General features: G+C 46.5%; 1 long non-coding RNA gene across 1 annotated transcript; it reads right to left on the bottom strand.

The window, feature by feature from the left end:
* Positions 1-22,750: 22,750 nt before the first annotated feature.
* LOC119443859 (uncharacterized) lies at positions 22,751-51,489 on the bottom strand. The gene is made up of 3 exons (XR_005190323.2): positions 51,373-51,489; positions 37,051-37,102; positions 22,751-22,941 (listed from the first exon to the last, which is right to left on the bottom strand). It is a non-coding gene; the product is annotated as an uncharacterized LOC119443859 (long non-coding RNA).
* Positions 51,490-72,089: the final 20,600 nt, after the last annotated feature.

The raw sequence follows: 72,089 nt of genomic DNA, 5'->3' as shown, positions 1-72,089 counted from the left end.
GCCGGACGCCTTCTTCAGCGTGTTTTGGGCTATCTTTCTCTCGCCGTTTGTGTGTGTGTGTGTGTGGTGTGTGTTAGCGCGCGCGTACGTGTTTTGTAAGCGCTTTACGTGTACGTGCGTGCGTCCGTGCGTGTTTTCTGAGCGCTGTGTACGTGCGTTCGTGCATGTTTTTTGAGTGTTTTGTATGTGTGCTTGCGCGTGCGTGCGTTCGTGCGTGATTTGTGAGCGCTTTGTATGTGCGCGCGTGCCTGTTGTGTGAGTGCTTTGCATGTGTGCGTGCGCGCGCGCGCGTTGCTGCTTTGCGAGCGTTTTGCTTGTGCGCGCGTGCTTGTATGTGGGTCTCTATGTGCTTGCGCGTGCGTGCGTTCGTGCGTGTTTTGTGAGTACTTTGCGTGTGTGCGTGCGCGCGCGCGTACGTGTTTTGTGAGCGCTTTGCGAGTGCGCGTGCTTGTATGCGGGTCTCTATGTGCTTGCGCGTGCGTTCGTGCGTGCGTGTTTTGTGAGTGCTATGTATGTGCGTGCGCGCGTACGTTTTGTGAATTTTTTGCGGGGGCGCGCGGTGCTTGTGTGTGTGTGTGTATTGAATGATGATGATGATAAAAATATATTTAGGATGGCTCGAAGGCCTATTATGTGGAATAGGAAGGGGAGAGGGAATTGAATAAAGTCGGTAGTTTTACACGCAATAAACCTCTTCAAAATTGGTGCAGCGGCTGTCCCCGCCCTGAAAACTGAGTTTGGTGTCGAGCCACTCTGGAATATATGGAGGTGCCGGAGGACCAGTGAAAGGTGTAAGTTTCCTCCTTTTTCCCTCCTCTACCCTGATGAATCCACTTCCTTGATTGTTATTGTGAAATAAACGTTTCATCAACAGCATAAATACATGAATCAGAAATCCGGAAAGTGTGTTTCACGATTACACTAATTTCGATCGTGAAACGTGTACCTTGGGTTAGCCCACATTTCCTTGAAGTAGGCAACTGCTTATGAGGCGGCGGCGGGCGAAATGCTGCCGCCCTTTTCGCCCGCACAAAAAATGTTTTGCCTACAAATGCAAAAACGCCCGTGTCTCGTGCATTGGGGGCACGTTGAAAAACCCCTAGGGGTCAGGATCAATCCAGAGTCACCCGCTATCCCGTGCCCCTTAATCAAATTGTCGTTTTGACACGTAACACTCCCGAATTCATGGAGACAACTGCTTAAATTGTGAATAGCTGGTTATTTGCGATATTCCGCATATAGCAATTGGTTTAAGTAGCTTTTACTGAAGATATGAAGTGCTAAAATTTAGGTCTCTCTGGGGTGGTTCTCATGCCCTTCGAAAATTGTCCTCTATAGCCCAATTATAATTCGTAAAAATGGAATTTATAAGGCATGCCCTCGGACTCGAGAATGTGTTTGATTGAGCTGTATGTGTAATTGAGAAGGTTGCAGTGAGTCCAATAAATTTTTTAATGCTTTCTCAGTAGGAGTGTCAAAGTGTAAAAAAAACGTATGTGTGTGTGTAAATTGTTGAAAGCGAGTCATGTGGTGCAGGTGTGCGTGTGTGTTTGTGTAAGACTTCGCTCCTCGAAAGGGCAGGACTTGTGTAAAGTGACTTGTTGATTGTTGAACAACACTTTGCAAATGTGGTGAACATGGTTTAAATAATGGATTTGAGACCTGCAAGGAGTTGCGACATTCTAACACATTCCTCTTGCATTTACCACGGATTTGCCACTGAATTGTACAACTCTCTGGTGCTGTTTGGTCAGAAAAGGCAAGGAAACAATAATAAATCAAATTTGCTTGATTCACACTATTTATAGCCAACATAGTAGCCCAAGTCAGTAGTGTGATCGAGTATATATTTGCAATGTGGCACTAAGATTACTCATTACATTCAACTTAGCCGCTTTCATAGCTGGTAATAAACTTAGGGAGCACTAAAAGAAATATTAAACAATATAAATACGAGCAGGCAAACGTATATGTGTGTGGAAATTTCAATGCAATGAACTTTCACTGCAACATCTGTGGTATGAGACTTTTCTTTCTCAGTAAGCTGTACCGAATCCATACTTTGATTTTTCTCTTGCCAACCAAAATTACCTTTATTGCCAGTGATCTTGTCTCTCGTTCTGGTAGCATTTGTTTATGCGGAACTAAAAATGTCATTTCTTGCAGGTCATCCAGATGACAGCCTCACAATTCGCAGCCTTTGTGCTCTCCATCAGAAACCCATCAGGCGCAAGCAACTTATGTTTGCCTTCAGACAAGACAACATTGTAAGTAGATATAGCCGTGTAGTCGAATATTCTGAAACAAGTTTCCATTTAATACTGTGAGGCTCCTTTGATAGCCTTAGGTTCATATTTTGTACAGTTGTGTGTATGCAGTTTTTAGATATTGCCGATGGCACAGTGCACATTGCAGATATGACGACTATGAAGTATATACTTGCAATTTCATCATTGCCTTTCATAATGAAGATTTTCTTTTGTGCAAGGATATTCAGAGATTGGGGCATTTCAGCATCATATTCTGTATTGTGCATTCAGTGCTCATTTCAAGTTACCCTCCTCCTACCAATTTATTTGCGGTAAAAGAGTATTTGTTTACCCTCTGCAATGCGATTCTTATTTGCTCATTGCGTCAAACTCCTCTACCTTTAATTATCACGTAATTATCACAACCTCAAAATTTCGGCTGTTATTGTTTTGAAAACAGTATCAAAATCAAAATGTGCTAGATTGCTATCAAGACTGCAAGGGAATTGAAGAAATTGCAAGAAACCGTGGCTTCTTATGGTTGTTCAAAACCTCTTTTCAGCAAACCATGTGCCTATTTCGTTTACTGAACTGCTCATGAAATTCGCAAGCATGTTTGATTTAACACAGTCGTTACAGGAGAAGAGAAAAAAAAGATTAACAGGAGCACTTTTCATGAGGATGCAATGCTTTTGGATATTCTCCAGGTGGCAAAATGTACATTTAGGAGAGAGAGTGACCTGGAATCGGAGAGGGTGGGGCAGGGAGCCAATTTGCAGCCATTGTGACTCATGCATGTAGTGGCAACACAGGATGAGAAATAGTTGTGGCACTGCGGTCTAGTAAATAGGTCAGCACTTACATAAACTCCGCCACAGTGAGGGGGAAACATAGGATATGTTGTCCAATAAAGATGGTGCTTTTAGGAGACAGCAGCAAATTTTAGGCTCTAGTTGAGCAGCTACAATATGAAGGACCACGTAAATTGTAGGAAGCCAACATAAACTGAGTAGAAGGACATGCGTCACTGTTCAGAGCACGAAGTAGAAATTCGGAGCATCAGGAAGGATTCTAAGTATAAATAAGGGAATAGTACTTGTCAACGTATTGCCTAGCTAACAAGGGCAAAAAATAGTTGGCAGGACGTTCTATATTTTCCAGGGAAATGTGCTGAAACACTGATTCTTAGTCAGTAAAGAAATATACAACAATAAATAAAAATAACTACGTATACAGAAAAGGCCTTATAGACTGCAGTGGAGAGTTGGACATTGTTGAGCTAGATGCAAGTACTGCTTTGCTACTGTAATGCAGGGCAGGTGAGATTGCATTTGGGGGTTTCGTCATTTTCGTCTGTTGTGCACTCTCTCTGTACAATAGTGTCTCGGAGTGTACAATACTGTCTCGGAGTGTATAAATGTTGCATTCAAAACAATTCTCATGCCTTGAGCACAGCAGTCTTATTGTGTCTTCTCCCATGAAGTCTTCTGCTGCAGTGCTTCTGAAGTGTAATGCACAACTACATTGCAGATTTTATATTGTGAGTTTTATATTGCGGTCACATCCATGCTCCTGGAGAAATGCCCATTGCTAAGAGATGTCGTTGGTAGAGTCTACATCTTATGCTCTTATTTTCCATAGTGAAAAGGCTACTGTATATTCATTTTTGCTTCTATGCCATTTTGTATTCACGATGACTTAGTGATCGCGGTTTCTAAATTTGAAAACTGGAAGTTTTGCCCAATTGAGCTGTGCCTTGTTTTCGGTCACAATAATTAGGGGTGTTGTTTTCAGAAGCTTGTTGCCTTATCAAATTCCCCGCAGTGTATAGGATCGTAATGAAATGTAGAGTCAACTCTCATGATTGTGTTATTTCGCTAATGCAGGAAGCAGGATTCCAGCACAGCCATCTCCTGCACTTATGGTCAAGATGCTCAGACAATGGAGTCCCTGTTCCTTGTGGTTAACCGTGAACAGTATTCTCGCTTTTATGAAAGCTAAAGGTGATTTCCTGCATAAATTAGAATTTTGCAGCTCAAATGTATACATTTTATTCTAATTTGAATCAACTAATATATGCTGTTTAATACTTTTATACTGTTTGATACAATCATTTCTTGTTGGAAAATATTAAGCATGATGTTTAACATTTATTTATGCATTACTGGCTGATGCATGATGGCCTGTGTTTAAAAAATGTGAACTCACACATTTGAAGCTTCATTCAGTAACCAGAGTATGGCTGATTTAATAAACATTATTTGCTTATTTATGTACAAGCCCTAATCTTCCATTATCGCACCAAGTACAAATAATTTAGAAATTGGCAATGTATCATCCGCATGTGGCCAGTAGAGTACCTTAATGAACAGTGGTTTGTTTTTATAAGGCCGCCATTGATACGGCACTTCGCACCTAAACAGTAAAAAATCTGGCATATTTAGGCTGCCTTGCAGTAGAAAAAAAAAACATTTTCAAGCAACATCTTTTATAACAGACCATGCATTGCCTTCGCATTACAAAATTTAAGGAAACCAGAATTGTAATTGGAAAATCTGCTACACAGCATTTTTAGCTCAGAGAACTCTATTTACAATTAAAAAAAAACAGTTAAGTGGGAAAAAAATTTTCTTGCTCAGGGAATCTTGTTGAGGAGCGAAAATTCACCTTGATACTCCTGGATCAAACCTTATTTAAAGCAAGTTCATGTGTGAAACATACGCTGTTTCAGTATATCAAAAATGTGCGCCAGTCAAGCTTTATATCTTCTTTCCAAATCAGCTTTTCACAATGATTTGCCATGACATTGGTGTACAAAATAACAGGCTGTGTTTCTTGTGTGCTTGCTCTGCATTTAATGTACTTCCCTAATTGACCTTTGCAATATATATATTTTTTTTCAAGGCCACCAAAACTAGAATTTTTGTACCTGAAATTTAATATTGAAACTTTATTCTTTAAGTGGCACCAAACAGGCTGTTTTAGGGTTACCATATATACAGGTTGTTTCAGTTAACTTAAGCTAAACATTAAATAAATGCAAATGCTACGTAGCTGGACAGAACCAAGGTAATGTTTTTCGCCATCGCTTGGAGATACTCAGACTATTTTTTGTACTCGGCCTAATTCGATAATTAGACCTAATTATTTATTCAACTTCGCAATTATTATAATTAGATGAAAAGTGTCAATGAGTAAATTGTAGAGCAACATGAGAAACTCCCAATACAGCTTTCTGTTGCTCAATACGTGAAACATAAAATGTTTTTTTTTTCCGAGCGTGAAAGAAGCCCGTGAATATACGCAAAATTTTCGTCCGACTGGCCGCTCGAGGCACTTTATGTGTATTCGCGGGCATCTTTCACGGTCGGAAAAACACTTTTGTGTTGCACGTATTGAGCAACAGAAAGCTGTATCGGGAGTTTCTCATGTTGCTCTATACAATCTTCTAATTGACACTTGTCATCTAATTATAATAGTTGAGAAGTTGAATAAATAATTAGGTCTAATTAGGCGGACTACAAAAAATTGTCTGAGTATCCCCAAGCGACGGCAAACAATATTACTTTGGTTCTGTCCACCTACGGAGCATTTGCATAGTTTTAAAGTTTGTCCCAAGTTAACTGAAACACCCTGTATATAGGACAGATTTGATCAGTTATATTAAAAAAAAACATTTTTGTAGGAAATGTAAATTTTCATGTACTTACAAATGTATTTGGTGATTGCACATTTTAGGTTGTTATGTATGTATTATGTAGTTATGTATTCTAGCATGGAATAAATATATTTACTTTCCTTGAAAATGCACTATCGTATATGTCTTGCTGGTTCGTATTACATTTTATATGGATATGTAAAGCGTAATAACCATTGATGTAGATATACACGCTCAGAAGTTATAGTTTGCTAGGTTGCATTTGTGCAGTGAAGACAGGTTTTGCCCTGAATTACTAATATTTATTGTCATCCACACGTATAAATTTTGTGTGTGCCTATCGAAACTTCAAGCTTGGCTATCGGACGCCGTGCTTGGTAGCTGAACTTGAACCTTCTGGTACGCACGAGTTATGCCTGGATCACTCTATATAGTCATAATTCAAGGTATGTACAGCTGAGCCTGCCTTCCCTATACTGTAGAAATAAAGGGTGTACACCCTTTCAACACCTATGAAAATGGGTGTTAATGAGGACTAACACCCTAACACCCTTCATAATTTTTGCTGGACACCCTTCCTCTAGGGTGCTATAATAGCACCCCAACTGTAGGGTGTAGGAAACAGCACCCTTAGGGTGTCCGTCTGGCGACAAACTGATTTAAACCCTTAAGGGTGTTAAAATGTTTAGTGTGTGCCATTCTCGTTAAAAAGAAAGATGGCAGTTGGCGATTCTGTGTTGATTATCGGCGGCTAAACAACGTTACCAGGAAAGATGTCCATCCACTTCGGCGTATCGATGATGCCTTAGACTGCCTTCATTCAGCTTCTTTCTTTTCTTCAGTAGACTTGAGATCCGGCTACTGGCAAATCCCGATGCATGCCGAGGATAAGAAAAAAACGGCGTTCGTAACACCCGATGGACTTTTAGAATTCAATGTCATTCCGTTCGGCTTCTGCAATGCACCCGCCACCTTCGAACGATGCATGGATACTATTCTGCGAGGTCTAAAGTGGGAGATATGCATGTGCTACCTTGACGATGTTATTTTTGCGCGCACATTTCACGAGGACAACACGCGTCTCGGTATTGTACTTAGCTGTATACAGAAGGCTTGTCTTGTGCTAAACTCTAAAAAGTGTCATTTTGGTGAGCGCCAAGCCTTGGGGTTGGGACATCTTGTGGACAAAGACGGCGTCATTCCTGACCCTGCGAAGACAGAGGCTGTTGGAAGATATGAACCACCTCAGTCTGTAAAACAACTTAACAGCTTTCTAGAGCTCTGATTCTATTTTGGGCGGTTCATTCCTTGATTTTCTGATGTCGCTTATCCCTTGACAAGCCTCCTGCATATGAACGCCGCTTTCGAGTGGACGCCTGATTGTTCTGCTTCCTTTCGACAGCTAAAGTTTCTGCTGACGTCGAGACCGATCCTCCGACACTTCAATCCTTCCGCGCCAACAGAAGTCCACACAGATGTGAGTGGTGTAGGTCTTGGTTTAGTTCTGATTCAGCGCTTGGATGACAAAGAACACGTCATCGCCTACGCAAGTCGGTCATTAAGCAGGAATGACCGACTTGCGCAGGAATGACCGCCAAACGGGGACTGAGCAGGAATGTCTTGCTGTTATTTTTGCGGTGCAGTGATTTCGGTCGTACCTGTATGGGCGTCACTTTACGATCGTCACAGATCATCATTCTTTGTGCTGGCTCGTGAATCTTCGTGATCCATCTGGACGCCTTGCACGATGGGCCCTGTGTCTGCAAGAGTACAGCTTCCCTGTATCCTACAAGAGTGGCCGACGACATACTGATGCCGATTGCCTTTCTCGGATGCCTCTTAGTACAACGGAATGCAACGCCGACAGTTTCGACCACCTCATCGCATCCGTACAACGTGATTTGCCTGATGCCACAACCTTCGCAAGAAAGCAACGTGATGACCCGAATTTAGAGCCACTTTTCCCTGCCGCAAAAGAGTCCACATCACGTAGTTTGTGTTCGGGATGGGCTGTTGTATAAGAATAATTTCTCCGCGACAGGTGCACGCTTTCTTCTGGTGGTGCCAGAAGCCCTCCGCTATTCTGTTTTGCTCGTCGTGCACGATGATCGAACTTCAGGTCATTTAGGCTCCACTGTTGGGACTCGGGGTAGCGTTTGGGCCAGTGATCCTTCAGCCATAGGGATGAGTACGTCCGGGACTAAAGCGAGAGAAAAAAAGAGGGTTTATTCTACATATTTACAGCGGCTCCAAATATGGAAGCCCACACCATGGGGGAGCACATTGAAAGTCTCAGCTTACTACATGTCTGAGCACATATCAGAACACGTCAGGACACTCCACTGCACCCAAGGTGTTCGCTTATAAAACAGTCATCTTTCCTAGTTGACCCGACTAGGGAATCAGATGACCTTGATGCGGCCAATCAGAGGGGTCGTATTGTTCACTCAACTCCGCCTCAAACGTTGCACCCTCGCCTTCACATTTGCCACAACTACGTGGCTCAAGAAAATATTGCAAGTGACCAATGGCCCCTGGGTTATCACAGGTGACTTTAACGCGCATCACCAGCTATGGGGAAGCACTAAAATTGATTCCAGAGGCAGGAGTCTTGCCTCCTTTGCTGCCGACCATGATATGTGCTGTGTGAATGATGGCGGCCCTACATTTATGCGAGGCACGACCTATAGTAGCTGCTTAGATTTTACTTTGGTGTCACGCGGCTTCGCCTCAAGCGTCCAATGGTTTACTGACATAGAGACATAGAAACGACCATATTCCAACATACAACAAGATTAGTGGAGTTGGGCAATGCTCCTCTACGGTATTGCGTACAGTTGAGTGGTCAAGGTTTAAGGAGCATATGGATGGCGCATGTCGGGAAATCCTTTCACACAATATAGAAGACGAAATCGCGGACTCAATGAAAGCATTCATGTGCTCCCTCACAAGGTCATCAAGGAGAACACACTTCGACACAGAACTGGAGAGGCTGCGTGCGGAACGCCGACAGGCGGAAAGAAGGTATCGGCGCACGAAATCTGTTCTAGACCTGAGGGCTTCACGACGCATGCAAAAGAAAGTTCGGCGTCGTATGGATAAATTGGAAGACAAGCGGTGGAAATCTTTCTGTCAGACGCTTGATCCCCGAAGATCGCTCTCACACATATGGAGAACGGTTAGGGGTCTTCGCTCATGCCCGCATCAAAGGAAGCCCTTTGCTGCTCTGGCCCTCTACCAACACCGCTCGCAATTTGAAGTGGCTGAAGAGTTCTGTGTGTGGGTTGCTGGATCCGTGATCATCCCTACTGACGCGGCACTGAATGGCGTCCCTGAGGCACGTGTACCAGAAATGAATGTGCCATTTTCACCTGAAGAGCTCGACGCTGCGTTAGCGACCTGCAGGCGTTCTTCGTCGCCAGGACCAGATGGCATCACGTACGCTGCCCTATGCCACCTTGGTCATGACGCACGTAGTGAGCTGCTTAACTACTACAATGAGTCTTGGTGAAACGGCGTTGTTCCTAAACAATGGAAATCGAGCTGCTTGATCCCCATTCTGAAACCTTGAAAGTCTCCGCTTGATTTATAATCATATCGTCCGATTGCGCTTTCGAGCTGCGTCGGCAAAGTGATGGAAAGAATAATTCTTGCTCGCTTGGAATGGTACCTCGAGCGATTCAACATCTATCCGGATGCCATGGCCGGCTTTCGTCGAGGTCGCTCGTCCATCGACAATGTTATTGACCTCGTTACCTCGTTCCAAGAACAGAAAATCCTCAACCGCCTACCAGTTGCATTTTTTCTCGATATCAAAGGAGCATACGACAACGTCGCCCGTGAGGTCATACTGAACTCACTTGAGGCTGTGGGAGTTGGTGGCTGGATGTATCAATGGATTCGGGACTATTTGACCGAGAGGTGCTTTTTCTTACAGACTGAAGACGGCCCAACTTCGGAACACTACATCTGCCGTGGTGTGCCGCAGGGTGGAGTGCTGAGCCCTATATTGTTCAACCTCGTCTTGGTAGCAATTGTGGAGTATTTACCGCGGACAGTTCATGTCTCCATATACGCCGACGACATTTGCATCTGGGCCTCTGCAGTGACTCGGCCTCAGGTGCGGGCCAGGCTTCAGTGGGCGGTAACCATGACGGCGTCTTATCTACGAAAACAAGGCCTCAATGTGTCTACAGAAAAGTGCGCATTGGTTGGCTTTACGCGCAAAAAAATGTCACTATATCCCATTTCAATCAACGGTCAAGCTGTGTCCTATGTTAAGACGCATCGCTTTCTGGTTGTCATCATTGACCGTAACCTCTCGTGGACCCCTCACTGCGTCTACCTGAAGAAGTTATTTGCTATTGCTCAGGTATTTAAATTTCTCTGCGGGAAAAACTGGGGTGCACCTGTCCATTCTATGCTACAGCTGTACAGGGTACTGTTCCTGGGTCTCCTTCGTTACAGTCTACCAGTTTTGTCAAATACCTGCAAGACGAACATTCGCGCTCTGGAGAGCATACAAGGTCAAGCCTTACGCACGTGTTTAGGGCTGCCTCGGTACACCTCAACAACAGCAACAATAGCCATCGCGAGAGACCATACGATCCAGACACCCGTAGCTGCCGACTCCCTCAGAGCGCACATTCGTCATCTGTCAAGGATCCCCGACCATCACTTAGCTTCCCTGCCAGCGGAGAGACCTCAAGCGACCTTTTCAACAGTGATTAGCGCCAATCAAGAGTGTATACCGTCATCTTTTACACCAGCGTCGAAGCCTTCATCTCTCCTGTGGTGCCTGAGACAGCCTCGAGTGAACTTTACTATTCCCGGAATCACCAAGAAGGCATCCATCGCTGGCTCTGAAGCAACTGACGCTCCTATTAATGCACCAGACATATCATGACTACATACATATATATACCGACGGTTCGACCTCATCTACCAGCTCAACTGCCGCATTCGTCGTTCCAGCCAAGCACGTTGCAGCTAAATTCAAATTGTCACATATGACTACATCTACGTCGGCAGAAATTGCAGCCCTCCATGCAGCTGTGACCTATGTCACCGAAGAGCCGGCTCAGAAATGGGTAATATTCTGTGACTCTAAGGCAGCCCTTCACAGCATCAAGTCAGCCTTACATCCCAGAACTTACGAGCAGATGATATCCGACATCAGGGAAGTACATAACCATGCTCTGGAAACAGGGCACAGCATAGTCTTCCAGTGGATTCCTGCTCACTGTGGCATCATCGGCAACGACATTGCTGACAGGGCTGCCCGATCTGCCCACGAAGACACCCCGACGCGTACAATACCTTTGGCGAGGACGGACACTGCCAGGGAACTTCGCCTGCTTGCACGCAAAACCTCACAAGCTTTATGGAATGCAGTGGCGTTCACGAACGCTTACTCACATCGTATGGAAATGGCCGAGAGCCCGATGTGCGACTACTGTATGTGCGATGAAACCATCGAGCACCTATTGTGTACCTGTCCTCGCTACGACGTACAACGCCTCTCTCAGGCACAGCTTTAAACCGACTGGACTCGAGACCGTTCTCTGAGTCGAAGATACTCGGACCGTGGCTACACCCGTCACTGGCACAAAAAGCGTTGCGTGCAGTAGTACAGTATTGGAAGTGCACCGGTTTAAGAGACCGCCTATAGTGTACCTGTACATCATCCCCCGTGTACTCAGTGCTCCTTCTCTCCCTTTTCTCTTTCTATTTCCCCTTTTCCTTACCCCTAGTGCAGGGTAGCAAACCGGATGCTCTTCTGGTTGACCTCCCTGCCTTTCCTCTCCTTGCTCTCTCTCTCTTCTTCTCTACGTGGCCATCTGGGAAACCGAGTTAGTCGCCGTTCCCTCGGTGGTAATTCCACGAAGTCGGTGGTTGTGTTCACGTCTAAGTGAGCTTCTTTGTCATCACGTCTGAGCCGGTGTCGGGCCGCATAGCGAGGTAGGCGGCCGCTGATGAAGAGGTGGCATCGGGGGAAGCACCCAAAGGATGCGCACTGCCGATTTGAGACGCTTGTTTGCCCGTCATTGTCGGTGTCGGGCACTGTCGCCATCTGGGCGGCGCCGATGAAAGGGCCTGCCTCGATAGAAACATCCAAAGAATGCACGCGGCTGATTCGCGACTCAACACCACGCGGACACTCCATCGTACCAAAGAAAGGTTTTACTGGCCTCACATGCGCAAGACTAGGGAGACATACGTAGTCACTTGCGCCGAGTGTCAAAGTCACAAGAGACCTACTGCCGCTCCAGCCGGTTTCTTACAGCCTGTGTTGCCACGAAGTTCCCCCTTTGCGCAAGTAGGTATCGATCTGATAGTACCGTTCCCACGTTCTTCCACACGCAATCGCTGGATCATAGTAGGTGCTGACTACCTGAATCGGTTCTGCGAGACGGCAGCACTACCCTCTGCAACTGTAGGCGAGGTTTCACAGTTTATGCAGCATTGAATTATACTTCGGCATTGTCCCCCTCGAGTGATTATTAGCGACCGTTGCCGTTAGTTCACACCTGATGTTGTTGAAGAACTTCTACGTTTGTGCGCCTCCAACCTGCGACACTCTACGCCTTATCACCCGCAAACCAATGATCTGACAGAACGCGCGAACAGAACACTTGTGAACATGATTTCCATGTACGTAAGCTCAGACCACAAGAACTGGGACGAAGTATTGCCGTTCGTCACTTACGCATACAAGACCGCGCAACATGACACCACTGAATACAGTCCGTTTTTCCTGCTTTACGCTCGTCCGCCGAGGCACACATTGGACAGTATCTTTCCTTTTGGTAGAAACGAAGACGCTTGTATCGCGGAATCTCTCTGCCGAGCAGAGGAGGCTCGGCGCATCGCTCGATTACGTACTCTAGCTTCACAAAAGCAGTACAAATCTCGATACGATAGTCGATACCAGCAAGTCACTTACGATCCGGGTGACTTAGTGTGGCTATGGACTCCTGTGCGTAAACGCGGTCTATGTCAAAAACTGCTCGCTGACTATGTTGGACCGTTATTGTGCTTGAGCGTCTCAGCGAGGTGAATTATAGAATTGCGCGCCTCACTTCCAGTGGGAGATGGTCATCCAAGACCGACATCACGCATGTAGCCCGCCTGAAGCCTTTTACTCAACGAAAGCCCCACTGACTACTCGCCCGGAGGGCTTCGTCTGCGAGAGGAGCCATGTTACAGTGCGTCAAACGTAGTGGAGCGGCAGCATCAGCAGCAACAGCAACATTAGGATAGCAGCGAAAAAGAGAAGGACGACGTGCAGTACCGGCACCCACTTGACCTACGCCTCCCTGCAATAAACGCCTTCAACACACCTAGTAACAATATATATATAGATATGTATATATATACATAAACTCATTATTCAATTGTTTACAACCTATGCAGATGCATGCATTTATGTTACTGTGATAAATATATGAAGTTTATGAAGCGCTGTATACCCTGGTGATCTCCGCGTGTGATGATTATGGACGTTCGTCACTTGTTTGTGTGTCTTAAGACGAGAAAAACGCGCAAGAAACGCTAGTAGGCAAAAAAAAATGTTTTTCTTTCAAACACACGATAGGCAAGGAAAGGAAATGAAAAAAAAAACAAAACAATGTCACAGAGGAGTTTCACGCGCACACTGATGTACGCGACGATCAGTCCTACACCACCGTTCGGCGCGTCAAGAGTTCTGAAAAACCATCTCACGGTTTCGGTCGTGACGATCGACTCGCTTGTCGTTGCAGCGGTACGGTCGCCGAGGCGAGCCGAGGCAGAGATGGCACGGTTGCTGCTGCTGGAACCGTCGCCGGCACACGGCTGCGCTACCGTGTGCGGAGCCTGGCTATGTTGAGGACAACACTGCGTTGTCCGGCCGCAACTCACGAGGACCGCGACCCAGGGTCGGCCCACGCGGACAGCACCTCGGTAGGCCTCGACCAAGAACAGCCCTCAGCAACTGCGCCCTGGCAGGAGCCGCTCAGCAGGCCTCGTCCTTGGTCCCGGAACAGGCCTCCGCATCTGGCCCGGGTAGGCATGCCTTGGTCACTCGGCCGCAGCAGGAACCACGGCCCGAGCTCTTCTTCCCGAGCGTCGCACCCGATCTGCTGCCACCGTGGCTTCGCCGCTCGAGCTCCTCCGCACGTTCGCCACGTAGCGCTTCTTTTTTCTTCGTTTTGTTCTTTTTTCTGCCAGGTCCCGTGCCACCTGCCCTCAGCTCGTCTTCTTCATTTCGGCATGCACTTCTACTGAGTCCACAAGTCGCGGAGTACACGTTATATATATATATATATATATATATATATATATATATATATATATATATATATATATGTACAAGAAATTGTCCTTTCCCACACCGCATATAACAACTTTTAACTGCTTCGGATATATCGTGGGAGTCGTCCATATCTTATTTGTTGCACCAGAGGTGTAAGTGTATGCGAAGCGACTGAAAATATCATGACATTACGCAAAACATCAAAGAGGCCCTGAAACACGCTCTAACTGATCATATGATGACAGCATTAATAAATTACGTGGCGGAACAAATGTCGTGCCACAATTTTTTTTCTAAATCCTCCAAGCACAAGCGATGTTGTCGGACCGATCAGCAGCTTTCTTTGGCCTTTCATTTCTGCCAGGGCTTTGGAAGCTCCAAACTAGAGACGGCAAGCAGGCGCTAGGGAGCAATGCCCCGCTGGCACCGCCCCAACGTTGAACGTCTGGGTGGCGAGGCGGCTCTTGGCCTCACCTCGTGGCGCCACGCTAACTATGCTGCGCTTTTTATCTCGAAGGACAAGAGCAGCAGACACAGCAACGCGCAACTGTCATATTTAGACGGGCAGTCAAAGTTGACATTGTTGTTGTGCCTTTGTTGAGACCGCAGACATACGCATAGTGTCCCAACTATCATGCACCAAGATTTAAAAAGAACAACAATTGAGTTACTCGAAAGAAAAAACTTGTGCATATTGTTTCCAGTACGATGGAGTAGCCACCAGTCATTTTTTTTGTTACTGAGATTTAATTAGGTAATTGTGATTAATTATCTAACTCAGGAAGTGCTGTCCTAATTATCAAAGTTCCAATGAGAAAATTGCACAGCAACATGGAAAGTTCCTGATACAGCTTTATGTTGCTCAATAAGTGCTACATAAAATTATATTTCTGAGCGTGCAAGAAGCTCGCGAAATCACAAAGCGCATCGACCGGCCAGTCGCGCGGCTATTTTGCGTGTATTCTAGGGCTGCTTTCACGCCCAAATATACACGTTTATGTAGCATCTTCGTCTTTCTGGGCTTGTACGTGCCAAAACCAGTTCTGATTATTAGGCACGGCGTAGTGGAGGACTCCGCAATAATTTTGACCACCTGGGGTGCTTTAACGTGCACTACAACGCAATCACACGGGAGTTCTTGCATTTCGCCTCCATAGAAACGCGGCCGCCGCGGCCGGGATTCGATCCCGCGATCTCGTGCTCAGCATCCCAACACCTTAGATGACTGAGCCACCCCGGCAGGTACTTTTATGTAGCACTTATTGAGCAACAGAAAGCTGTATCGGGAGTTTTCCCTGTTGCTCTACAATTTTCTCATTGGCACATTTATACTTAGGACAGTACTTCTCGAGTTAGATAATTATTTAAAATTACCTAATTAAAAATCGTAGTAACGAAAAAATTACAGGCGGCTACTCCACTGTACTGGAAACAATATGCACTAGGTTTTCTTCGAGTAACGCAATCGCGCTTTTTTTAATCTTTGTGCATGATAGCGTGGACACCCTGTATAGAGCTTTCATTATTTAAGTCAAATGAGCAATTACCGTGTTATAAAAATGTTCTCGCGATCGTAAAATATATCAAACAGCTGTTGTGGGTCGAGCTGCTTACGATGACGTTGCATGACCATATTGTGGAAGCGAGAGCAAGTGATCTTTCACTGCTTTCGACGCAGGATTGTAAATTCCTTGCTGCCGGCAGTGAAATAATATTTAGTCCATTTATTTCAGTTGATAGTCTTCGAAATGCGCAGTCTACAGAATGCACCAATTGTCGATGGAGTTGAACTGTCAATACATGCAGAGGAATCCGGGGGGCCGGTACCAGGTCGATGACGCAAACAAGACTGAGGTTCAAATCTTTTGCGCAAAAATACCGCCACATGTAGCGCACTCTGAATTAAGTAATCGACGCATTTCTTTGATGGCGTGACGCAGAATACAGAACCGCCGGGGGGTGAAATTATCTGCTAGATAATGCGGCGAACATCAGGGCGAGAGTTGCGAAGGCATTTCGCAAATGTAGCAGTGCATCATCACATCGATTGGCCTCGCACCAGCTGTTGTCGCTAAATATCGCCCGCGCAGTCCCGGCCACGCCGCTCAGATATTCTAGACAGGTGGTTTTCCCTCTGTATACATCCCGCGCTGGTATTGGCGGAACAACCCAGGGTAATCAAGGACGTCATCCTGACGTTTCGTATTACGGCAGATGTGACGGAAGACGTGGAATGCCTTCTTTTGATTCTGCTATTCCGTTTTCTTTGCGTTGCATCCTTGCTATAACAGGTCGAATACGGGAGGACGAGGAGACGCCTGCGCACGCAGCCCTCGACACATGCCCTTTTCCTCTCGTGAAGTCCCTCATCACTGCACATGGGAAGGCGGAGAGAGGGAAGGAGTGCCGTTTCCGCATGTCACGGTAAACGACAATAACTTAGATCCTCAATCATGCGTGTTCAAATCGGGGTGCATCAAAGGCTTGTTCTTTTTGCAGCGGCGTTCGGCGTTATCGGCGCGTTACATGAGTGTCTCACGGCAACACATCAAATCAGGGTATCTTAAGCCTCCCCCTCCCCCATTTGCATAAAAAATAAATACTAATGACAGATAAACGTTGCTGTCAAAGTAAATGAAAGAAAAAAAAGTAGCTCGTACTAAACATTGACGAGACGAGCACACAGGTGCTTCATCAGCGCCATCAATTGATTGTGTGATCACGAACGTGATACTTGATGCCACTCATCTGCTGTGTTGATATGTCACGGTTGTTAAGTGAGCCTTATAGCTGGTTGTAAACGCCAGTATTGTGTGCTCGTCTCCTTTTTTATGCCCGCTTTACTGTTTCCTTTTTTCTTTCTGAACCAAATCGCCAAAGAAATTGCTTCACTGAGTTTCTGGCAGCTGTATTTGTATTAGAGTCCACGTTGCAAAACACAACTCATTTATTTCGACGTTCCAGCCGGCGCCCGTCCCATTCTTGATCAAGGATACAGCCGCACCCCGCTCCACGCATTCAAATGAGTTTGTTGTGTTTATAAACATGTATTTGCATATATATATATATATATATATATATATATATATATATATATATTCTAAAGGTGTTTATTGCACGCAAGCGTAAGGCTCACCGTCCGATCACTTCAAGGAACCGCGAGCGCGAGCGGAGCAGTCCGAGCGATGCGCTGGAGAGCCTGCCCCACTAGACAGCGCTGGTAAGGATGCCCCACTAAAATCCCTATATAAGAAAAGTACCGCCATCTACTCTTTCGTCCGCCGCCTCCTCTCCTAAAGCGCTTGCTTTTTTCTTTACTTTTTGCTTGCGAAAGCCAAGTCGACGGTGGCGCACCTAGAAAGTCCACGTTGAAGCTTTCAGGCCGGGCGCGCGCCGCCGCCGCCGCCGGCGACTGCGGCTGCGCAGAGGACTTTCAACATGGCTCTGAGGCGGAAAAAAAGAAAATATAAAGAAGTGAAAAGCGCGCGCTATCATCGTCCAATCGAAGATACGGGAGAGAGAGAAGCGGCGTTTATCATAGGATGGCGGTACTTTTCTTATATAGGGATTTTATGCCCCACTGCATCGTCCCTCTTCTTCACTACAATTACCCCGAGGACGAAAAAGGGAAGCCGTCCGGCGACCTAACAGTTCGTCACTATTAGGGGATCATAATACGGCTTGAGGCGCTCAACGTTGACAATGTCGCGTGCGCGACGGCGCATGTCCGAAGATGTTTCAACGGGCTCAATCACATAGTTGACGGGTTATGCACGCTCGACGATGCGGTGGGGACCTTCATACTTGGGCATTAACTTGGAAGACAAACCAGGTGCAGCGGAAGGAACTGAGAGCCACACAAGCGCTCCAGGAAGAAAGGTGGGCGCAGAGGTGGTGTCACCGCGAGTGTTCTTCTGGCGCTCTTGGTCATTGGAGGTAAAGTCCCGGGCGAGATCGGGGCACTCTTCGGCATGTTTCACCGTATCAGAAATGGGCGCACATTCGTACAATAAGAAATATGGCGAAAAACCAGTAGTGCTCTGCGTAGCGGTATTGTACGCGTAGGTTACGAACGACAAAATGGCGTCCCAGTTGGTGTGGTTGGAGGAGACGTACATTGAGAGCATGTCGCCGAGCGTACGGCTGAATCGTTCCGTGAGTCCATTGGTTTGAGGATGGTACGCCGTTGTTGTGCGATGAATAACGTGGCACTCTTTGAGAACAGCTTCAACTACTTCCGAGAGGAAGACACGTCCGCGGTCACTGAGCAGCTCCTGGGGTGGCCCATGACGTACAATGAACCGCCGAAGCAGGAAGGAGGCAACGTCGCGCGCAGTAGCTGCCGGAAGCGCCGCAGTTTCAGCGTATCGCGTAAGGTGGTCAGCTGCGACAATAGCCCAGCGGTTTCCTGGCGATGCCATGGGAAGGGGCCTGTACAAATCTGTACCGACGCGCCCAAAGGGCCGGGTGGGGCAAGGTGAAGGTTGCAGCCCAGATGGCGAGAGGCGGGGTGAAGATTTCCGGCGCTGGAAATCGGCACAAGAGCGTACGAACTTTTGAACGTAGCTGTACATCCCTCGCCAGTAGTACCGCTGTTCAAGGCGCTGGTAAGTCTTGAAAACGCCAGAGTGGGCAAACTGGGGATCGGCGTGGAAAGCTGCGCAAATATCGGACCGCAGGCTGCGAGGCACTACTAACCACCACCGGCGCCCGTCGGAGCTGTTTTCCGCCGGTAAAGCAGGTCGTCGCGAATGACGAAATCGTGAGCTTGACGACGCAACGCGCGGGTTGTTGACCTGGTCGATGGATCAGAGAGCCAGCCTATAAGCGACGCAATCCAGGGGTCCTTGCGCTGCTCAGAAGCGATGGTGTGAAAGTCGATGGAAGACACAGTCAACCGAGATATATTGTTGTCAGCCAAGGGAGAGCGCGAGAGGGCATCGGCGTCCGAGTGGTGTCGTCCGCTGTGGTAGAGTACGCGGATGTCGTAGTCTTGCAGGCGAAGTGCCCAACGTGCAAGACGGCCCGACGGATCTTTCAATGACGCCAGCCAACATAGTGCGTGGTGATCCGTGATGACATCAAATGGGCGGCCATAGAAATATGGCCGGAACATAGTAGGAGCCCAGATGATCGCGAGACATTCTTTTTCTGTCACGGTGTAATTATTCTCGGCTTTCGTAAGCGTTCGGCTGGCATGAGCGACGACATACTCAGGGAACCCTTGCATGCGCTGTGCGAGGACAGCACCAAGGCCAACAATGCTGGCATCTGTGTGTACCTCTGTAGGGGCCGTCGGGTCGTAGTGGCGCAAAATAGGGAGGGGTAAGCAAACGACGACGACTCGTTAACGCCTCGTCACACTCTGATGACCCCGAGGTGAGGAGCCCGTTGCCCCCTAGAAGCTTCGTGAGGAGTGATACGATGGCGGCGAAATTCCGAATGAAGCGTCTGAAGTACGAGCATAGACCGATGAAACTGCGCAATTCTTTGATGGACGTTGCCTTGGGGAATTCGACAACGGCGCGAAGTTTGTCGGGGTCGAGGATAATTCCGTCCTTGGAAACGACATGGCCAACAATCGTGAGTTGCCCTGCAGCAAATCAGCACTTCTTCATATTTAATTGTAGGCCGGCGTTCGATAAACACGTCAAAACACGTGGGAGGCGTTCGAGGTGCGTGGGGAAGCCGGGCGCGAAATCTACGATGTCGTCAAGATAGCACAAACATGTGTGCCACTTTAAGTCTCGCAGAACTGTGTCCATCATGCGCTCGAATGTCGCGGGCGCATAACAGAGTCCAAAAGGCATGACGTTAAACTCGTACAAGCCGTCGGGCGTGATAAAGGCTGTTTTCGGCCGATCGACTTTTTCCATAGGTACTTGCCAATACCCGGAGCGCAAATCCAGAGATGAAAAAAACTCGGCTCCTTGCAGGCAGTCAATTGCGTCGTCTATGCTTGGCAGGGGATAGACTTCCTTGCGAGTGATCTTGTTGAGCCGGCGATAATCGACGCAAAACCTTACGGAGCCGTCCTTCTTTGTAACAAGGACGACAGGAGAAGCCCATGGACTTTTCGAGGGTCGAATTACTTCGCGCCGAAGCATGTCGTCGACTTGCTCGTTAATCACACGACGTTCACTGGCAGAAACGCGATACGGGCGTCGTCGCAATGGTGGGTGAGAGCCAGTGTCGATGTGGTGCGTTACAGTGGAAGTCCGACCCAGGGAAGCTTGCCCCACGTCGAAAGACGAACGAAATTCTTCCAAGAGGGACAGCAGGTGGGAATGCTGGGCCGCTTTAAGGGTTCCGACGATGGAGGAACCAAATACATTTCCCTGTCTACGTTGCCTACGTTGTCGAAAAAAACAATTCCCTGTCTACGTTGTGATAAGTTCCTTTTAAAGTTTAAAAATGCATTCGATAAAGGTATTTTCTGAGCTATTGAAATCTCTGTGCGCTGAGTTAGTGCAAACATATCCTGTAACCGTCTGCCTGGCCTGAACCGATTCTGTAGTTCTCCCAATGCATCGTTTTTCTCCACACACTTCGACAGTTCTAATTTTATGGCTTGCATTACATTTTGTATATCATCGACGTTACTGTAACTGGCGTGTGCGAGCTGGTCTTATCCTTATCTCCTTTGCCTTTACAGATGGGGTTCATTTTGCTTTCGCGCCATCCAACGGGAACTTTCTATGTTATAATCACATGCTCTATGAATTAGTCAGCAGTGATTTAATCTCGACCGGGTGAGGAGGGTCCTCACCGCAGGAATCAGGAGACGACGATGAAGGAGGGCATCGTGATCATGAAAAATAGAGAAGATTGTATTCACTTCATTGGTACATGGTTTTGACTCTATCCGAGTCTCGAGCGGTTTTGATTAACACGGAGGCCAGGACGGCCTTAAATCCCCTCGTGGTGGCCGAGGTTTCCTTCGGGGAAGTCCTCTCTCCGGTAGTCAAGTTGACGACCTCCTCTCCCTCGGGTCCTCCTTCTTGGTAGCTCGCCGTTTTCGTCTCCTCCGTAGAGGTGAGACGCTTTATCGGGGATGAAGGGGATTATCTCGTCACGGGAAAAGCGCTGGGGCTTGCTTCCCACATTGGAGAGATATACATTCCAGGAAGATCATAACCTGCCGATGACTCCTTCGGGGAACTTGTGGAAGTGTCAGATGTCTGTCGGGCGGTCAAGTTGACGACCTCCACTCCCTCGGGTCCTCCTTCTTGGTAGCTCGCCGTTTTAGTCTACTCCGTTCGTAGAGGTGAGAGGCTTTCTCGAGGATGAAAGAGGAGTATCTCGTCACGGGAAAGGCGCTCGGGCTTGTTTCTCACATTTGACAGGTGCAGTTCCAAGCCGATCATAACAGCAGTGCCTTGCTCTTTGGACCGAGGTTTTTGATTAGCTGTATTGGGATTTTATAGGGTCCTGCGGCCTTGTTATTAGGGACATTTTCTGCTGCCTTTTTTTCAATGAAACCTTTCTATGCTAAGTTTTAATCTCTCAGGCCTCTCATTTGTTGCTGGATCTGTTGTCTAAACTACGCTTTTTCTCGTGCCATAGTTTTCCCTAATAATGTCTGTGATGTACCGCAGCGCATCGTCTCCTTCGTAGATGTTACCGTCTGCATCCCTTATAACCGTATAGACGCTGCCGAGGAGGCAATCGCCATCTGGATGGTATTTTTGCAAGGAGCGAAATGCTGTAAAAGGAGTTGTGTTTGAGTTTCCGCGTAAGAGAATTATGTTTTTTCTTATATTCAACTTACAATCCCACGCTATCACATCTGTAGTTGGTGTTACGTCGTACTTTACAATTTTTCTGGCGCACTTTAATTTGAGAAATTCGATTAGCTCACCAAGAACCTCTGGAGTGCTTGCGTGGTCGGGGTGGTTCGGGATGATTTTTTTGTCGCGGACACCGACCCCGGATTTTCTACAATCCGGGGCCTTAAACGCGTTAAAACTAAGACATGAGTATTTTGCGGCATAGTGACAGTTCAGGTAGAATAATTTTTTTTGCAGAAGTACCACTAGAATGACAAGAATAATTTTCATAGGCTGGAACGGCCTACTCGATTCTGCACAGATTCAACGCAATGGCTAAAGATATCGCACGTTAGTCCAAAACTGCGCATGCTTAGCCTAATTTAGAACAGTTTAGGGTATTGTATAAATTTATATGCGATATTTATAGCCCATGCGTGTCAATGGCGTTGTTAATTATTCAAATATTAATTAAACACGCACACTCCAGGACTGCCTGTCTAACCTGAACACTAAGGCGCTTGTGTAGTTCACACGGCAGACAAGGGAACTCAGAATATATGTTATATAGTTTTCGCATAAAAATTTCGGCAAATGGTCAAGACAATCTTGTCGGCCATGTTCCGATGTCTGTATATAAATTATTTCTTGTTATTGTTTGGAACTACGAGCATTTCTTGCTCGAAATGAAATGAACACGGGAGGGCGTCCATTAGGCAACCATATATTTTTTTATGCTTTGAGTCCAGAAAAGTAAGCACTCCATCAATATAGGAATTTATTTTTATGTTAATTGCAGCAGAAGGTTTTGGAAACCACCCATTGTTTTTACTTTTGCCTCCCGTTCAACCACGGACGGAACATCCATGGGATTGGCATACTTGCATTCAGGCAGGCACCAACCCTATTGAAGTAACGAAAAGCAGTGCACTGACATCCACTCTTGCAGTTGTCTTGAGATGGCCGGCACTGTAACAAACGCAGAGAAAAAATTAAGCGCTGTCATGAAAGAATGGAATAGTCTGAGATTGCTCAGTTACAAGATACATATGGCTACAATAGTAGGGTTACCATGCTTGCCGCAAAAAAAAAAAAAAACGCTTAACGTTACCCTCGGGCGCGCAGTGCTTGAAACAGCGACGCTGGGCGATCGTAGCGGCGCATTTCGATGGGGGCGAAGGGCCAAAACACGCGTGTTCTTAGATTTAGGTGCACGTTAAAGAACCTCAGGTGGTCGTAATTTTCGGAGTCCACCACTACGGCGTGCCTCATACTCAAATCGTGGTTTTGGCACGTAAAACCCCATATTTAATTTTGTTTAATTGTATCGCAACATTTCCGGAAGTGCGCGCGAACTAGTCATCTTATTACTTATGATGATGATAATTTCTTTTCGCACGTCACGGACTTACGGCCGTCACTGCGCGTTGCATAGCGCAGCTTGCAATGCCGACAACGCGTTCCAGCAGACCAGCTCCGTGAATGCGTCTCTCTTTCTTTCTCGCTCTCATAGCGCGCAAAACCTCTTCACTTCGCGGAGCACGAGCGTGCGAACGCGCCAGCTGTGGGCCGAGGTACTACTCAGGCGTCAGCCAGTAGTAATAGTTACCGGACCGTTCTTCCCAGTCTACCTACGGGTAAGCTTGTTGCGAATTCCGTCTTCCTTCATGCCGACCTTGCGGGACGTCCGTACCGTGCCCAAGATTTCAGAGATACTCTACGTAACGCCACTGACCTTAAAGAGATCAGCTCTATCGAACAGTTTCAGATGTCGCATGTTTGGATGGTGACGTGCAAAACCAGTGTGGTAAAAACAACACTTGTTAACTATGGAGAGCTCCTAGTTAAAAACGGGCGCTGCATGGTGATAGACCCCGAGCCAAAAGGCGTGAAAATGAAGCTCCTATGGCTTCCTGAGCATTTAGAAGATGACTATATAAGGGAAGCGCTTCAATTCTGTGGAAACGTTACGTCAATCAAGCTTGAAAATTGGAGAGTCGCAGACATGGAAGACATGCGGACTTTGAACCGGGACGTCGTGCTGTCATTGAATGAATGATAGTGTCTCTGTCAGGCGAGGTGCCACATCTTTTGACAGCATGTGGTGTACAATGTCTTATTTTAATCCCCGGAAGGCCACCACTGTGTCTTCGCTGTAATAAAGTGGGACACATACGCCGTCAATGTCTTACGCCTCGTTGTGATAGTTGTCGCCGATTTGGGCACTCAGCGGATGAATGCGCTTTGACGTATGCGGATAAGCTCCGGCATGGCACGCGTCCCTCTGATGAGGTGGTCCAAGAACATCTCATGGACGCGACGGAAGTCCTCGACGCAACGGGAGGTTTATCAACAAATGGGGCTTCAGCCCTCCCCCCCCCCCCCCCCCATGAAATTTTTTCGTGCTGGCATGCACCACCGACCAAAACAACCACCGGCTCCCGGAATCATTCTGGATTTTGTCTACAATGTCTTTTTCACACTCGAAAGGACATTTTGGCACGAACATTGCCAACTCGGGCTGCATTTTGTGGCAACGCCCAAGCACCTAGAGTCACATAACGCAAGGAGCCCCATCCGAGCGCAAACCTTCAAGGGCTTTTCGATAGCGAGCGGGTGCGTCGCGGCATCTTGCAGTGGTCGCGTAATCTACAGGACGCATGGATTTCTAATTCCGAAACATTAGGGGTATAAAGTTCTCATAACTTTTGACGCGAAAAGTGCACTGACATTTCAAAAGGGTGCTTTAGATTTTGAATTCCAGAACTTTATGGGTTTAATGTTCTTTTAAATTTGGGCCAACATGCGTGCACTGGAGCCCTCGCGTCCAAGCCGTTCCAGAAATGGAAGCACGCGATCTAAATCTTCCAAACATACGAAAATACTAAATATCACCGTGAATGTAAGCTGGCTGCAGAAAATTTTCTCCAAACATTTTCAGGAAGTGCGCCCAATGTGATTGATCAGCTGGACTATGGCAGGCAATGTAAAATAAGAGAAAACGGAAGAAAGTTACCGGCCTAATACTGAGGCAGTTCTTTTTTTTTGTGGGCGACAAAGTCTGGCTCTCCGTGACATTAGGTACAGTGGTCCTATAGATTTAAACAAAGCCCCTGCTAAAAATACTGGTATTTTCAGAGCGCTCCTTCGCATGCGAGCTCATTGTGGAGATACATATCTGAAGAACCATTTGCTGCCCCAGTAATACCTCGTATTTAAGCCCAGATGTACAAAAACAAATTATAGAAATTTGTGGTGAAATTATTAAAGAAAGCCTAGATGCAAAAGTAAACGCTGCAGGCTGCTTCTCCATACTTGCTGACAAAACGACGGATATTGCTGGAATCGAACAGCTTACTGTTTGTGCAAGGTACCTAAACAAGGATGCCAACGACATCAAAGGAGTGTTTGTAGTAACACCGGAGTAGATGCCCTCTCACTGCGACTGCAGGTACTATGTAAATGCGTACAAACTGCTGCAGATTCTTGTCATCCTTCCAGTGACCACTGCCAGTGCAAAGAGAACATTTTTTAACATGAGATTACTAAAAAACTACTTGCGCTCTACAATGCCTGAGGAACGCATGGTTAGGCTGGCGCTTTTATACGCTCACAGAGACGTCAGCATCAACGTGTCTGAAGTCATTGACCGCTTCGCTAAACTTCCTCGCCCGAGTGAAGTAATTGTCCTTTAGATAGCGAAGCAGCAAAAATCAATGCAAGTAAAAAGCTCTGTTCCTTCAGGTTTATAAACTCGTAATTAGGAAAACGCATGACTGTTCATTAGCTTTTAAAACTGCAGGAAGTTTCGCCGTTTATTCTAACAGTTAGCATCACGGTCAAAATTACGAAGACATCAATAACCAATTTTGACCGACCTTGCTCATTGAAAACTCGGCCCACGCGGCTTTTCCCAACAGACGCACTAGGATATTGGGTAGTTCAACTTGCCACATCAGGTGTGGCTTTCGTTTGGCCTTTTCTTTCCTTTATAACTACCTACTTTTACTTCTTTTTTGAACGGAAGCAATACCGTTCTTTAATTTTGGGTGCAGAATATTTGTTGCCGCTCTGGAGGCAGTTAAATTACACATTTTCTACAGATTTCTGCAGTATTCCTCTATTATTCTATACCCATATGGTGCTGTCGCGACCGCCGCATGGCCCAAGTGCATATCACGATTTCTGCGATCGTAGTTTTGTTCTTGCCTGGATTGTTTGTTTTTCTATGCGTAAAGTTTACTATCTATGATTGCGCAACACGTTTATTTGTCTTTTTTGGCGCATTATATACATGACGTTTGCTTAAATACGTAGATTTATTGGAGACATATACGTATATTTAAATGTCCTGTAGCGAGGTTTTGGGTATATACAAGCAGTGCACTTTGTTTCCAGCGGCACCTTCTTGCGCTTTATGAAGTTTTATCTTCGCATTTGTATATTTCATTATATCTTATAATTCTTCATTTATGTTTTGCAGAAATCTTGCTTTTTATATGTACTCACTCGCGACTATAATCTCAGGGTAATTACAATACACGACCGGCAACAGCTGGTACTGCGCAATCTATTGCAACGAAGGACAGCGTCATTGAGGTTTTTTTCCCTGGCCGTTGCACGCGTACAAAAATGTAAACAAGGTTCTTGAATGACAAAGATTCATCAAAATAATTCTCCTCAACTTGTTCTTTTCATGGCCTTTATCAGCTGCATGCACTGCGTTGCTGGTTTTGAACTCACATAGTTATAAAGTTTGCGTGATATTTTCTTGAATTATTAAATAGAAAAAGAAAAACGCGGGAGCATTGATATCGGTTACTTCTACCACAATTTTTGGGACATACGAATATATTCTTTTATGAAAAAATACATATGTAACTTGACAGTGCGTAGCGTTTAATAATTCGTTTGCAGCATCTAATGTACAATGGCATTGGCACTGAAAATGCAGATATTATGCATGTATTGGATCCCTCGCCAAAGCCTACAAGGAGAAGGCCGCGCTGCAAGGTGAGCCCCCCCCCCCCGAGCAAAATTGCTGGCTACTCCACTGTCTGGTTCTGGTGCAGTGACAAAGCGTCCTGCGATGTTAGAGACAAGGACAGGGTAGACAATGGAAGGCAGCGATTCTTCATTGAAAGGACCTCCTCGTAAAGCATCTAAGATGGGAGGATCTCGACGATCAAGGTCCAGAAGCCCAGGTATCACCTCTCTAGAGGCGTCATCAAACTCGATGCAACCTACCTAAAACAATTGTCATTGACCATGGCGCTGTCACAGCACCTGAGCTTTGCAACTTTGAATGTACGAGGGCTGAGATCTCAGCAGAAACAGGTACAGCTGCGCCGATGACTATCTCATGGCCGCTTTGACTTTGTCGTCATTCAGGAGACAAAGTTGGAGAGCGATGAGCTAACCCGCAATGCCCTGTAGCCTTTCCTCACAGATTACTTTATTTCCGTATCACACTCTGTTGGCCTTTCCGCGGGTTCTTTTTTGTTTCTGTAAAGAGAAATCTTCCTTTTTCTGACCTCGTTTATAACATCGACAGCCAAGGCCGCTTCATAAGTTGCGATTTTCAAGTTGCATGGTGTACTATGGCGTTTACTTAATGTTTATGCTTTCAGTGAGGAAGCTAATTGAGTTAAGTTCTTTGAAGCTATGGCTAACGTGCTAAATTGCGATCGTTCTGTCGTTCTCATGAGAGACTTCAATTGAGTATGCAATCCACCTGATCGAGCTCAGTCAGTTATCAGGCGGGATAGGAGTTCTGAAGTGCTAACATGCATCACTGATAAAGCTGGCCTCATTCATACCCGGTCTTGTGCTTGGAGTTCGTACTCCTGCACACATTTGTAAGGCCGTTCCCATGCTCGTCTCTTGATCGCATATATTTTTCTTCAGCAGTCCTAAATTGCCGGATTTCATGTGAAGTGCAGCCTATTTTATTCTCTGATCACTGCATGGTGATTGCCCGGTTTGGTGATAATGGTCGCAATAATTTCAAACCGAAGTAGAAACTATGGGAGCTTAATGTAAACCTAATTAGCCATAAAGAATTCATATGTCGTGTACGTTCATCGCTAGCATCTTGCTTTTATAACAATTTCCACTCATTTGCAGCCTGGGAATTGTTTAAACAGTAAATTCTGAACATAGTAGACGAAATTAGCTCGATCAGGTCGTATGCCAAAAAGTGCGAAGAAAAAATGTTGCAGAAAAGAAAACCTTTATGAGCTGGAATCAGAAACGCCTGGCACATCTATAAATAAAATCACCCTTGTTAAAAGCCATTTCAAAAATTCGAAGCTGGACGCTATAGAGGTGCTAGCATTCACGCTCGTGCAACCCTCCCTTGCACTCAGAAGAATCAATGCGCCAGGCGTTACTTTATGAGCGTCGGGATCCAAATTCAAAGCATGTCTCAGATTTATATTCTAATGGCGTGCTTGTGACAAAAACGGAAGAGATTATCAAAGAATTTTAAAAATATTATACAACGCTGTTCAGCTCAGCTCACACGCCAAATCCTGATGTTCTGACACATTCTGTCTCCCTAGTTAACCCTCTCTCAGATGATGATGGTTCTGTTATTAGTGGACCATTTACCCAACAAGAAATAGAACTTGCTATTGATCAGTTACAGGTTGCCAAAAGACCAGGTCCCGATGGAATCTCCGTAGAGTTTTAAAAAGCCTTTTTTATTTTTTTATTTTTATTTATACATTACTGCAGACCTTGCGCAGGTCCAAGCAGGGTGTGTACATAAGCATTTAATAAACGCAAGAAAAAGAAAAAGAGCACATGTCAATCAGTAGTAGGTACAATTGAGGACGGCATCAAGTTCCAGTCATTAATAGTTCGTGGAAAAAGGAATATTGAACACCTCAGTTCGTGAAAAATATGGATTTAAAGTGTGGGGTTGGTGGTGCCGGGTGTGTCTAGTTGTTAAAGGTTTAATATATATTTATGGCTCAATAATTAATTTATTGCTAATAAGTGCCACAAGAAAGTCAAGGCGCAATTTTTTTCTTCGTAACGCTAGTAACTGTATATCATTTGTTAGCATAAGTTCCGTGGGAGAATCAAACTGCGAAAATTTGGAAAAAAGAAATCGAGCCTGCTTTTCTCTGTATTCTTTCGAGTTTGTTAAAGTTTACTTCAGTATAATCCCAGACGACACACGCATACTTAAGTATGGGCCGAATAAAGGATATGTAGCACAAAAGTTTTACACTAGCCAGTGCGTTTCTTAAGTTGTGTCGGAGTAGACATAGTTTACGAAAGGCTGATGCACATACGTTGTCAATATGAATGTTCCATGACAAATTGTTAATAATGGTGACTCCCAAGTATTTGTAGTTAGTAACCTCTTGTAGGACTGACGAACCTTGTCAGTAATATCGCCCAATAAGGGCGATATTACTGACAACTTTAAATTATATTAAGCCCTGTTTTACTTAATATATTTACTGCTAGTTTTCATGGAGATTTTCCAGCACAATCATTTACCATATTCACACTATCTTAATCCGTAAAAGTAGTGAGAAAGAAAAATTGCGGTTTGTAGAATGCTATAGACCCATTACACTGATGAATGTAGACTACAAAATTTATACAAAAGTATAAATAAGCAGAGGATACGCATCCTTCTTCGTTACTGCGTTTAGGCATCTGTAGTCGACACAGAATTGCCACCAATCATCTTTCTTCTTGAACAATATGACTGGAGCCGCCCAGGGACTATTGGACTCCTGGATGACGCCTTTCTGTAGCATGTCTGTAACTTGCTCGGCGATCACTTTGCGCTCGGCAAGAGAGACGCGCTACAGTTTATGTCGTATTGGCGATGCAGTTCCAGTACTGATGCGGTGGTGCACGCGGGAGTGCGGTGGTGACTGAAGATGCTCTTGAGCAAAGTCGAACATTGGCACATAGCGGACAAGGAGCTCTTGGAGTGCTTGTTGGTGGGAAGAGGAGAGCGATTTATTCATCATGCTCCTAAATTTTGAAGAGTGGTCACTGAGTGGCGGGCTTGCGGCAACAGAAATAGCAACCGCACGAATGCTCGCAACACTATCTTCTTCAAAGCGTGCTACCTTCAGTCCGGCAGGCAAAACAACTGACTCGGAGGACGCATTCACCGTCCAAACATGAGCACAACCTTCTCTGACTTCGATCAGTGAGCGAGGGACAAGTACATTCTTCTTTAGAGTGTTGACGTATTCACCTTCAATTAATCCACAGCAGGAACCATTACGGACGCGCGACGAGGTCACAGGGATGAACATTGGATGAGCGCAGACAAAAGTACATCAGTGGAAACGGAAAATACTTCTTGACGATCGGATGGAATGTCGTCTAGCGCGGGTGGTCTGGTATCGCTGCTGAGTGAAATTTCTCCAGCCCTGCAGTCTAATGTTGCTCCACACTCGCGTAAAAAGTCAATACCAAGAATTATGTCATGCGTGGCGCGTGCTAGTACAATAAATTCGAAATGCCTTTCCACCAACGGATATCACAACGAAACATACTCCCACAGGACGTAACAGTTCACCGCCAACTCCGCGAAACGTGGTATTTCCATCCCAAGCAAACATCACTTTCGGTCCAAGGCGATTCTTGAACGCAAGACACATCACAGACACAGAAGCACCAGTATCTACTAAAGCCACAGTATTAACACCATCGACACAAACACACACTTTGTTCTTCCCCATGGCGACAGACGGAGGCATTTGAAAAAGTGACTGTCCCGCGACCTCACCTCCATCGGTCGCACCAGCTAGTTTCCCAGCTGGGGCGGCGTAGGCGAGCGGCGACGTGGAGATGGCGATCGACTTGTCTGAGTCGGCGGTGGAGTCAGGCTGCGGTCCGACACGGGGGAGTCATTCCTTGGCATATATGTGTAGTCTCGATGTGGCTGGCGGAAAGGTACAAACGGTTGCTAGGATGTAGCTTCTTGAATGTGAGATGCATACGCGCGATCTGGCGGAGCACGCTGTGGGCGACGGCGGCAATACCTCGCGATGTGTCACTGAGCCCCGCAGCTGTAGCACAGAGGTGGGCTGCGATTTTCATTGATGTTTGGTACAGACCTCCAAGACGCAGTGTAGATGGGAGACGACCCACATCAAGGTTGTCTGTCATGTCGCCGTTCAAAACTCGTTGCTTGTGGCTGGATCATGGTGCTCTGGGCATGGGCGTTGTCGGAAACGGGGCGGTCACCGCAGGCAGGTCGCGGCCAGGCCGCCGGCGCCTCCAAGTAGCGCTCATCAACGGGTCATTGGTGGCACACGTGGTTGGCATCTGGGCCTTGAAAATGAGCCATTTCGTCTCTAATAACTTGTCGTACCAAAGCAGCCAGGTCGTTAGAGGCAGATACGTCCCCACTTGCTATGTTGGTCACGTTGTCCAGACGAACAAACTTCAGAAGAATGCGGTGTGTCTTCAGAGCCTCGAACGTACGACAGTGACGCCTTAAGTCGGACGGGGTAGTGAGGTCTTCCTTAGAGATCAAAGAATTGTACACATATTCGGCAATTCCGTTCAGTAGGTGTCCGATCTTGTACTCGTCCGACATGTTTGCGTTCACAATTCTGCAAACCTTCAGGATTTCTTCAACATAGGTGGTAGATGTCTCTCCCGGTAACTGCGCTCGTCGTGAAATTGTCTGCTCAGCCGTTTTCTTTTTTGAAAGCGAATCGCCAAAGCATTTCTTTACCTCTTCGACGAAGCTGCCCCAAGTCGTGAGCGAGCCCTCATTATTGTCTAACCACATGAGGGCAGTTCCCGCAAGGAAAAAGACAACGTCAGAGAGCTGCGCAGCCGTGCTCCATTCATTGTGGCGGCTCACCCTCTCGTAGTGTCTCAACCAGTACTCGACGTCCTCACTCGCTTGGCCTGAGAATGTGCGTGCTTCTCGATGAGGTGTCCAGTAACCGGCTTGCCTCGGGCGAATGCTTTCTGCCGCAATTTGATTGCACCCCACGGTGAAGAGGTGCCTTTCGATATGTTTTTTCCTAATTTGACTACACAGCTTATGGAAGATGCGCATGTTAGACAGAAACGCTCAGCTTGTTGTTTCGTCGAAATTTCACTACGCTTTCACTTTTACGCTTTTTTTTCACTTGAAGGACATGTATAACTTGACAGAGTTTCAACCGGACTGGTACCATCTGGTGTTACGTTGCTTATCTTTGCCACCTTTTTAGGATCAAAAGTTACTTGCCACCTGTTTAGGATAAAAGGTACTTGTAGTTTTGTGCGTGCTGGGTGTGCTTAATTGAGATTTTAGGTCCTTTCTAGGCCATGAATATGAGATGTGTTGGGTGGTGCTTGCACGTTTTTCGCAGATAGTATTTTTCGCGCATATACATGATGCAATAAATACCATGTAAGAAAAAAATAGCGTAGTGGTTACGACGCTCGGCTTGGGACCGGGGGTACCCGGGCTCGAATCCCGCCTCGGCAAGAAAATTTATTTTCTTTTATTTCTTCATAGTTTCTTGCTATGCACCACGAACCACAAATTACGGCTTGTTTGAGCAGCTTCGCGGTTAAAAAAAGAAAAAAAAAATACATCGCAAGAAGTTAGGGCACCGTGGGACAGAAGTGCCGCGAGCAGTGCAATCAGCGCGCCACGCAATTTAAACGAAAGGTTATAGAGAATACGAGTAATAACTTCAAAGTTTCGGCATTTTGTAGTCACAGTGCACATCACTACAGGTACACACTTTGCTTATGACGCGTTCATCATTACCTTTCTTATTGCTTGCCATAGATAGGTCTTAGCAATATGCGCGGAGCTTGTTCCTTGCCGATAATACGGCTACAAAAACAGTCAACAAACCATTTTGGCTACAATAGTGTTAACAAAACATCGTCATTTCAACCTTCAGATATTGTGATTTAAAAAGGTGCGTGGCGGTTCTTGGGTGGGATGAAAACAACGCAAATCTGGGTTAAGACGTGGATACAATAAATGGGCACTAATCAAGCGAGACTTACCCAAACATCGACCATAGCCACGTGAAAGGAGTGGTAAACTAAATTTCGTTAATTTATCTACGCTCATCACGCGTCAGTCATCCACCAATAAACGCGATAGCTAAATGTGATGGAGCAAAGAGAGCCATGTATATCCAAATAGCAACGAGTATGCACGCAGACCAACGTATTCTGTTCTAGAGCACATATTTCCGATGAAAAACAAAAGATAAAAATGAAATAGCCCCTGAAGCCCCTGAACATCATAATAAAAAGATTACTCGCCACGAAATATTATGAAGGCATGAAGGCGCTGCACCACCGCGAGAATACGTTGGTTCTACCATTATGACAAATTCGGCAGTTAACCGTGACCTGGGTTGGCTGCCGGTTGTTTCAACGCATTCAAGAAACGGTCTTTGAAGAATTCACCTTTCGTCACTTAAAACAACGCGATTTGTAACCATTAGTTTAAGCGCATTTTCAAATTTGCCAGGAATATTCCACAACTAGTGTTTCCTTAGGCCGAGCAGATGTTTTGAAAGCGGGTTTTCGTACTGTGGTATGCTGTTTACTGCCTTTTTCACGAATGCTTGTTCCATAAATAGCGTTCACGTAATTACCATCACACATACTTTCAACCCGGTATATTTATACTGGGCTGCCTTGTTTTTCTCAGCGTTAGTAAAACTGAATTCTTGAAGAAGACGTGACTGCCAGACTGAACCGTAGCAGACATCGATTTTCGCCGAGCCAGCGTTCTGCCCAGAGGTGGGGCGCATGTGTGAAGTAAGTAGATATATTTACACTATAGGACAAACGATGTTAGAAGAAGTAGGTCAGGCGCTGCACCACCGCGAGAATACGTTGGTTCTACCATTATGACAAATTCGGCAGTTAACCGTGACCTGGGTTGGCTGCCGGTTGTTTCAACGCATTCAAGAAACGGTCTTTGAAGAATTCACCTTTCGTCACTTAAAACAACGCGATTTGTAACCATTAGTTTAAGCGCATTTTCAAATTTGCCAGGAATATTCCACAACTAGTGTTTCCTTAGGCCGAGCAGATGTTTTGAAAGCGGGTTTTCGTACTGTGGTATGCTGTTTACTGCCTTTTTCACGAATGCTTGTTCCATAAATAGCGTTCACGTAATTACCATCACACATACTTTCAACCCGGTATATTTATACTGGGCTGCCTTGTTTTGAAAGCGGGTTTTCGTACTGTGGTATGCTGTTTACTGCCTTTTTCACGAATGCTTGTTCCATAAATAGCGTTCACGTAATTACCATCACACATACTTTCAACCCGGTATATTTATACTGGGCTGCCTTGTTTTTCTCAGCGTTAGTAAAACTGAATTCTTGAAGAAGACGTGACTGCCAGACTGAACCGTAGCAGACATCGATTTTCGCCGAGCCAGCGTTCTGCCCAGAGGTGGGGCGCATGTGTGAAGTAAGTAGATATATTTACACTATAGGACAAACGATGTTAGAAGAAGTAGGTCAGGCGCTGCACCACCGCGAGAATACGTTGGTTCTACCATTATGACAAATTCGGCAGTTAACCGTGACCTGGGTTGGCTGCCGGTTGTTTCAACGCATTCAAGAAACGGTCTTTGAAGAATTCACCTTTCGTCACTTAAAACAACGCGATTTGTAACCATTAGTTTAAGCGCATTTTCAAATTTGCCAGGAATATTCCACAACTAGTGTTTCCTTAGGCCGAGCAGATGTTTTGAAAGCGGGTTTTCGTACTGTTTACTGCCTTTTTCACGAATGCTTGTTCCATAAATAGCGTTCACGTAATTACCATCACACATACTTTCAACCCGGTATATTTATACTGGGCTGCCTTGTTTTGAAAGCGGGTTTTCGTACTGTGGTATGCTGTTTACTGCCTTTTTCACGAATGCTTGTTCCATAAATAGCGTTCACGTAATTACCATCACACATACTTTCAACCCGGTATATTTATACTGGGCTGCCTTGTTTTTCTCAGCGTTAGTAAAACTGAATTCTTGAAGAAGACGTGACTGCCAGACTGAACCGTAGCAGACATCGATTTTCGCCGAGCCAGCGTTCTGCCCAGAGGTGGGGCGCATGTGTGAAGTAAGTAGATATATTTACACTATAGGACAAACGATGTTAGAAGAAGTAGGTCATTGTGCCTCGCACGTGTCAGCTGACTTTATCAGTTGTAGAAAGCCGCGTAATTTTATTACAGCACCGAGGTAGCCACGTTTTTCCCCTGCCTTAGTCTAAACGACTTGCGATTACCTGTTCTACGCAGTTCATGCTTAAAACTACCCCTCTGCCTCTCAATATTGACTGCAATATCAAATATCAGCGTTTGCTCTCTATTAGAGACTGCTGTCCGCCTGTGTCTTAAAGCTGCAGTTGTCATTCTCCTTTCCCACGCCTTCGCGCCATCCATAGCGGCTCTTTACGTTTCTCACCTCAAGATATGTGCATAAGAGGCTACTATTAGCATGACATGTTCTTTATAGATTTTATTTTCTAGGACATCAGTAAGCTGCCGTTCAGTATTTGAGTTCGCCTACCACATGTGTTCTTAGATACGACTTTATTCGGCTGTGCATTATCTGAAATGTATATATGGCCTACAGCACTGATGCATCTGTGGTTTAGTTTATTTTAAATTCATTACCTATTGATGGTCAGCGCTCTGGTAGCCTTTTCCTTGAACTAGCCTACAAGGGTATGTTGGCGAGCTGTCTGCACCGAAGATTGTGTCCAATGGACCGCGAATCGCGCTAACTAACACTAACAAATCAGCGTTATAATCAGAGTGTCCCAGCCGTGATGCATCCAAAGTTCCAGAAAAGAAGAAACACTACGTGCGAACAAGACTAAGTGAATTTTGTAGACGCTCGAGCTGTGAATTTACCTTTGTTATAATAATTTATTTCTATAAATATATACATATAATAAACAATCCAAGTAACAACATACTGTTGTCATTGTTAATGCGTAAACTAGGAAGTTGTAGACAACTATAAGCAATAGAAAATTGGATTGCATCCACGAATGGTTTTCCGGTGCGTGTTTAAAATGTAAGTCTGAGAAAGATGGCCAACGAAATGTGAAAAACAGCTACTGAATATGGACCCACACACAGCAGCGCCATACCAAGCTCACTATCAATGCCCCCTCGCACGGCCCCCCCCCCTCCTCCAACAAAACAAGGAACAGAACAGGAACAATCCATGGATGAGCCTTGTCAAATCTTAGCCAACACAACACGCCGCATATGTGTTTCTTTGGAGCGAGGTTTTATAGCTGCTGGCTCGTCGCTAAAAAAAAAGTGTGCACATGCTCCAGGGCATCGCCTGTGTTGGGCATTGCTTAACACCCCCACGATATTTTATTCGCCCATGTCGTACTGTTGCTTGCGAGAAAAAAAAACAGTCCTAACTTAGTAGCGGCGTTGTCACGGATCTCTTACCTCGCTTGTTGAAACGTAACACCTGTGGTGGGACACCACAGAACAAACGTGAAAGCACCGGCTTTGGCCCTAGCAATGCTCTTGAGCGAAGTTTCACCATGCCGGGCTGTAAGATGGCGGACGGCGCTTTTCTTCAAGTCGACAAATAGCGCTACACTCTTTGAATATTCCCTACAGCACATGATTTTCGGTATAGGAAATATTCGCTTTAAGGCAAGCCTCGTGCTTTCATCACGCTATAGCGCGGTGAGCGCGAGATTTGAGTTGTCAAGTAAGGGCGTTTGGAATATTTCCACAGGCTGTGGTGTCATCCTGGGCATTCACTCGACAGTACGTAAGAGACACTGTTGTGCAAGTGCTATACTGTTGTTAAATGTGAGTCGCGTTTTTATATGCCCTACTCGTTTCTTCCCCATTCTTCCTTCCACATTCGTCATGTAACGTCTTCGTATGCTGACGTCGCTGCGTCGACGTCCCACATTGTACATGAATCCAGCTGATTTGGTGTTTGAATTTCGGCATGGGTTGTGTACGGCCCAGTAAATAAACGTGGGCATTTCATGCAGCTATATTATGGCCTTAGTGCATGAAAGCAGACAAACAACAAGATGCACTTACAAACGCAAGACAACTGGCATGTTTCCATATTGTAATTCCGGAAGTGGTACGGCTGTGTACAAAAAAAAAAGAACACCAGTGAGAAAGAAGCCGGCGACATGAAAGAGTTCCCTCAGTTTACAAATTTAAATCATTTAGATTTCAATAGAGAGCGTAAAAATTGCATATAAAATTAATTTCACACAGGGACCAAGTGATTAATATACCGGAACCTTAGCTGGCGAGAAAAAGAAAACTCGCTTGAAAATCCTAAACAATGGCTTCTTGCGGAGGAAAGTCGTCTATAGAAACATTTCTAAACCACACTCAATGTCTCCCAAAAGTCTTCCGAAAGGCACAAGGCACTTTTGAAAAACGCTATCGGTTGTTTTTCATACAGTCGAGAGTTTCTGGAACACAAAGTATGATCTTGTCATCTGTTCCTTGGATTTTTAGTAGCGTTGCGTACCGCGTGCCGTTAACCTGTGGAAATTTGCATGTTGCTTAATCAGTGCAATGATTTAATTCCAGAATATCTGAGCACAAGCACCACATAAAAATGTACAAGCAAGGAAATGTGACTGGGTGTGTGCATGTTTGCGGGTCTGTGTGTTTGTGTGTCCATGTTGGACGTTGCATGTTAGTATGTATAAGCCTGGTGCTACAGGCTAGGTTCCCCGCTAACGTATGTTTGGTTTTCCAGGATATGCCACTTGAGAAGTCGCCAATTTCGAGTACATCATAATTCTTACAGCTATCATGAACCGCAGTGCTTGTTGCTTTGAGCAAAGGAAGCGAGGCCTATCACTTCCAATATTTTTTTAGCCTTGTTGCCGAATTGCTACCTAGTTGCAGCGTATTAGCGGACATAAAACTATTCCTGTTTAATTTCATTCCAGTATCCTGACGTCAATTTTACGTATCCTCCAAAGCAAGCATCCGGCGGGAATCCGCTGCGCTGTTTGAACAGTCCAATCAAACGCTCTCCTCGTTTATATGAGGTCACTTTTGTTTGCATTGACAGCAAATAGCACTTCCTACACTGACGGTTTTTCTTATCTATTTGCCTAACAAGGGGCGGTAAGCGTGCAGAAGTCGAGAGGGTTTCGGTGTGTACGAGCTAGCGAAGTGAAAGTAGATAACCGGATGATTACAACAGTGCCGAAGTCTGCGACTGGTCCGCATCGCCTTGCTTAGCTGTGGACGAAATCTCGGTGGTGTTCGGCGGAGGGTTAAAATGCCGCTAAGACGCTCGGGGAAGAAGAGCTGGCGCAGGGGTGTCGTATACGTGCCGAAAGGGCAAGAAAAAGTTATACCGCCACGCAAACAATTTATTATACAAAGAGAATTTCTCTCCGTCAGCTCCAAGTAGCCAGTATCAGAGCGATCGGCCGACATCCATGTTTTATTCCTTTCGGTGCGGGATAACCACTGGCTATTCCGAAAGAAAAATCAGTTATGTTCGGCCTAATAATGCCGAACAAAACTGCGGGACGAACAAAATAGGCGCAGCACGGCAAATTTTCAGTAATAGCAGAGGGAAATGCCAATAAAGGCATAGAATTGTAAATAATTCGTTTTATTATGTCCGGCTTATCATGCATAATCAGTGTGTACAGAGGTGAGCAGCCTTGTCTAGAACGCGGGAACGGCGGCTTCCGGGGCTCTCCGGAGCCAGCCAGCAACGTCTAACAGTAGTTGCTGGGCCCAAACGTGCCCAGCACCTACATTTAGACGTCGGACCCAGCAGCTAGCGTTAGACGTCGCTGGCTGGCTCCGGAGAGCCCCGGAAGTCGCCGTTCCCGCGTTCTAGACAAGGCTGCTCACCTCTGTGCACGTAAAGATTACTGTTGCGCAAGCTGTTGCGGCAACGGCACCATGCGAAGCAGGGAGTGACGTCACTACACCCTCGTATGTAAAAGAAGAACCCGCTTTAAAATTGATTTGCGTTGTGACAGTGCTATGGAAAGGCCATTAAAGTGAGGACTCCCTAAGAGCAGCGTGCATACGAGGCGCGGCGAATTTCTCTTCTCTCTGGTCCCCTCTTTGTACGTGCACGAAGTACCGGCTTGAGTCAAGTAGCAGGCCGCCAAAACTTCTCAGGCTAATAATTAGGTAAAAGTGCATGGAAATATGTTCACATGAATACTTTGAAGCTACGTCGCGATGGGCAATCGTTCTAGTTGTCGTTTACAGCTCAGTAAACCACCTTCACTCAGTTACCACTTTCACAGCGTGGATTGGAGACCATTTCTTTGTCACATTTGGCAAGCTCCTTATAACGGTAAATTATTACGGAATAGATAGGGTTTTAAAAATTACTAAATGAAGTGATTCCTCTAATACTGTACAATTTTGTCATTGTAAATTTCCTAGAATTTAGGATTTGCAAGTTTGATCAGTAAATATTGTCAATATGCGCAATTGGATGTAGTGTAATGATGGTAAGCATTATAGACGTCTCAGGTACTGGTTCATAAAAATTCAAGTTTCCCTAGATAGAATGTAAAAATGTCATTTCCTCCATAGGGTGGCCTTCAGGTTGCTTTTAGTTGAGCTATTTTATATTGCACTAAAAGGTTTGCACAATGGTAACTCAAATTAACTGGGACACGATGTACTGCGCGCTTTTGAAAGCCCCAAGCATCGCGGAATTTGATGCCATAGGAATTCAATATAATCTCGCAAAATTAAAATTAGGTGCAATTTTTCTTCAGACGCAAATGAAATGACTCGTCATGCATACATTTTTCTACAACTTGCAATATTTTTGTTTTGAACGGACGGCGTAGCTCTTTGTTTTTCTTCTTATGCAGAGAGAGAGAGAGAGAGAGATAGAAGAAAGGAAAGGCAGGCAGGTTAACCAGACAGACGTCCGGTTTGCTACCGTGCACTGGGGGAAGTGGGTATAGGGATGAAAGGAGAGAGAGGAAATGGGAGAGCACAGTTGCACCCACATATGAAAGTTCGCACCAAGTCTACACATGGTCGCCAAAACGTTTCGAGTTCGAGTACTTCAACAATTCTTTCATCGCTATATTTGCCATCGACGCGTACGGCGATGGTCCAAGGATCTTCACTTCGGAAAATGGTCTAGAGTCCACCCGGTTCAATGCTGTCCGGAGAGCTTCACACTCGACCTCGTACTGGGGACAGATACATGTGTTCCATTATTTTTATAGTTCCGCAAGAGTCGCACATGGGCGTATTCCCCGTTCCAATGCGGAACGAGTATTTTGTTGTAAATGTTACCATGAGCCAGAGGTGGCACAATACTGTCGCCTCAGAGCGGCAAACTTTTGTTCGCACTTGTAGCTTTATGAATGGATCAAGTCTATGAAGATGACAGTTCGGAAGGTTAAACGAAGACCAACATTTGTGTGTCATATCTTGAGCCACGATATGAAGCTTTCAGTGTCGGTTCTAGATAAGTGGATATGAACTGAGAGTTTCCAGATGGGCAAACCGGGCGGCTTTGTCGGTGAGGTCATTATCAGCAATGCGGCAATGTCCAGGTATACTCGAATATATTCATGCCTTTTAGCGATAGCTCTAACATGGTCTTATCTTATCTCATCTGCCAGCTACTCATGTGTCCTGTGATATAGGGCAAAATGCAGGCTCTGATGTGCTGTCTTAAAGTGGCAAAATATGACCCATTTCTGAGGTGTTGCTTGCAGTAGGTATATTACAGCAGCATGCAGGGCAGCAATGTCTGCCGCCGTTGATCCTGTTATGTGTGACAGTTTGAATGTGACGGTAGTTTTAGTGGCCGGAATGAGAATGACACCTGAGGAGCTAGTAGATGAGACCGAACCATCGGTATAGTTGGGTATTCGGTCCCCGTATGTCTCACTTATTAATTGCAGCGTCATCGGTTTCAGAGCTATTATTGGGTGATTGGCTTTCTTCTGTACACCCGGAATGCTCAGGTGTGCACCTGAGGCTGTTGGAAACACAAGGATAACGAAGGCCTTTTTGCTGGTGTGTAGCCTGATGAAAGACAATTTGGATTGCAGATGATCCGTTCAGATAGCATGGCACGCGGCCTCTGCGCGGGTAATAACGCCAAGTAATGATCGGGAAAGCGTGAAAGATGACAGATATTCGCCATGAGGCAATCCATAGCAACAAATGCTTGGATAGGATAATGTTGGGCTAGGACGATTGTCGCAGGTGTTGACGGGCAGTGAGGAAGTACTAAACACGTGCGCAATGCTTGGCCCTGTAAGCTCTCCAACGAGCTAACCTTTGACTTGCACGTACTTAACAACACTGCAAGGTTGTAGCGTAGATATCCTAGAAATAGAGCTCTGTACAACTGAAGTATGGAGCGTACAGATGTGCCACATATTTTACCGCTCATGAATCTTAGTACCTGGGCAATCGATGAGATTTTCTTCAGGTACGTGCAATGAGGGCTCCAGGAAAGATTTCAGTCGATTATTACACCCTGGAATCGATGGGCCTTTCCATGGGTGTTAGTGTGTTCATTAATGAAGAGTGGGTATGGCGTCACAGGTTTACGTGCGAAGGCGATTAATGAATATTTCTGCGGACTTCGTTCAGCAGACTCTTCTGCGCGAGGAGCAAGGTAGGACACGTTTTAACACGAAGAAGAGGAGAAGGGGCAGTGGAAGCGAATGAGGAGAGTGACCTTGCTTTTGGTCAGGCAGCCCCGCCCTCATCCAGTGTTTTTAGCGCCGAGCCTTCTAAATAAACGCCTGCGGCCTTGTAAGAATATATCCCAATCAGCGAACATTCGACATCTCTGTCGAGCCCCCAATCCCTGCAATTCCTCGGCACCGGCAAGGTGCAGAGGCCCCAAGCGACATTTTCATGACTTTCAACTCCACAAGACTGCCTTAAATCGGGTTTTGCACTAGATGCAAGGGCTGTATTACGCACGTGGGGCCTACGACGGCCTAAAGTAAGCCTCCTAATTACTAGAATAGTACAGAATGGTCATTCAACGGTGACTTTGCAAGATGAGAAACGTTTTTCATATGGGACTACAGCGTTGGGTTGAGGACTTCGACATTTACGCTGGTCAAATCAATCAAAGCCAAATCAAATTGAAGGGTTCATATATTACTATTTCTACGGCAACAGAATTTCCCACTTTACATTCTGTTACTACATCAGCTAAGCACAACTTCTATTGCTGGTATTTTTTGGAACTGCCACGCTAATGCGCCCTCAGCTTATAAGATCCATGACGCCTGAGCAAATGGTATCTTAGATAAGATAAGGTTGGCAGTGAGACTATAAAAGGCCTGCATTAAGCGATCTCTCGTGTACATTACATTATCTTTCAATAGCCCATTTAGACTGTTGTCGTAGCCTTGTCCAAAAAAAAGTCACAGGCTGGCGCGGCACACGCAGCGCAGTCACAGAGTAAGCTGGTGGAGCGGCTCAAGAGTAGCTTCAATTTCGGCACCATGCACACCAGGATCTTCGCGATAAAGTCTCTTCGCCTCGTTTTGACGAGAACGATCTGAACTGCCAGCCCGGCGTCGACGGCGAGCTGCGGCTTGTAATGGTTTCTGCACAGCAGTCTGCTGAGCCCGATGATGCCTGGCCGCGCAGGCCTGTGACGTTTGCAGGCACCTTAACTAGATGGTGCCACCATACTAGCGGAGGCTGGAAATCGCGTTTTTTTTATTTCGGGCCTCGTCTGAATGACATCTCGTCGTCTGTGCATGTGCAAGCTGCGTTTGCAGGTGCCTTAAGCAGATGGCGCCACCATACTGGCGGAGGCTCGGATCGTCTGCGCCTGCGTTTATAAAAGCACATTTTACGTTTATAAAAGCACGTTTAGGAAGCGCTTGCGTGGCTCGGTGGTAGAGTATGTGGCTCCCAGGCAGCGAGCGCGGGTTTGATCTCGGCGGGAACCGGGGGCTTTTTGGCATTTCCAGCGATAGCGGTTATGATCACCAGACGCCATCGGCGGAGGCGGCGGCGGACACCATCGCGAACCGAAACGGCTATTGGAATGAGCCCAGAACAGCTTACGCTCTAAAACACGCGACGAATGGTTTTCGTTTGCTTGCTCAAATGAGGACTGTTTTTGGACTAACTCGAGTGTTTAAAACTGTCGCGTCTATATACTCCACTATGCAATCAAGCTGAAAATCCCAACGCACCTTTCCCGCAGTGATGTACCTTTACTCCGACAAATCTTGTTACGGGTTGCCTGTACCAAAGCTTACTGATTGTTCTTATGCTCGCACCACCGCCTATATGTCACTGGTTGGAACGGATATACGTACACGATCGAACTCGTATTCTGTTTCCGTCATCGTTTCAACGTCGGACACGACGTTCTTCCGAGTAGGCAAAACTCAGGGTTACTTAGCGACGTTTGCAATAGTAACTTTTAGGAAACAGACTGGCCTCAGTGGTCGGTGTTCCCAGTGCTACTACCTCACTCTCTCTTATTTCGTTCTTTTCATTCGTTAATCCCCCTTCCCTAACGTAGTACATCAAATCAGACGCGCCTGGTTGACCTTCCTACCTTTTCTGTTTCTCTTTCTTCTCCAAATTCTGACGCTGCTAACGTGCTACTTAGGCTGGAACCACCTATTGATAGTGTACACTGGCTACACTATGACGATGTACGGGGTTTAATGGCGCAAGGGCCAATAACGGCCAAAGAGTGCCAGGTCGATATTAATGAGTTCGAATTAGAGCGATGAATTACGAGTGGTGGATATGACGTGTATGTAAGGGGGCCTAAAAATACTCGCTGTAAAGTGCATAGAATCTACATGTAATAAAATTATGTAAATGCCTAATGGCGTGTGCTATGAGCATGAAATATGCATTGCGAATAAATGCTACTATATACAAATTATGTCAGAAGCAGTAATTGGCAAAAGCACTACTGCCTAAACAGAGCCCTTCAACCACAAGGGCCTGGAGGCACGTGCTATTGGCCCTTTTCGCGGAACAGTTTGTTTTAGAGAAACGAGATGGAGCTCACGGCGGCGCGCCATACCTCTCCTCAGCGACCGCGCACGAATACGAAACGTTTCCACTGCCGCTTCTACCTTGCTTCTGTGCAATCAGCTGTCGGAAATGCAACTGAGTTTTCGCTAACACACTGTGCTCCAATCATGCTAGATTGAATCATGTGGATAGAAGACGTGTGTAGTTGGCTGCAAAAATAGTGACTGGCATGTTAAGGAATAGAATGAATCTGTGTGGCCAAGTTCGCGGACCACTGCTGCAACTGTCCGAACGTGTTACCGGCACTTCGTGATGTACGGCTTTCGTCGAGGATACAGAAATTGGCTCATCCGCCAGCCTTGTATCGCTAACCTTCAAAGAAAGGGCTTCATCCCCAGAACGTCGGCAAGAGTGAGTACTACTCGTTGTACAATGACAAAAGGAGTAGCACCGCTTCCTGTCATAGTAAGTTTCGTGCATGTTATCTATACACTTATGTCCCAAATGGCAGGAAAACTTTACACCCACTCTATCGCCGACGTATCAAGAATAAGTGAATGGGCGCACACTTGAATATATGTGTACTGTACACGCACAATAAATGACGGACTACACCGATGGCGCACGAATCGAAGCTGAATGTTTCGTGACGGTCCGCCAGAGTAAGCGAGTTACTAGCTGTAATATATATTTGCTACAAGGTATTACAATGTACAAAACACCTAAGCTTCAAGCCTTGTGCGCAGCAAGAACAAATCTATCGGAACTGAGCACACCCGCGAGCGAAAGGGCAGAAAATAATCAGATAGTGGCCGCACCGAGGAACCTCACTGAGTCTGAAACTGACAAGCCACCACTTCAAAATGTTTGCCGAATAAAGAATAAATAGCAAAACACACTAATCCTGACTGAATTGATGAGCGGAATGTTTGGATAGCTTGGAATGCATATTTAGCGCCGCTTTTAGAACAAGCACCATATACGCTGCTTGCACCATTCGGACATAGCTTAATTAGCTGCAAAAGCGCTTTTGTATGTTCTCTGAAGCTGTGTTCAAAGCTTAGTGCCGGCCACCTAGTCACAGTCTACGATATGTCCGAAAACAGAGGTTTTCTAAGCCGCGCCGGCGTCATACACTTCCATTGTAAACAAGGAGGCAACGGATGCATTTGAGGCAAGCAATGGACGCGTCACCACGTGATCAAACATGGAAGCGCCCACGGGATCGCCGCGAAAAGCGTCAATACTGAACTATAGTCACAGCGGCATCCTCTGGAGTGATGATGCGCTACGAATTTATTGGGCTTATAACATGTAGGACAACATCGTTTAAAAAACGAGGACTGCTTTTGTGCTAAAAAGTGGTTCTGTACCAAGAACCATACAGGGATGGAGTGGGACACAATAGCGATATGCAAGAGGAAAATGTTTCCTTCTCTCGGTTTCGGCTTCCCGACATTCCAGGAGGACATGGAGGACGGTCAGCCTCTTACCACATCGACCACAGGTTGGAGGCTCGTTACCAGTCAACAGAAAATTGTGAGTACCATATGTGTGCCCTATTCTGAGACGACACGAGAGGACATCTGTTCTTCGTGTTTTCATAGTCTAGGGCCAGAAACCTAACTGTGGCTTAATCAAGTGGAGCTTATTATTGGTTTCAGTGTCCCAGATGCGTTGCCAGTTGCTTCGCAGTTTCGTTCGCAAAAAAAGCTTGAGATCTTTGGCAGGAATAGTACTGCTAAGATTAGTAGCTTGAGATGTAATTGATGGCGCCATTTTTTCTGCTAGCACATTACCCTCGATGGATCTATGACCAGGAACCCAGCGTATTGTCACATGTCTACCAGATGAGTAAATATTGCACAAATATGAGTAAAGTTTGATAAAAACAGGATTTTTGTGTTTCCTTAAACACATTAGTGCCTTTACGACACTTGAGTCCGTGAATATTATTGCCTTCTGTAGTTTCAATTTCTTGATGTGTTTAACAGCAGAGAGTTCTGCATAGGCTTCTGCAGTGAAGATACTTGTATAAGGGTTCACTACGTCTGATTCAGAGAAAGAGGGACCGACAGCCGCGTAAGATACGCCGGCATATTACTTTCACGCGTCGGTGTACAAATCAGAACAAGAGTACTTCGATTGGAGTTCACGGAAATTCACTGTTATTTCGAGTTCAGGAGCGTGCTTTGGGACCTCTACAAAGGATACATCACATGCTATCACCTGTCACTCCCAGGGCGTAACAGCTTACCTGGAGGCATTAGATGATGTTCGAGAAGTGGGACATCCATTTCTTCGCTAAGTTCTCTCACACGCAGTGAGATAGCACGTCTCATAGAGGGTCGGTTGTGAAAATGTGTAGTACATGACAAATCTTTAATGGTTGTAGGACACGGAGGTTCATGATTAGAGTGGACTTTGAGGAAATACGTGGAGCTGATGTATGATCTCTGCAGATGGAGTGACCATTCATTCGATTCGACGTATAAGCTTTCAATAGGGCTTGTTCTGAAAGCGCCGGTGGCCAGGCGGATACCTAGATGGTGAACGGGATCTAGCACCTTTAGCGCGCTTGGGGCAGCAGAGTGATATACTACAGCACCATAATCTAGTCGCGATCGAATGAGGCTCTTGTACAGATTCATTAAACATTTACTGTCGCTGAACCATGATGTGTAAGATAGAATCTTCATTAGGTTCATTGTTTTTAGGCATTTTGCTTTGAGATATATTATGTGGGGAATGAAACTTAGCTTAGAGTCAAGTATGATTCCTAAAAACTTGTATTCTTTGTTCTCAGGTATTTGCTGCCCATACAGTTCTACACAGGGATCTGGAATGAGGCCGCTCTTTCTTGTATAAAGAACACAAGACCTTTGGTGGGAGTTAAGTTTAAACCCATTTTTTAACCCGTTTCACTTGGATATCTTGTTCAAGCCCTGCTGTACCTGTCTCTCACACACTGCGAGGTTACAGGACTTGAAGCCTATTAGTATGTCGTCCACGTAGACGGAATAAAAAAATAGCCGGTGGTAATGAGGCACGAAGTGTGTTCATCTTAACGACAAAGAGTGTGCAGCTGAACACGCCTCCCTGGGGTACACCAGTTTCCTGTATAAATGGACGTTACAATACATTCCCGATTTTGACGCGGGAGGTACGATTAGACAAGTAGATTTCTATTAGGCTTAGCATATTGCCATGGATGCCCATTCGCGACATGTCTCTCAAGATTCCGTAACGCCACGTTGTGTCGTACGCCTTCTCCATACCAAGGAATATCGATAAGAAAAACTGTTTATGCACAAATGCGTCCCGGATATTTCCTACAATGCGCACAAGATGATCAGTTGTGGATGGCCCTTCTCTAAAGCCACGCTGATAAGGATCAAGCATTTTCATCAGTTCGAGGAAATATATGAGTCGCCGATTAAGCATTTTTTCAAATAGCTTGCACATGCAACTTGTGAGAGCTATGGGACGGTAACTTGCCGCCGAGGAAGATCTTTACCCTGCTTCAATACAGGGACGACAATCGCTTCTGTCCATGCAGATGGAAGATATCCGGCAGCCCAAATAGTGTTGAGAAGTGCCAGTAGTGTTAGTTGTGTGTCAGAGTGCACGTTCCTAATCATGTCATACATGACTCTGTCAGCTCCCGCTGCAGAGCTCTTACATACGATCAAGGCAGCTCTCAACTCGGCAATACTAAAAGTACGGTTATACGGTTCGTTCTGTCGGCATTTGCGTACAAATGGCTTACATTCTTGCATCTGTTTGTATTTAAGGAGGGTTTTGAATAATGTATTGAGCTTGACACATGCTCAAAGTGCTCTCCAAGACAGTCTCCCTGGTCCTGCAATATTCCCTTGGTCATTCACCAGAGGCAACGGATGGATTTGTTGCCCCTTTAGCTTTCTTAAGCCATTACACACTTTTGGCCCCTGTGTGTATGAATTTATACCCGAGAGAAACCTCACCCAGCTTTCTATGTCTGACGTCATGCCTGCGTTCCCTGCAATTTAATGTGTTTAAATTGAATGAGATTTTCTACATTTGGAGATCTACGCAATATGCCCCATGCCTTATTTTACCTTTTTCGCGCCGGTCTACAGTCTTCGTTCCACCAGGGAACACGTCTTTTATGCGAACCACCATTCGTTTGTGGGATACACTTTTCAGCAGCATCAATAATAAAAGCGGTAAACTATGCGACAGCATCATCGATACTAAAATTGTTTAGAAAATCTCGTGGTAAATAAGTTGATTTTTAAAATGCTCCCATTTAAATTTTTTTTAAATTTCCGTCGATGAATGTTGGGAGGGTTATTATGCTGTAATATTAAGCTTAAAGTTACAGGAAAGTGGTCACTTCCAAAAGGATTGAAAATAACTTTCCATTCAAGGTCAGGCAGAAGAGAAGCTGATCCAACTGCAAGATCTATCGGTGAATACGAATTACGCTGGGCATTGTAATATGTGGGCTCCTTCTTATTAAAAAGGCAGGCACCAGAGGTCAAAAGAAAATTTTCAATGAGTCGACCTCTCGCGTCACATCGCGAGTCTCCCAACAGCGTGTTGGGGGCATTAAAATCACCCACAACTAGGTAGGGTTCCGGACGTTGATCAATGAGGTTATAGAAATCTGTTTTTATGAGATAGTTTGGGGGAATATACATGGAACAGTTACCAACTTATTGAAGAGTGCTACCCTAACTGACACTGCCTCAAGGGGTTTTGTAATGCTACATGATTACAAGATACAGACTTGTCTGCAACGATTGCTACACCACCGCATGAGGCGTTGGCCTCGTCACGGTCTTTTCGGAAGATAGCGTACTGACGAAGAAAGTTTGTGTGTGTTTCATGTGTGTCTCTTGAACACACAGCAACTTTGGAATATGTTTATGTAGGAGTTATTTAACGTCATCGAGATTGTGGAGAAGACCCCTGGCATTCAAATATAGTATTTGTGTATCCATAGTGAAGGTGTTTTGTGCTGTGTGTTTTAGAGAGGAAATTTATGTTAGCCGACAAGGCCCTTTCCGGGCCCCGTGATGTGGGGTTTGTCTTTCTTAGCGCGCTCTTGAGAGCTGCGCCGATCCTTCGGCGTCTAGGACGCCGGTGTACTTGGTGATGTATCTATCACGTCCGCCGAGGCGCTGACCGAGCCGAGGTCCTAAGTGTCGTAGAGCCCACAGGCACGGAGGACTGCTGGCTCATTTTGCTGGGTGGCGGAACAGTGTTGGCTGCTACCACCGAGGGGGCTGGCGGCTTGACTGCCGGCACACTAGATGTGACTCGGACGGCCACCGTAGAAAGTGACGCTGCCCCCCACCGCGTCACATCAACGTAATATGGTTTAGATAGATTGTGAGTCAAGAAAAAACGTCTGCGTGCTTCTTGGAAAGAGATATTCAATTTGAACTTGAGTTCGATTACTTCCTGTTCTTTTTTCCATGACGGACACGATCGCGAATAACACGTGTGGTCTCCGTCAAAGTTAACAGAATGTGTAGCAGAAGTGCAGACGTCAGAGGTGTGGTCATTTGAGGCACATTTCGCACAGGTAGAGCGCCCTCGACAGCTTTGACACCCATGCCCAAACCGCTGACACTTGAAGCATTGGCGCGGATTTGGGATGTACGGTCGTACGCGAACTTTACAGTACTCAGTTTGGCTGTATTCAGGCAGGTTGTTGGTTCGAAAGGTGACCATCAAATGCTTAGTTGGGATTTCCTTGTCTTCAAGTATTATTTTAATCCTTTGTACATTTACAACGCTCTGATCTTTCCACCCCTCGAGCAGTTCAATTTCAGTCAGTTCAAGCAGGTAGATTTCCGAAACGACACAACGGACAATATTCATGGATCTATGTGGACTTACAGAAATGAGAATGTCCCCGAATGCAGCAAGGTTTGTCAGTTTGGTGTGCTGCAGCTTGTCACGTACCTCCAGCAGGAGGTCGCCACTTGCCATCTTCGTTACTTTATAGCCAGGGCCTATGGTGTCTGTCAAACATTTCGATACTACGAAAGGGGATATCATTCGAACAGTCTTGGTTCCGTGCTCACTATGTATCACGTGATACCTGGGAAATGTTTCTTTCTGTTGTAAAAAGAAGTTGAAAGTTTCATTTGGGCGCCCTCTTTTAAGGGAGCGATCAGGAAGTGCAGGAATAATGGTAGCCATATAGATGCCACAGTATTCGGCAGGCATGCCAGCCACCCACCACGGAGCCCAACTAGGGGACGCGACAGGACTTGAAATATTCAATTCTGATCACGCCAGTGGTACATGTGCACTGTAACCCATTATGAATAACCTAGATTGGCTGTCCCACAAGGTTAACCCTCGCTTCCGGGAAAATCGGAAGTGATACAGAAGTAAGCAGAGGACAGGAAACGGAGAAAGTGAGAGGGAAAGACGAAGACCAAAGACAAGGACAGGAAAAGGCAACTACCGATTTCCCCGGGTGGGTCAGTCCGGGGGTGCCGTCTACGTGAAGCGGAGGCCAAAGAGGTGTGTTGCCTCCGCCGAGGGGCCATGAAGGTTCGAGAACCCAGCTTCAGTTCAACCCCCCAGGATCCCCTTTTCCCCGGACACGGCTAAGCCACGCACGATTAAACGTATACGGGTCCAAGCCTCGTTTGCTCGGGTCCATGGTGTGGCCATACACCAAGTGCCTGCTCACGCAGACGCCCCTGCGGGGCTTGGCTACACTTTGCACGTGCAACTGTGCTCGTGCTTTTGTGATCGTGGTGGCCTACTACCGAGATTTATGCGTAATACTCGCTCTAGTAGCAAGGTATGTGGGTGAAGAAAACACTTCACCAAGGTCATCATTGAGGCAAACGTTACAATTGTTGCCTGGTGACCAGGCCTTAGAAAGGTGAATAAATTCACGGGGTTTTCCAGCAATATTAATCAAACAATGAACTTTATAATGAAATTACATTACGGTTACTAAGCTGTGGCATGGAGGTTTTTAAGATTTCTTTTTTCCTCATTCATAATTTCCGCTACGGCACAAGCGAAGGCGATCATAACTATCAACCCTATGCGCACGGACAATTTCTGTGTACTGACACATTTATCCAGAACGAATTTCAATCTGTACTACATAGCACAACAGTACTAATAGATAGTGTAATATTTTATTGCGTGTGTTAAAATGCCAAAATGACACTACTTTCCGACACATACAGCCTAGCAATATGCTAGAGAATCTCAGCCTAGAAGAAACGACCAGACACGACCATCACCGGATCACGCGTCGGCTTTACTGAAGTAGCCAGTTCTCGAAAGCGCTATTATTTTTTGTAGTGCTCTCTGAATGTCTTAGCAATAAAATGTGTATGCCTTAAATATCTATACAGTACTTACATGGCCGTAGTTAACACGCAAATGACAAGAAGAACCTGAAGTGCCTTCATTCTTTTCCCAGCAGAAAAGACACGCAGTTATAGTTCCTTGAATTCTTAGTCGGCTTTTATACTCTCGAACGACAAGCTTGCACTAAAAATGTCAAGCCCGATTGAAAGTTTGACGAATGCTCTGCACTTGCCAAAATTCATTGCTGCCTATTTTTCTTGAAGAAAGGTCACGTATTAGAAAAAGAAAACTTTGAACATTTATGAAGTTATTTCCCCTCCGCGTTTGACTTTATAGCAAGAAAAAGTACCAGCCGTTTACTCGGCTGTTGCGGTTACATTGTTTACTTGACAAATAGCAGAAAGGTACAGAACTTTTACAGAAATATTTTCTTTTTTGTTAAGAAAGCAAAACTTTACACAACTTCTGCTGGTCACAAGTTTACGCTAACAAGTGGTGAGCTTGACAACATACAGGTAAAAAATGTACCTTTCATTCACTTAATTAAATCGGCGCAGTTTCTATAATTTCGAAAGTGGCTTCACGTTGTCAACAGCAACGAACTTTGCAGCGTCATTCGCAACCTCATTTTGACATTACCCAATTTATGCGTTAGTGCTTATGCGCTTTCAGAGCAAATCATATTTCACAAACGCTATTATGTGATTGGGAGATTGCACCATATCACAAATTGTTCGTGCCCTGACGACCAGACCCTTTGTATTTGTATCTTGTAGTGGACTCAATCATCTTGAAAATATTTCTGATTAAATATATAATGCCTATACTGCGAAATGCCTGCGAGATGCCTGCGAGATACCTGCGAAAGTTCATTGAAGTGGTATAGTTGTAACCTCTCCGCCCCCTTTCGTACCAAGTGACACCAATTTTTATGCCGTTGTGTCTTCGGGACGATGCAAAAGAAGCATAAAGTATGTTTAAAATACCACGAAATGTCAAAAATACAGGACGTACAGAAAGCATGAGAACCCCGCTCGTGATGCTGCATATTCAATCATCTGTTTAAAACGAAAGACGATTTATACTGAGATAGATTACGTAATTAATAACTTTAGACGTGTCACTAATAATATCACTATTATTTTGGCTTCTTTACGCTGTATGGTGTACCGTATTTAAAACGTCAGTTGATCTCAATAACTCCGACCATCATAAATGGAAGCGCAGTCGACTTCAAGGCGACTAAGTAGTCTACTTTTCCATCCCCAACACGAATTATTGGAAAAAGATACGAATTAGAATGCCACTGAGAATTAAGAAAAAGCTGAAAATAAATAATAAATTGTCGAGTATTACGCGCCAAAACCAGCACCTGATTATGAGACGCGCCGTAGTGCGGGACTCCGGAATAATTTGGACCACCTGGGGTTCTTCAACGTGCACCTAAATCTAAGCACACAGGAAAACTTAAAACTCGTACGGCTGCGTTACCGCTCTGGCACTTCTTGCTGGGGTTTTGCGTGCCAAAACCAGTTCTGATTATGAGGCGGGCCGTAGTGGAGGGCTCCAGAATAATTTGGACCACCTGGGGTTCTTTAACGTGCACTACAACGCAAGCACACAGGTGTTTTTGCATTTCGCCTTCATTGAAATGCGGCCGCCGCGGCCGGGATTCGATCCTGCGACCTCGTGCTCAGCAGCGCAGCGCCTTAGTTGACTGAGCCACCATGGAAGGTCTGGCAATAAACTCTGTAGTGAGCTTGCATAGCAGAAATAATCAGACACACCCTGCTGAGCATTTTAAAGTGAATCTTTATGTCTTGGCGAAATCGTATATGGCATTGTGAAATCGCCTGTGTGCAGAAAGATATTAGCATCAGCATTGGCTCGAGCGTCGTCATCTTCTTTCGCAGTTGGCTCGTTGGCGGACCTCTGGTTGAGCTCGTTCTAGTGCTTGGTACGGGCTCGTACCTTTGCTCCCGCATTCGTCGTCGTCGTCTGCTTCCACAGCTGGCTGCGTTGCTGCTCATCATTCCAGCGTAGTATTTCACTTCTCCTCTGACGTCGTAATGAGAAGGCCGCGTTTACGGGGGTATGAGGCATTGATTGTCTTGCGTACCGGAAAGATAAAATTTTCAAGCAATTTAATTTCGGAGAATCGCAAGTGGCAATGGCGGGCAAATGCGGCTAACCACGCCGCCGAGCAAACTCGAGACGTCGAACTCAAGCGACAACCATGGACTGCGGGCATACCGTCAGTGACGTCATTCTCTCCGTCGCAGCCGAACGTCTGTGTAACCTCATAATTGAGAAATACTTTAATGAACCCTCGGGATTAACCCAGTGATAAACAACGGGGCCGCACGTTTCAGCTTCGCTTGTTAACCATCTTCACGGAGTGGAAGGGCCGACGATTTTTTATTGCGATAGCAATTATATGGACACTTCAACCTGATTTCTGCCGTTGGCGTCGCCGTTGCGGTGAGGTTCCGTATAAAGTGAAAGCGCGCGGGGGACGCGCGCTATCATGGAGAGACGGCGGAAAGCAAACGCGACCGTCGCGCGAAAGGCCATGGGGACATGGGAGGGAGGGAAGCGGGGCGACGCTGTGCCGCGGCACCAAACGCTTATCTTTCAACCGGACGCAAGGGGAACTGGCCACTCAATCTCCCACGCGAAAGCAAGAAAGCGGAAAGGCAGCGCGGGAGGGAGGGGGGGGGGGCGGCTGCTTCTACTTTGCCAACAACTTCGCTTGTACTTTGCCCCGCTGTGGCGGTCAGCCACACCGTCTCTTAAAAGTGATCTCTACACGGCTGTGAGCTTTGTATGCGCCGTGCATTTGCCGCTGAGTTTCCGCTAAAGCCATAGCCCGCTGCGGCGGCTGCGCTCGCTACCCGCGTTTTGACATCGTTGTCTGCGATCGGTAAGCGTTATCTATTCATGTTTGCTTGTGCGCGCTGACACCACGCTTCTTAATTCAATTAATAAGCGAATGTGTCCAAGTTTATGCAGCCGATAAAACTACTATCCCTACTCCGAATAGCTCTCCACTAATTTGCTATCGCAATTGATGCTTCGCTTTTCGGGCGAAGCTACGTCATTTTTTTATTAATGAACAGGCAGTAGAGGCGTTCCATTTATGCTTTTCTTTAAAATATATCGTTACGCGCCCAGCCATTGCTTTTGAGCACCTGTTGTGTGTGCTATACCCGATTAATTTTCCTGTGAAAACTTCTGACTTATGGTGCCGTTCTCGTGTAACTGCTTTGCTTGGAGAAATCCACTCTTGCAGAAGCAGACGGAGCTGACTACTAGTCACGAAACGTGAGATGTTACCAGGCTACTGAGCACTAACTTCTCTTATTGCATCCTAGCAATATAATTTTCCGTTTTTCGGCTCATCTCAGTTCCAGTCAGGAGTAATTTGTTGCGAGTAGGTTCAAATGTAGCTGAACGTAACAATATTTGCAGATCAATGCGCACTTGCCTGCACATTGCTTGGCTTTCTGAGGAACTTTCTTAAGAAACCATGCCCTCACTTCACACCATTGTTTCTCAGAGCAAGTTGACCGCCTGAAGGCGTCTGGCTACTGGAAGCACACTTTAGTTTCGGGGGCCGGGGCAGAAGTACGAAGGATAGGAAACAGGCTTCCTGCCATCAGGCACGCGATGAAGCAAAGAAGAAAGTAAGATGAGCGGTCATTTCGTACTGTTCTCGCTTGTAATCGCAATCAATGGGCAAGACATATTATGAAGGTGCTTTATGAAGCCATGCATACTATGATGTCATGTGGCATATTATGAAGCCGTGCGAATAAAACGAAAATTATGTTACTGCAGCTTCCGTGACGTTGAGGCAAATGAACATCACTGCCACATGAGTGCAGTGAACATGCACAAGTGGAACACATGTGAGCATATATATATGAGCGCCAGCGTTTCAATAAATATGTTGAAAGTATGCGTTACGTGTCTCTTGTCCTTCCATTCGTCCTTGTTTATTAGGCGCATTTACATGCCGGCAATGCTGAACCAAGTCGCCCAACTGTCTCTGTTGTTCAAAGGTTCCTTCTCCAAATAAAGGTACGATTGGTAGGTAAGGTGGTCCTCGGCCGAGATTGCTCTTAGTCGGTGCCTTGTGCTTCGAGTCGGCCGAATCTCCTTCATCTAGCAATAACGACGACAGCTCAAGCGTGCAGTCCATGAAGTGAGGATGACGAAGACCCACGCCTCGGTGTGGCTGCCTTACTAGAGCTATAATATAGTTGTCAAGGTGTTTATTGACAGGATTGAGAGGTCGAACTCGGTGCGGCAGTCAGAGCCCTGCGAGCAGTCAGGACAAGCCCCGTAGGTAAAAGCGCCGGTGATGCGCCTGACTAACCGGCACTTCTTCGTCGTATTTCATACTCCGGAGATGCACCTAGCTAACTGGCACTTCTTCGTTACATTTGTCCCCCGGAAAAAAAGACGCCATCCTGGCGATCTAAGCATACGGTAACACACAGGGATCGTAGAAGGGCTTGAGCCGATCTACGTGAACAGTTTCTCGGCCGCGACGGCGCTGATCAGAAGACGGTGACACAGGCTCGACGACATAATTCACGGGGGAAGTTTGTGCAATTACACGGTAAGGTCCATGATACCTTGGCAGAAGCTTACATGACAGGCCCGGAGCTAAAGGTGGAACCCAAAGCCAAACCAATGAGTCGGAAGGGAAGCTTGGGGGCAACCGAGCCACCATGACGAAGCTTCTGTTGTGTCTGATCTGCGGTGGGTAGCATTGACAATTGTTCGAGTTGGTACGGATGCATCGCTTCAGAACGGCGCAACAAGGAAGACGACAGACGAAAGAACACACGAACACAAGCGCCGACTCACAACTAAGGTTTATTCCACATCACAGAGCAGATTTATATACACACGTGGCCACACACAACGCATAAAGAACAACCAAAAACCAGAACACGTTAACCATTCAGGTACAGGATTTCTTTATCCTGTAGCGCAATAGAGGGACAGCTGATACAAGACTGTTTTTTATTTTGAGTGTTCCATGCTTCGATTACTTCACGAGTCGTCTTATCATGATGCCTTGAAATAATGCTTGTGAGGTTAAACTGAGGCGCGCAGCCGCACTTCTGACAGTGCTGAGAAATGTGCGAAAAACCATCACAACGTAGGTTGGCCGCATGTTCCCTTAATCGCACGTTAACACATCGGCCCGTCTGGCCTATATAACCAGAGCCGCAAGACAATGGCAGACTGTAAACCACATTCATGGCACAACCGATTGCCGGATTCTTGTGCTTGACACCACAACCTTCTTTCTTTTCTTTTGGCAGAGGCCGTGGAAGTAGGGACCGACTTTCGGCGCTGGCAGTCAAGGCAGCAGCGGGCGTACTTGCGAACGAACTTGTACATGCCAGGCCAGTAATACCGGAGCCTAAGGCGGGTGTAGGTCTTTAACACGCCACCGTGTGCATATTGGGGACGGTAGAGTAGGCAAGAACCGGTAGAGGCAAGAACCGCCCCAAGGCCGACTCCACTAGCATCTGTATGGACTTCAGTTGGGGCAGCGGGGTCGAACTCCCGCAGAATAGGACGACAGGTGAGCAGATGGCGAAGGGTCGGGAACGCGTCATCGCATGCTGTCGACCAGGCGGATAGGGCGTTGTCTCCAGCCAGGAGTTGAGTCAAACGGGCGATGATCATGGCGAAGTTCTTCACAAAGCGGCGAAAATAGGAGTAGAGACCGACGAAACTGCGTAGTGTCTTCAGATTACTGGGTTTGGGGAACTCCGCAACTGCACGGAGTTTTGCAGGATCCGGAAGCATGCCTTCTTTGGATACGACGAGGCCTAAGATGGTAAGCTTACGAGCACCAAAGAAGCATTTTTTGATGTGAAGTTGCAGGCCAGCTTCAGTCAGACAGTTTAATACTTCTCTTAGTCGTTGGAGGTGAGTCGAGAAACCAGGCGACAAGACAACGACATCATCTAGGTAGCACAAACACGTGTGCCACTTGAGACCGCGCAAGATACTGTCCATCATACGCTCGAACGTAGCGGGCGCTTAACATATACCGAATGGATTGACATTTAATTCGTATAGTCCGTCCGGTGTAACCAAGGCGGTTTTGGAGCGCTCAGCCTCTGCCATAGGGACTTGCCAATATCCGGACCGCAAATCTAAACAGAAAAAGAACTCGGCACCTTGCAAACAGTCAAGAGCATCGGCTATGCGCGGTAGGGGATATACGTCTTTCCGCGCAATTTTGTTAAGACGTCTGTAATCAACGCAGAAGCGAATAGAACCATCTTTCTTTTTTACGAGGACAATAGGCGAAGCCCACGGGCTATGGGACGGCTGAATCACGCCACGACGAAGCATATCGCTGACTTGTTCGTCGATGACGCTGCGTTCAGAAGCTGAGACACGGTAAGGACGCTGCCGGAGTGGGGCGTGGAAACCGGTGTCGATGCTGTGCGACACTGTAGTGGTGCGGCCGAGAGAATGTTGATGGCAGTCGAAAGAGGCGGTAAATTCGCGTAGCAGGCTGACAAGTTGCGCGCGTTGTGTGGTTGTCAAATCGCCGGAGATTCACGGACAGAAGCACTCCAACGGCGGTCGAGTCGCATTGTCGAGCGCGGCGAGGGATGTCGAATATGCGGCGTCGGAAGCATCGAAGAGCATTGAAGAATTAACAGTTTGAGCATAACCGAGGCACTCTCCGCGATGCAAAGTAATCGGCAAGAAAGACACATTGCACACACACATCACACCACGACCAGCACTGATGGCGATGACGGCAAAGGGCAACGGAAGGGAACGGCGACGGGCGAACAAGTCACATGGCGTGAATAAGACGTTTGCGTCACGTGCGGATGCACAAGATACAGCGACGACGGCAGCGGACTGAGGAGAGATATCAGTAACTTCGGCCACAAGCATTTTTGTAGACGTCACAGGATCTTGGTCCATGGCTGCAGCGGAAGGAAAAGACAACTCCACCTCGACGCGGGCAGTCAATGGTGGCATTCTTAGACGAAAGGAAATCCCAGCCTAGAGTGACACCGTGGGAGCAGGACGGCAGGACGACGAACTCAATGACATGAAGAGATTCCGCGATTACAACACGTGGAGTGCAGGCTTCCAAAGGTTCGACAGGATGTGCGCTTCCAGTACTCAAATACAGTCCGGAAAGCGACGTCATTACTTTTTCTATCCGTCGGTAAAGTCCTGCGCGTAATACCGAGATTGCTGCACCCGTATCGACCAGTGCCAATGTTGGAATCCCTTCGACGTATACCTGAATTACGTTGCAGGGGTGATTTCGAGGCCTTGAGTAAATCGAAGGCGACGCAGTTCTCGCCTCGGGCACTGCGACACTTAGTGGCCCTGAGGCAGAGCGCTTGGCCGGCGTCTCCACGGTGAGATGGAACGGCGGCGTGGGGATGGCGCACGACGAGTAGTGTAGAGAACAGTGGTTTCATCTGGCGGCACCGGGGATTGTAGCTGTCGAGGGGCGTAAGTGTTCATTGGTCGGCGGTAATCATAAGTAGGCTGCATACGGCGTCGACAAAAGCGGGCAACGTGTCCCGAAATACCACAATGGTAGCAAATTGGACGGTTGTCGGCGGTGCGCCAAGATGATGATGATGATGTATGGTGTTTAATGGCGCAAGGGCCAGGTATGGCCAAAGAACGCCAGGCCAGTGTTCATGAGTTGACAATGGAGCAATGAATTGCGAAAGCTAGACGTATCGTGGCTGTAAAAGGGCCTAAAAACAATCGCTGTAAAATGCGTAAAATATATATGTAGTAAAATTATGGCTATGGCTAATGAGGTGCACTATGAACACGAAAGAACAAATTATAAGATAATTAAGATAAACTAAAATATATCACATATGAAACTTTGAAAAAGCACTACTGCCTTGACAGACCCTTTGAAACGCAAGGGCCTGGAGGCGCGTGCTATGCAAAACTACTATCGCGGCGACATCCTCTGGAGAGAGGATGCGCTACGAAACTTTTGGGCAAATAACATGCAATACTACATCGCTCAGAAAATCCAGGACAGCCTTATTGTCAAAGAGAGGTTTGTCACCAAGAAACATAGCGGAATGGAGAGGGAGACGGTACCGGTACGCTAGAGGAAAGTGCCTTTTTCTCTCTCTTTCGGCTTCCCTGCACTCCATGAGGACGTGGAGCACGGTAAGCCTCTCTCCACATCTACCACAGGTTGGCGGGTCATTTCCCGTTAAGAGAAAATTGTGGGTGCCGTATGTATGTCCTATTCTCAGACGAGAGAATAGGACATTAGTTCTCCGTACTTTCGTAACGGGATGCCAGGGACCTATCTGTGGCTTAACTAAGTGGAGCTTATTGTTCGTTTCGGCATCCCACAAGCGCTGCCAGTGGCTTCGAATTTTCTTTCTCAAGTAGGGCTTGAGATCTGTGGCAGGGATTGAAGCGGTAGGGTTAAGCGCTCGCGATGTAGTTGATGTGGCCATTTCATCAGCTAGAACATTGCCCTCGATGCCTCTATGGCCAGGCACCCAGCATATAATAATATGCTGGTTAGACAGGTATGCCTTGCACAGAGCAGAATACAGTTCAATAAGTACAGGGTTTTTGTGTCTATGTAGAGTCATGACGGCTTTTCCGACGCTTAGGGAGTCTGTAAATATTATTGATCTTTTGAGTTTTGATTTGCCTATACTCTTCACAGCCGATAAAAGTGCATAGGCCTCAGCCGTTAAAATGCTTGTTTCCGGGTGCAGTACATCGGACTCGGAGAACGATGGGCCGACTACTGCATAAGATACCCCTGCATGTGACTTGGAAGCGTCGGTGTAAAACTGAGTGCAGGACGAGTACTTGAACTGGATTTCTAGAAAATGCATCCGTATATGTGCCTCTGGAGCATCTTTTGTGACCTCTACAAACGAAGTATCACACTCTATGAGTTGCCACTGCCACGGTGGCACTGGCTTTGCTGGGGCCATCAGGGTATTTTCAAGTAGTGGGATGTCCATTTCTTCACTAATTTTTCTTACACGTAGTGAAAAGGGTTCTCTTGCTGTCGGCCGGTTATTAAAGAGTGTGGAACTGGTCATATCATTTACGGTTGAGAAGGACGGGTGTTCCGAGTTTGAATTTACTTTCAGGAAATAGGTGAGGCTTAACGATGAACGTTGCATATCAAGCGACCACATGTCCGCCTCTACATACAGGCTTGCCACAGGACTTGTCCTGAAGGCACCAGTGGCTAGGCGGATGCCTAGATGGTGTACAGGATCCAGCATCCTTAGGGCGCTTGGCGTAGCGGAATGGTACACTATGGCACCGTAATCTAATCTTGTGAGTATGAGGCTCTTGTACAAATTTAAAAGACACTGTGTGTCACAACCACAAGCGGTGGGTGACAACACTTTTAGAATAATCATTGTTTTCATACACTTGTTTCTTAGACACCGTATGTGTGCCACAAATGTAAGCTTCGTATCTAGAATCACACCTAAAAATTTATGTTCTGTTTTTACGTGCAAGCGTTGTCCCTGCAACTCAATGTCAGGATCGGGGTGCAGACCCCTCTTTCTGGAGAACAGGACGCAGGTGGTCTTTTGTGGGTTAAGGCTAAATCCATTCTCGTCGGCCCACTTAGACACCTTGTTCGAACCAAGCTGAATATGCCGTTCACAGACTGCGAGATTGCACGAGGCGAAACCTATCTGTAGATCATCGATGTATGCAGAATAAAACATGTTTCTTGGGATATACAGACGCAAAGAACTCATTTTTACGATAAAGAGAGTGCAACTGAGCACCCCACCCTGTGGCACTCCAGTTTCCTGCACAAAAGGTCTTGATACAGCATTTCCCACACGAACACGGAAAGTGCGATTAGATAAATAACTTTCTATGACATTTAACATGTTACCACGTATACCAACGTGCGAGAGGTCTCTAAGTATTCCAAACCGCCACGTGGTATCGTAGGATTTTTCTATATCAAGGAATACAGAGAGAAAGAACTGTTTATGGACGAAATCTTTACGAATTTGCGTCTCAATACGTGTCAAATGGTTGGCGGTGGATCGACCTTCTCGAAACCCGCATTGGTACGGGTCAAGCAATTTGTTTGATTCGAGAAAATGTATTAGTCGGCGGTTAATCATTTTTTAGAACAGTTTGCAGAGGCAGCTTGTTAGTGCTATAGGGCGATAACTCGAAGCAGACGATGGGTCCTTGCCCTGCTTCAGTATAGGAACGACAATGGCCTCTTTCCAGGCAGAGGGGATCTTGCCGGAGGTCCATATAGCATTGTATAGGGAGAGGAGAGTTTTGTTTGTTTCATGAGGAAGGTGTTTCAGCATTTGATAAGCTATGCGGTCAGAGCCTGGCGCAGACTTATTGCAACAACTAAGTAATCCATACAGCTCAGCAATGCAGAATGGCTGGTTGTATGCCTCGTTTCCCGTACCTTTTCTTTCTAGTTTCTGTTTTTCTATTGTAGCCTTGTGCCTTTTAAATGTTTGGGAATAATGAGATGAGCTGGTCACATGTTCAAAATGTGCTCCCAGGCAGTTAGCTTGGTCTTCCAGACTGTGGCCTTGTGTGTTTACCAACGGGAGTGAATAGGTTTGTAGCCCTTTTATCTTATTAACTTTCTTCCAGACTCTGCCCTCGTCTGTATATGAGTTTATGCCTGATAAAAACTTTTTCCAACTTTCTCTCCTGGCGTGTCGGCGCGTTCTTCTGCCCTCCGATTTAATCTTCTTAAAATTAACAAGATTTTCCGCAGTTGGGGAGTCGCGTAGCAACCCCCACACTTTGTTCTGTTTCCTACGAGCGTTCCGACATTCCTCGTTCCATCATGGGACACGGCGTTTGCAGGTCGCACCATTCATTTATGGTATACATTCAGTAGCGGCATTGATTATCAAAGATGCAAGATACTGAACCGCAGCATCAATTCCCAGCAAAGATATGTCAGGCCACGAGATACCACTTGTAAGACTTTTGAATTTCTCCCAATCTGCCATATCCAACTTCCAGCGGGGTGCCTGTGGTAGAGGTTCGTTTTGTAGTGGTGATCTCAGCAGTATCGGGAAGTGGTCACTTTCAGCAAATATAGACGGAGAAGCTACACTGAGATCAATGCAAGAAAAAGTCTTGTTTGTGAGATTGTAGTAGGTGGGTTCCTTCTTATTCAGGAGACACGCACCAGAGGAGAAAAAAAATTGTTCGATTAGGCGTCCTCGCGCATCGATACGTGTGTCGCCCCACAAGCTGCTGTGTGCATTGAAATCGCCAAGAACGAGGTAGGGTTCTGGTAATTCATCTATAAATGATTGAAATTGATGCTTGTGTAAAGAATGGTGTGGGGGTATGTAGAGTGAGCAAATGGTTATGAGCTAACCCAGAAGTACAGCACGAACGGCTACCGCCTCAAGTGCCGTATTGAGTGGAAGTTGCTGACAGGCTACACTTCTGTCGAGTATGATGGCCACACCACCAGATGATGCGGCAGAATCCTCGCGATCTCTTCGAAAAACAATATTCTGACGTAGGAAGTTGGTGTTTCTGGAGTTTAGGAGCGTTTCTTGAACACACAGCAGATTTGGATTAAATTTATTGATGAGTTCTTGGATGTCGTCTAGGTTGTGGATTAGTCCCCTAACATTCCACTGCATTATTGTGTTCATGTTGGAGAAAAATAAAAGGTGCTGTGTGTCTAAAAAGGGAGGAGAGTGACTTACTTACAGGGCCTTTGTTAGGCCCTGTAATTGATGTTTTGTCTTTTTTGGAGCGGTCGAGAGAACCTCGCCGCTCCTTCGACGCTACCTGCACCGTTTGGCTTGGACTGGTGTCCATAGCCTCTTGCGAGGCACTGGACACCCGCTCCAGAGAGCGATGTGTGCGTCGCGTAGACTTCATCTCGAGCGACGAAGTCTTTGTCCCCACCGGGCCGGAGGTCGAAAGGACCCCTGTGGCCAATGCGGTGCCCTGGCTGCTGCCGGAGCTTGTAGATGCCACTGGTGTGAAGACTTTGAGAGATGGCAGGGCAGCGTTGGCTGCTCCCACCGTAGGGGCGGATGGCGTTGACCTCGGCACGCTAGGCGTGGTCCGGGCTGCCGCCAGAAGCCATTGTGGTGCCGCCCCCCTTTGCACCACTTCGGCGAAGGATGTTTTCAGTGGGAATAATGATGAGATCCGTTGTCGAGCTCCACGGAATGTTATATTCTCCTTAACTTTTACTGTAATTATTTCCTTTTCTTTCTTCCAGGCTGGACAAGCTCTGGAGTATGCAGGGTGACTGCCGTCGCAGTTCGCACAATGTAGCTCATCATTATGCAGTCGTCAGCAGAGTGAGCGGTTGTGCCGCACTTTGCGCAAATAAGCTGCCCTCTGCAGCTCTGGGATGCGTGACCAAATCTCTGACATTTGAAGCAACGTCGCGGGTTTGGAATATAAGCTCGAACATGAAGTTTTACATAGCCGGTTTCGAGAGTCTTAGGTAAAGTAGCTGAGTTGAAAGTGAGTATTAAGTGCTTTGTTGGGATTTTGATGTCATTACGCCTGATTTTGATGCGCTGCACGTGGATTATGCCTTGGTCCTTCCATCCATCCAGGAGTTCTTCATTCAATGTCATTAAGTCTTCATCTGATACCACGCCTTTCACTGTGTTCATAGTTCGATGTGCGCTCACAGAAACAGGTATGTTACCAAAAGCTACGAGGTGTGCGAGTTTGTTGTGTTGTTCCTTGTCTTTTAGTTCGAGGAGCAAATCTCCACTTGACATCTTTGTTACCTTATAACCAGCTCCAATGGTCTCTTTTAGGCACTTGGCAACAAGAAATGGGGAAATTGCTCTAGCTTTCGTAGATGACTGCGCAGAGTGAAGGACGTGGAATTTGGGGAAACTTTCTTTGTTTTTGGGCCAGAATAGCGAGGTTGCGTCGGTGCGTACCCTTTTCGAGGCACGATCGGTAGAAAAGGGGTTTGAGGATCCCATGGAAATAAGTGATTTGTTCGGCAACGGCGTCTGCCACCCACCACGGAGCCCAACAAGGGGACGTGGTAGAACATATAAACAAGTCTGCACAGCGCCAGCAGTATGCCGTTACTATAACCCAATATGGTATACCCAAGGTGGGACAGCCACACCAGGTTAACCCTTGCCGCCAGGAAAAGTGGAAGTGAATAGAAAAGATGAGAAGACAGGAAAGATGAAAAGCGGGAGAAAAAGACGAAGATTGGAGAGGAAGACAGGAAAAGGCGACTGCCGATTTCCCCCGGGTGGGTCAGTCCGGGGGTGCCGTCTATGTGAAGCAGAGGCCGAGGAGGTGTGTTGCCTCCGCCGGGGGGCCATAAAGGTCCGAACACCCAGCATCGGCTCATCCCCCAGGATCCCCCTTTCCCCAGACACGGCTAAGCCGCGCAAGGCTACACGCGGGAGGGTCCAACCCTCATGTGCTCGGGTCCGTGGTGTCGCAACACACCAAACGCCTGCTTACGCAGACGCCCCTGCGGGTGCTGTGCGCCAAGAATTTGGCTGGCGTGTTAGCTGTGGTGCAGGCGGCGAGAAGGGAATCGGGGGCGGTCGCGAAACAGCTTTGAAAGGTGGACGTGGAGCGAAGCGCGACGTCAGCGTATGTCAAGGGCGTCGCGACTGTAGGCGGTTGAATAGCAGCTGGCCGGCACTCAGCGACTTGCTCCTTGATGACGGTCTGTAACCCCTGAGTCAGTGCGTAACCCCTGAGTTGCGCGTTCGTAAAGGGCACCAGGGAAAGCTGCCGAACAACTTCTTCTCGCACGAACTCCTTAATCTGGTGCATTAGAGGCGACTCGTCAACACCTAGCATCAGACCTGAGACAGAGGCGAATTCTGAGGGCGGATGTCGTGTGACAACACGCTGCCTTCGAAGTTCGTCGTAACTTTGAGACAGCGCAATGATGACAGACACTGTGGTCGGGTTCCGGGCGACCAACATCTGGAAGGCTTCGTCCTCAATTTCCTTGAGGATACACCGGATCTTATCGGCGTCTGGCATCGTTGCGCCGACTCTGTTGCACAGATTAACGACGTCTTCGATGTAGGTGGTGAAATTCTCACCTGGTTGCTGGGCGCGTCCGCGCAGGCGTTGTTCGGCCTGAAGTTTAAGTACAGCAGGACGACAAAAACTTCTGTGAAGTTGGTCTTGAACGCCGATCATGTCGGGATGGTGGATTCGTGGTTACGATACAACAAATGTGCAACGTTGCTCAAGTAGAAAATTACGTTGTTGAGCTTTTCTCTATCGTCCCAGTGGTTGTGCGCGCTGACTCTGTCGTACGAGGCGAGCCAGTCCTTGACGTCCTGATCACCGGTACCCGCAAAAATCGCAGGATCCCGCTGATGCTGCACGCCAGGACAGATGAAAGATGATCTTGTTGGACTGGATCGTCAGGCATGGTTCGAGAAGGCTGGGCGGGATCGTCCGGCATGGGCCGAGATGATTGAAGGGTTCGGCTTGGAAGTTCCAGCGTTGATGGAGCCGTACCCCGCACTCTCCACCAAATGTCAAGGAGTTTATTGACAAGATTTAGAGGTCAAACTCGGTGCGGCAGTCAGAACCCTGCGAGCAGTCAGGCCAACCCCCGTGCGTAAAAGCGCTGGTGATGCGCCTGACTAACCGGCACTTCTTCTTCGTCGTATTTCATACGCCGGAGATGCACCTGGCTAACTGGCACTTCTTCGTTACATAGTGCGTTTTGAATCACAGCACGAGCGATACATGCCTCCGGAGGCTTTACTTGCAGCGAGCCTGCCGTGCATAGTGAAATACCGGGAACAGTAATCGTCACTTTCTTCAGTTTGCAGCAGAGGTCTTCACTTATGACAGAAACGGCAGCTCCTGTGTCGACAAGAGCGTATGTCGCGACGCTCTAGACAAATACTGCGACCTCGTGAGGAGGGGAAAGATGAGGCCTTGAAAATTTTGACCACGGCGCATTTCTTTCCTCGGGAAATGCGGCTGTCAGTTTCCCCCTGACCAGAGCAGGAACAGCGAAGTGTGGGGGAAAGGGGACGGCGACGCGGAGGATACCGAGGTTAGCTGAAGGCGGGGCGACCTGAATGCGAGTTCGAGGGATCAAGTATAGAGCGGTGGGAGGGTTGTTTGGGAAGGTAGCTGAGGTTCGGCGCGCCATCACGAAAATGAAGTCCATGGCAGCGATAGAAACGCGCAATACGGTCTGGAATACTGCATGCAAAACGAATGGTGCGGTTATTTATTTAATAAAAGGTCCGGAAGGCGCCAGCGGTAAATGAACCTGGACGTTCTGGACGTGGCGACTCCTAAAAACTGGTGGCTGGGAGGTATCCGACGAGGACGAGGTCGGTTGAGAGCTTCAGCGTATATCAGTGGTGCATTCATAGGCGGCGGTTGAGAGGGAGGTGGGCGCGCCTCAGGGGCATGCGCCTGGATCGCACGACGGAGGGGCGGGTCGAGTGTGGAAGTAGGCTCAGTAACACACGCTACATGCGACAGCTGGCGAGTCACTTCTTCCCGAATGTATTGCTGAATTTGCGGCAGCAAGCCGGAATGATCAGCATCAACACATCCAGGCTCCAATGCCGAGATGTCCATGGATTGCAAACTGGTACCACGGCAGGAAAGGCGCTGTTTGCGCAACTCGTCAAAACTTGGACAAAGCTCTGTTACTTGAGCAATCGTCGTGGGGTTCTTGACCACGAGCATATGGAAGACATCGTCCTCTATGCCTTTCAGAATATGCCTTATCTTATTGGCTTCAGTCATGGACGTATTCACGCGATTACAGAAGTAGATTACGTCCTCATGTAGCTCGTGAAAGTCTCGTCGCTTTGTTGTGCTCGGTGACGCAAACGGTGTGCGGCGCGGATTCTGGCCACCGTGGGCCGGCCGAAGTACTAAGTGAGGGTATCTGTGAAAGCGGACCAGGTGGTAAAATCAGCTTGCGGTTCCTGAGCCACAGATTGGATACATCCGTCAAATAAGAGACGAGGCTGGTCAACTTGACGCAGTCTCATCCCACTTGTTATGCGCGCTATATGCGTTCATACTCTGCAAGCCAGTCTTCCACGTCGTGATCGTCGGTTCCACTGAAGATCGCAGCGTCGCGCTGATGTACCAAACAAGAACACATGACAGCCGTTGGGGCGGGAGCGACTTGCGAGGGGCCGGCGTCGTCGGTGATTGTGGAGGCAGATGGTAACGTAAGGCTTCGGAGCCCCAGGATGGTGAAGACGAATACCCAGCACGTTGACGAAATGCCACGGGATGTCTGCATAAACCTGACAGAAAACCAGGAAAACGGCTAAGTCTCAGCTAAAGACCGATGGCGCGCGCGCGACGAGTTCGTCGTCTTCCTCTTCAACACTTTACCGCGCTGGCGCCGATAATCTCCAATACATTTGCATTGTAGCAATTGCTACGATTGGGTGTATTAAGTGCAATCGAATTGAAAGGATATCCTTTCAATTTATTTGAATTTTACTTTCCATTTAGTCCACTATATATATATATATATATATATATATATATATATATATATATGGGATGGCCACATACAGTGCGGATTCCTGAAGTGCAGCATGCATACGAGCCGTGGCGACAGTGTTGGTTTAGAGCATTTCTCTTCTCTCTGGTCCACTCTATGTAGGTGCACGAAGTAGCAGCTCAAGCCATGCCGCGCGTCGTTGAAACATCGTTGGCGAATAATTGCATGTGAATGTGCAAGCGAATGTCGCCTTGTGAATAATTTCAAGCTAGGTCGCAATGGGTAATCGTATTAGGTAGGTTACACCTATTTTGTCCAACAATCTTCACGGCGTGGAGTGTAGCCCAATTTTTGTTCTGTTTATTTCAAGTGCGGAAAGTGCTTTATCCGCTTGGTACAGTTCAAGGACACTCGTACTCTTTTCATTTTTTTCGTTTGGTCAACAGTGAAAGCCTATTGTACATAATTCATTTTGCTACTGCCGCCCATTCTAGGGCAATTCCCCTTTCGGGTATGCGGCACACTCTTTGAGGTAATCAAGTGCGCACAGCAAGGCAGCTGCACTACTGCACAGCTGTCAACGAGAAGCTGAAGTGCCAATAAAGTTATGATAGGCTAACGTAGCACGTTACGAAAATTTCGGCGCTGCGCAACCTTCCGACAGCGGTTTCATCCGTAGGCTCGTACCCGGCCAGCCTTGATGGCCATATTAAATGCCCAAACTCCTCTGTACTGGTAAAGGGGAGCCATGCCCTGTTTGACAACGATAATAATCTCATCTTCTTACAGCAAGTTATAAGGAATATTTTGTTCAGCGCTTGAAAAAATCCTTAACTGGCGAGCCAAATATGAACATGATCGGCGAAATGAAGACGCTTGTTTTTCCGGCCCCTATACAAAGCGGAAAGACATAAGATGGGGCCGCATGTTATAACAATATTCTGTTCATTTCCATTTGTTATTGCACGACCTAATAATATGTCTATAACTTCACCTATTCCCTACGCGATTACTCAATGGCTATGGTGTTGTTCTGCTGAACAAGGTCGTGGTTTTAGTTTCCCGATAGCGAAAGTTGCATCTAAAGCGTCGATGGAGATGGAGGGTGAAATACTCAGGTGGGGATAAATAACAAGGAGCATTTTTCAACATGTATGTCACAGCTAAAGTAGAGCTTTGGGACGGTATACAGCTCTAAACGATAGCAATATATCCATGTATGAATACATATTGTAAACATGTACGTACAGTCGATTTAATAAAAGATGGCGCAAATATCATGCTTGAAAAGTATTGCGGCCCTTTATAAGCAATGCCTCGTGACTTCAAGTGTACCAGAGAACTGGAGGATTGCAACATTTTACTAATCCATAAGAAGGGAGACGTTACGGAATTGAAAAATTATAGGCCCATTAGCTGGCTCGCTTCAGGAAGGGATATTCTACAATGAATGACATCCATGTCATCAATCAGGTAATCGAGAAAACTGCGCAGTACAATAAACCTCTATATATGGCTTTCATGAATTATGAAAATGCATTTAATTCAGTAGAGATAACAGCAGTCATAGAGGCATTGCGTAATCAAGGAGTACAGAAGGGATACGTTAATATCTTGGCAAATATCTACAAAGATTCCACAGCTACCTTGGTTCTCCACAAGAAAAGTAGAAAGTTACCTATTAAGAAAGGGGTCAGGCAAGGAGACACAATCTCCCCACTGCTATTCATTGCATGCTTAGAAGTATTCTAGCTCTTAGACTGGGAAGGTTTAAGAGTGAGGATCAGCGCCGAATATCTCAGCAACTTTCGGCTTGCAGATGACATTGTCCTATTCAGCAACAATGGGAACGAATTACAAGAACTGACTGAGGACCTTAACCGAGAAAGTGTAACAGTGGAGTTGAAGATTATTATGCAGAAGACAAAGATTATGTTCAATTGCCTGGCAAGGGAACAAGAATTCAGCATCGCCAGTGAGCCTCTAGAGTCTGTAAAAGAGTACGTTTATCTGGGTCAATTACTAACCGGGGACCCTAATCATGAGAAGGAAATTCACATAAGAATAAACTTGCGGAGCACCTAGTGGACCAAGCTATAAGACAACTTGAGCTACTGGGTCAGGATAGAAAACGTGACGACGACGGAATTACGAGAGTAAGATATCCGAAGAAGGAATGACGTATATTTAATTACAATGTTCTGAAGGGCTGCGCTCAATGTTTCTGTGTGTCTTTGCGTGTATGGTGTCCTGTTTACTAATTTTGCGCATTTAGCAATCATTCATTAGGATGGAATGACTAGAGTTACTGTATATGCTACCAAAGGTAGCAGAGTTGCGCGTCTGATTTATGAACGCCGATCGTGCCTCCATTGGCCGAACGCCATCACGTGGGTTCCAAGCAACCGTGCACTGAGGAGAAGCTGATGCTCCGGCCAGTTTCTTGTATTTCCCGACGCCGCCGCTGCAGCGAACTGGATTGACGCAAGTTAACGCTAGCCAAGTTCAAATCGAATCTGGTCGATCTTGGCGTTCGCTGTTACGTGCGTGTCAGCTGCGGAACAACACAACGTGCGCAGCTGATCTCACAGGTGTTCAATCGTAGTTCCATCGAAATTCCACCGTAATCAGACAAAAACAGCTAATATTGCAGTAACCAAGTGATTTCTACTTCGCTGCTGGTGTAAATTTTCGGCAGTGGCGTAATCGTGTTGCTGCCGAAAACTTACGCCAGCAGCGAAGTAAAATACACTTGGTTACTGCCGTATTAGCTGTTTTTGTCTGTTTGCGCTCTGCGCCACCAGATGGCAGCACCATACAGGCCGCTCACGTTTACGGTTCCGCCAACAGGCCCCAACGCTCGGTCCGCCTGCGTTTACCCGATAACCGGACAAGCTAAACCTCTCTAATTGACCGGGTGCTCTGCTCCCAACTGCACCAATCGCTCGGAAAGCGGAAAGTTCCGAGAAGGTGCACAGGTAAACGCACAAGTCCAAAAACAACTAATATTATTCGCGCTCCATCTCACGCCGCGCCTTAAAAATCAGCAGTGCCTTTTTTCTTCTTGACTATTTTATCTAGTGAGCTGTTTCCATGCGCTTTGTTTACGATTAGACGGAAAGCGGTCCACACGCGATGGAAAAGCGCCCATGGTCGACCGACGACACGGTAGGCATGTCGCCTGCAAAAACGGAGTTCGGCTTCACCACATAGGTTTGGTTGCTTGCCAGGCAAGATGGCGGACCTACGCGCAACTCTGCTCCCGTAGGGAGCATATACAGTAACTCTAGGAATGACCACGACGCATAAGGACCAGGAGCACATACCTAGTGGCCCAAGCAGATGGAAAGCTTTGCCCAGAGGTGCGGCATAAGTAGATAGATAGATACATAGATACATAAATAGATAGATAGATAGATAGATAGATAGATAGATAGATAGATAGATAGATAGATAGATAGATAGATAGATAGATAGATAGATAGATAGATAGATAGACAGACAGACAGACAGACAGACAGACAGACAGACAGACAGACAGACAGACAGACAGACAGACAGACAGACAGACAGACAGACAGACATACTCAAATCGGTTGAAGTAGGCAAATAATACTATTCGCAATAAAGCAATGCACCTCAGATACCGCCGCGAACGCCCACTGACGGCACGATGACATAAAAATATCATAAAAAATCCTTAATATATACCCCCTCTGATGACAATGAACGGGACCCTCCGTGAATTTCGTCAAGTAACGATTTAAATGATGTTGCAGTTATCATTTTGTTTAAAACATTCTACCGTGGACATCATTGTTGCTATTTAATTCCTTCCGGAGCAGACAATTCCACGTCTGGCGTGTGTTCCCGGCAATGTTCGTCGTATAATATGTTTACGGACGGAGAGAAGCATGCAAAACGGGTGCCACTTCGGTATGTCTTATTTGTAAAGAACTCAACGGAGACGGATAAAGCCGTTCCTCCATTTTATTGAACTTCTTCTTCTTCTGCTTCTTCTCCTCCGGTACTCGCGCCACTTCTACTTCGTCTTGACGGCACTCCACATTCTCCGGGGCCTCTGACTCCATCCCTCCTGGGATGGTACGGGATGATGTTCCCAACGGAGCTAACTTCGATCGTCTTCGCCGGAGTCTCGTAGTACACTGACTTGAGGATTCCTTGCTGGCTTGCCGTTTTGGTGACCATGTATGGACCACTAAATTGGCACTTG

Source organism: Dermacentor silvarum, chromosome 3 (genome assembly GCF_013339745.2).
Source record: "Dermacentor silvarum isolate Dsil-2018 chromosome 3, BIME_Dsil_1.4, whole genome shotgun sequence".
NCBI classification, from domain to species: Eukaryota; Metazoa; Arthropoda; class Arachnida; order Ixodida; family Ixodidae; genus Dermacentor; species Dermacentor silvarum.
The sequence above is the reverse complement of the archived record's forward strand: the minus strand, read 5'-3'. Positions and strand labels throughout refer to the sequence as shown.